The sequence below is a fragment of the Bos grunniens genome, chromosome 11 (assembly GCF_055505025.1).
Source record: "Bos grunniens cultivar Pamir isolate PY7600 chromosome 11, Bosgru_T2T1.0, whole genome shotgun sequence".
NCBI classification, from domain to species: Eukaryota; Metazoa; Chordata; class Mammalia; order Artiodactyla; family Bovidae; genus Bos; species Bos grunniens.
The window spans coordinates 22,345,537-22,417,625 of NC_141175.1; the positions used below are offsets into that span (position 1 = coordinate 22,345,537).

General features: G+C 42.5%; 1 long non-coding RNA gene across 1 annotated transcript; it reads right to left on the reverse strand.

The window, feature by feature from the left end:
• Nucleotides 1-1,269: 1,269 nt before the first annotated feature.
• On the reverse strand, nucleotides 1,270-45,421 carry LOC147362729 (uncharacterized). Its single transcript, XR_015135776.1, has 3 exons — nucleotides 45,141-45,421; nucleotides 21,545-21,610; nucleotides 1,270-3,122 (listed from the first exon to the last, which is right to left on the reverse strand). It is a non-coding gene; the product is annotated as an uncharacterized LOC147362729 (long non-coding RNA).
• Between the last annotated feature and the right edge of the window lie 26,668 nt (nucleotides 45,422-72,089).

Sequence of the window (72,089 nt, forward strand, 5' to 3'; positions counted from 1 at the left end):
CACTAAGTCGTGTCTGGCGCTTTGCAACCGCATGGACTGTTTCCTTTCCAGGCTCCTCTGTTCATGGAATATTTCCAGGCAGGAATAATGGAATGAGTTGCCATTTCCTCCTCCAGGGGATCTTTCTGACCCAGGGATCAAACCCATGTCTCTTGCGTCTCCTGCATTGGTAGGCGGATTTTTTACTACTGAGCCCCCTGGAACACAAGGTTAAGAGTGTGAAACTGAAAACCCTAGAGCGCTTGGCTAGACCTGGTCCATATTCTTTGCCCAGACATGAGCATCTCCACAGATTTTTTTTTTTCCCCCAAAAGACACTTGCCTCTATACCAATGGGTGGTCCTGACAAGAGGGACTTATGGAACAGCTTCAAAATTCATGCTGACCTGAAAGACACTGATATTCTAATGATTTTTAATGTTAAAGAAAAAAATCTTATTTGGATCTCTTTTCTTCTAGAAGTGGATGTCTATTTTCAAAATATTGCACTGGCAGCTTTAGCAGAAGCAATCTATTGCCTGCAAAGGGGAAGCTGAGCCAACATTTGCATGCAGATATCAATACAAGCCCAGAGGAAGCACAGGGAGAGCCCACAGGGAGCCGGGCAGCCTGCCACTCAGGCGCTCTCTTATAAAAGGCAGTGTTCCGTTTCCCTGACAAAATACGGAGGGGTTGTGCTTGATATTCATGGAAGCCGGGGCAAAAGAAGCCTCTAGTCTATTTGGAGAGGAACTCGCCATTGACATGGAGCTAGCTGGAGAAATCACAGTTCTCTAGTTTTCAGAACTGATTGAGGTGGTGTGTTCTTACCGTAAAACAGGGAATGCTGTGTTTTGACTTCTATTTTATAGATCAATAAACAAAAGGCCTCAGGGACTTATTCGAGGTGGCACTGCTTTTCACAGCAGAGCTGGGATTAGAAATGATTGCTTCACAGGGTCACAAAATTCAAATTCTTTCCATTACCTACACTGGTTCCAGACTTGAAAACCGGATTTGAAATCTAAAAGTCAAAAGGGAGAAAACAAAAAGACGCTCTAAGAGCAATGCATGTCTAATTAAGAAAGGTACACCAAATCAACTCAAAACCTTCTTAAAGACGTGAAGATTTTTTAAAAAAATCCGCCTGTCTGAACGTTTGATTACAGGATTAAGAATACTGAAGGGCATTACTGTTTACTAAGTGTTTTCACACATAAGATCTCATTTAATCCTCAGATGTTTATGGGAAGGTGACTTGTTTCACAACAAGGAAATTGAGGCCTAGGATGATAAAGGATGAATTTAATATGTCACTGACTGTATAGAGCTTAGTTGAACACAAACCTATATTTAAAGCAAAGACAAATGTTAATTCACTTAATCTACTTTTATCCCTTATGGTTTGTTTGCTTTGCTTATGCCCCTTTAATGAAGCAGGCAGGCCAGTGAAGGGAGCTTAGGAGGACCCATCACGGCCCCTCTCTGTGCTGTCCATCATCTGGTGTCCCCTTTCTCACCATTGCTTTCAGATTCATGTGGCTGATGACATTGCAGGCTCTTCCAGGGGTTTTTCTTCGAGGGTGTGGGGTGCAGGGTGCAGGATTGGGATGGATGGGCTACCCCCTTCTCTGGCTTAGCTGCCTTGCTCCATTTTTCTTCAGCCCTTTAGCTTTGGTTAAGAGACAGCCGGCAGCAACTGGCCTGGTTGCCTCCAGTGTCCCTCAGCCTTCAGCCTCCATGCCGGGTGGGAACAGGGGCATTGGCTGGGTGGCCAGGAGACCCCAAGCTCACATCTGTCTCTCCCTTGTCAGGCTCGGCACAGACTGGATGTGCCGAGGGCACATCCCTCAGGGCTCACATCCACACTTTAGAGAACTCAAACTGGGGCTCTGTGACAATCTTGAGGGGTGGGAAATGGGGGAAGAAGGGCTGGAGGTAGAAGAGGCAGAGGACACGTGTATACCTATGGCCAATTCATGTTCATGGACATCAGAAAAGAAATCAATATTGTAAAGCAATTCAGTTTAGTTCAGTTCTGTTACTCAGTATCCGACTCTTGGCAACCCATGAACCGCAGCGCGCCAGGCCTCCCTGTCCATCACCAACTCCTGGAGTTTACTCAAACTCATGTCCATAGAGTCAGTGATGCCATCCAACCATCTCATCCTCTGTCATCCCCTTCTCCTCCTGCCTTCGATCTTTCCCAGCATCAGGGTCTTTTCAAATGAGTCAGTTCTTCATATTGGGTGGCCAAAGTATTGGAGTTTCAGCTTCAGCATCAGTCCTTCCAATGAAGATTCAGGACTGATTTCCTTTAGGATGGACTGGTTGGATCTCCTTGCAGTCCAAAGGACTGTCAAGAGTCTTCTCCAACACTGAAGTTCAAAAGCATCAATTGTTCTGCGCTCAGCTTTCTTTATAGTCCAACGCACATCCGTACATGATGACTGGAAAAACCATAGCTTTGACTAGATGGACTTTTGTTGACAAAGTAATGTCTCTGCTTTTTAAAATGCTGTCTAGGTCAGGCATAACTTTTCTTCCAAGGAGCAAGCATCTTTTAATTTCATGGCTGCAGTCACCATCTGCAGTGATTTTGGAGACCAAAAAAATAAAGTCTGTCACTGTGTCCATTGTTTCCCCATCTATTTCCCATGAACTAATGGGACCAGATGCCATGATCTTAGTTTTCTGAATGTTGAGCTTCAAGCCAACGTTTTCACTCTCCTCTTTCACTTTCATCAAGAGGCTCTTTAGTTCTTCTTCACTTTCTGCCATAAGGGTGGTGTTATCTGCATATCTGAGGTTATTGTTATTTCTCCTGGCAATCTTGATTCCAGCTTGTGCTTCATCCAGCCCAGCGTTTCTCATGATGTACTCTGCATATAAGTTAAATAAGCAGGGTGACAATATGCAGCCTTGACGTACTCCTTTCCCAATTTGGAACCAGTCTGTTGTTCCATGTCCAGTTCTAACTGTTGCTTCCTGATCTGCATACAGATCCTTCAATTAAAAATTAATTAATTTAAGAAAAGAAAAGGGACCTAAAAAAGTGCTTATTTACATGGGAATTCTCTGGAGGTCCAATGAGTAGGATGTCACACTTCCACTGCAATGGGGAAGGTGGAGCAGTTTGATCCCTGTTGAGAAAATTAAGATTCAGACTAAGGTCCAGCTGTGTGGAATGGCAAACAAAACAAAACACAGAGGATTCAAACAAAAGGAGGTAGTAGAACACTTTGTGTGTCTTGGTCCTTCAGTGCCCAACCCCCACCCCACCCCACCCGCCACCGCCCCGCCGTCCCAGGCTGGCCATGTGTTACATCTCTGTAGGACATCTGGAGTCCATGTTTCTCTTCCTTGGAAGCCAGGACCTCCCTGCTCTTTCCTGTTTGGATGTTTAGTGTCGAACACTAAAAGACACTTGCGGGTGTTCTTCCCAGTAAATGTGTGAATGGATCTGTAACAGAATGGGTGGATTCTGTGATGTTTGACCTGTTGAACAGGTGCTATTGGAAATCTTTTGAGTTGGAAAGCAAGGTGAAATGGAGGGAGCTGGTATAGTGTACGGAGAAATATACAAGGAGTCTAGAGATCGGGGTTGTCCTCAGGGTCTGGAGGACTAGGCAGGTAAATCCATTTTAGAATTTATTGTTAGGGAAAAAAAAAAAAACTTCTCTCCCCCAGGAAAAAGTTACGTTTTTCTTTTTAAAGATAATAAAAAAGTATTATATCCATCATCTATTTCTCTCGTCATTTTGCCTTATAAAGTATGGTGTTTAAATTCACATAACTAGTTATTTCATTTTAGGGCATAGAAGTGAGAAGAGAATTTATCGTCCCAGTCTGCCAAAGGGTTTTTTTGACCTTTAATACATTATAAAGATTCTTTTTTTTTAACCATCCTGCAAGGCTTATAGGATCTTAGTTCACTGGTTAAGGATTGAAGCCGGGCCCTAGGCAATGAAAGCACACATTTCTAACTACTGGACAGCCAGGGAATTCCCGAAAAATTCTTTAAAATATATATATAGATAAATAGATAATTGTATATGTTGTATGTGTTATATACATTATAAAAATCCTTAAAATGTATACATATTTACAAAAAAACCCACATATACACACATACACACACACATGCATCTCCAGCACTGGAGGTGGGTTCTGTACCACTGAGCCACCTGGGAAATCCCATACACACACACACACACACACACACCTCAAAGGGCATTTAACAGTTTACTGTGTTTTTGCACTTAAGATCTCATTTAATCCTCAGAGGTTTCTGGGATGGTTATTATTTTTTTTTTCCAATAAGAAAATCAAGATCCAGGATGATAAAGGATGGATTTAACATGTCACTGATAGGATGTGGCTTAGCAAACCTCAAAACTGTATTTGTATATATACATATATAATATACATATATTTGTGTAATGTGGTCCACTGGAGAAGGGAAAGGCAAACCACTTCAGTATTCTTGCCTTGAAACCCCATGAACAGTATGAAAAGGCAAAATGATAGGATGCTGAAAGAGGAACCCCCCAGGTCAGTAGGTGCCCAATATGCTACTGGAGATCAGTGGAGAAATAACCCCAGAAAGAATGAAGGGATGGAGCCAAAGCAAAAACAATACCCAGCTGTGGATGTGACTGGTGATAGAAGCAAGGTCTGATGCTGTAAAGAGCAATATTGCATAGGAACCTGGAATGTCAGGTCCATGAATCAAGGCAAATTGGAAGTGGTCAAACAAGAGATGGCAAGAGTGAATGTCCACATTCTAGGAATCAGCGAACTAAAATGGACTGGAATGAGTGAATTTAACTCAGAAGACCATTAAACCTATTACTGCAGGCAGGAATCCCTAAGAAGAAATGGAGTAGCCATCATGGTCAACAAAAAAGTCCAAAATGCAGTACTTGGATGCAATCTCAAAAACGACAGAATGATCTCTGTTCGTTTCCAAGGCAAACCATTCAATATCACAGTAATCCAAGTCTATGCCCCAACCAGTAACGCTGAAGAAGCTGAAGTTGAATGGTTCTATGAAGACCTACAAGACCTTTTAGAACTAACACCCAAAAAAGATGTCCTTTTCATTATAGGGGACTGGAATGCAAAGTAGAAAGTCAAGAAACACCTGGAGTAACAGGCAAATTTGGCCTTGGAATACGGAATGAAGCAGGGCAAAGACTAATAGAGTTTTGCCAAGAGAATGCACTGGTATAGCAAACACCCTTTTTCAACAACACAAGAGAAACGCTATACATGGACATCACCAGATGGTCAACACCGAAATCAGATTGATTGTATTCTTTGCAGCCAAAGATGGAGAAGCTCTATACAGTCAGCAAAAACAAGATGGGGAGCTGACTGGGGCTCAGATCATGAATTCCTTATTGCCAAATTCAGACTTAAATTGAAGAAAGTAGGGAAAACCACTAGACCATTCAGGTATGACCTAAATCAAATCCCTTATGATTATACAGTGGAAGTGAGAAATAGATTTAAGGGCCTAGATCTGATAGATAGAGTGCCTGATGAACTATGGAATGAGGTTCGTGACATTGTACAGGAGACAGGGATCAAGACCATTCCCATGGAAAAGAAATGCAAAAAAGCAAAATGGCTGTCTGGGGAGGCCTTACAAATAGCTGTGAAAAGAAGAGAAGCAAAAAGCAAAGGAGAAAAGGAAAGACATAAACATCTGAATGCAGAGTTCCAAAGAATAGCAAGAAGAGATAAGAAAGCCTTCTTCAGTGATCAATGCAAAGAAACAGAGGAAAACAACAGAATGGGAAAGACTAGAGATCTCTTCAAGAAAATTAGAGATACCAAGGGAACATTATATGCAAAGATGGGCTCGATAAAGGACAGAAATGGTATGAACCTAACAGAAGCAGAAGATAGATATTAAGAAGAGGTGCCAAGAATACACAGAAGAACTGTACAAAAAAGATCTTCATGACCCAGATAATCACGATGGTGTGATCACTGACCTAGAGCCAGACATCCTGGAATATGAAGTCAAGTGGGCCTTAGAAAACATCACTATGAACAAAGCTAGTGGAGGTGATAGAATTCCAGTTGAGCTATTCCAAAGCCTGAAAGATGATGCTGTGAAAGTGCCACACTCAATATGCCAGAAAATTTGGAAAACTCAGCAGTGACCACAGGACTGGAAAAGGTCCATTTTCATTCCAATACCAAAGAAAGGCAATGCCAAAGAATGCTCAAACTACCGCACAATTGCACTGATCTCACATTCTAGTAGAGTAATGCTCAAAATTCTCTAAGCCAGGCTTCAGCAATATGTGAACCATGAACTTCCTGATGTTCAAGCTGGTTTTAGAAAAGGCAGAGGAACGATAGCTCATATTGCCAACATCTGCTGGATCATCGAAAAAGCAAGAGAGTTCCAGAAAAACATCTATTTCTGCTTTATTGACTATGCCAAAGCCTTTGACTGTGTGGATCACAATAAACTGCAGAAAATTCTGAAAGAGATCGGAATCCCAGACCACCTGACCTGCCTCTTGAGAAACCTGTATGCAGGTCAGGAAGCAACAGTTAGAACTGGACATGGAACAACAGACTGGTTCCAAATAGGAAAAGGAGTATGTCAAGGCTGTATATTGTCACCCTGTTTATTTAACTTCTATGCAGAGTACATCATGAGAAACGCTGGACTGGAAGAAACACAGGCTGGAATCAAGATTGCCAGGAGAAATATCAATAACCTCAGATATGCTGATGACACCACCCTTATGACAGAAAGTGAAGAGGAACTAAAAAGCCTCTTGATGAAAGTGAAGGCGGAGAGTGAAAAAGTTGGCTTTAAGCGCAACAGTCAGAAAACGAAAATAATGGCATCCAGTCCCTTCACTTCATGGGAAATAGATGGGGAAACAGTGGAAACCATGTCAGACTTTATTTTTCTGAGCTCCAAAATCACTGCAGATGGTGACTGCAGCCATGAAATTAAAAGACGCTTACTCCTTGGAAGGAAAGTTATGACCAACCTAGATAGCATATTCAAAAGCAGAAACATTACTTTGCCAACAAAGGTTCGTCTAGTCAAGGCCATGGTTTTTCCTGTGGTCATGTATGGATGTGAGAGTTGGACTGTGAAGAAGGCTGAGCACCGAAGAATTGATGCTTTTGAACTGTGGTGTTGGAGAAGACTCTTGAGAGTCCCTTGGACTGCAAGGACATCCAACCAGTCCATTCTGAAGGAGATCAGCCCTGGGATTTCTTTGGAAGGAATGATGCTGAAGCTGAAACTCCAGTACTTTGGCCACCTCATGCGAAGAGTTGACTCATTGGAAAAGACTCTGATGCTAGGAGGGATTGGGGGCAGGAGGAGAAGGGGACGACAGAGGATGAGATGGCTGGATGACATCACTGACTCAGACATGAGTTTGAGTGAACTTCAGGAGTTGGTGATGGACAGGGAGGCCTGGCGTGCTGCGATTCATGGGGTCGCAAAGAGTCGGACATGACTGAGCGACTGAACTGAACTGAACTGATATATATATACATATACATATATATATATATATATATGTAGGCTTCCCTGGTGGCTCAGACAGTAAAGCGTCTGCCTGCAGTGCGGGAGACCTGGGTTCAATCCCTGGATTGGGAAGATCCCCTGGAGAAGGAAATGGCAACCCACTCCAGTACTCTTGCTTGGAAAATTCCATAGACTGAGAGTCTTTATATATATATATATAAAGACTATATATTTTTTTGGAAGTAGAGTTAATAATTTCTAATAACCTTCTGCCTATGAATGCTAATTCAAATTCTAAGTATGAAAATAATTTTAAATCTTTGCACCTCACATGAATGCCTTCTGGATGATTTTGGAATAATTTGTAGATGATTTGGTGGGTATTTCGTTGATTTGAGCTCTTTCCCACCAAGGTCTTAGACTCACAATCTCAGGGCTGGAAGGCTTGTCTCCACTAAATATAACATCTCAAACGTTGGTTTGCAGCCCCCTGACGTCAAGACAGACACTGCCTCCTGGAACTGCCTGTCTATAAGTATTAGGAAGGTTATACTTTAGACTTGGAGGAGGAAATGGCAACCCAATCCAGTGTTCTTGCCTGGCGAATCCCATGTACAGAGGAGCCTGATAGGCTACAGTCCATGGGGTTGCAGAGTCGGACATGACTGAGCACACATACATACCTTAGACAGAGCCATTCTTTATATCTCTCCAGATTAGTCATCTGCACTTGGTGTCGACACATAGCATCACACAGGAAATTCTTTTATCTTTACTACATGGTGTCCTTGTGGGTGTGTCTTGGTCTACTCAGTTCAGTCACTCAGTCAGGTCTGACTCTTTGCGACCCCATGAACCACAGCATGACAGGCCTCCCTGTCCATCACCAACTCCCAGAGTTCACCCATACTCATGTCTATTGAGTCAGTGATGCCATCTAGCTATCTCATCATCTGTCATCTCCTTCTCCTCCTGCCTTCAATCTTTTCCAACATCAGGGTCTTTTCAAATGAGTCAGCTCTTCACATCAGGTGGCCAAAGTATTGGAGTTTCAGCTTCCACATCAGTCCTTCCAATGAACATCCAGGACTGATCTTTAGGATGGACTTGTTGGATCTCCTTGCAGTCCAAGAGACTCTCAAGAGTCTTCTCCAACACCACAGTTCAAAAGCATCAATTCTTTGGTGCTCAGCTTTCTTCCCAGTCCAACTCTCACATCCATATATGACTACTGGAAAAACCATAGCCTTGACTAAATGGACCTTTGTTGACAAAGTAACGTCTCTGCTTTTTAAAATGCTGTCTAGGTTGGTCATAACTTTCCTTCCAAGGAGTAAGCGTCTTTTGATTTCATGGCTGCAGTCACCATCTGCAGTGATTTTGGAGCCCAAAAATATAAAGTCAACCCCTGTTTCCACTGTTTCCCCATCTATTTCCCATGAAGTGATGGGACCGGATGCCATGATCTTCGTTTTCTGAATGTTGAGCTTTAAGCCAACTTTTTCACTCTCCTCTTTCATTTTCGTCAAGAGGCTCTTTAGTTCTTCTTCACTTTCTGCCATAAGGGTGGAGTCATCTGCATATCTGAGGTGATTGATATTTTTCCCAGCAATCTTGATTCCAGCTTGTGCTTCAGATTCCAGCTTGTGCTTCACCCAGCCCAGCTCTAACATGTTATGCTCAGATAAAGATGTTCTGAAACTAGAGGACTCGGTAAGCTAAAGAAGCTTTGAATTATTTAAATTAGTGGTCTAATTGGGAATTTGGCAACATTTTCTTGCCCATTTATAAAGAAATGTTAAAAAAAAAATCCTCTCAAAGTCAAAGCATCCATTTGTCATTACCTGACCTCGCCACCTGCAACTCCTCTCCAGCCTCGGGGCCTCGAGGGTGCTCTGTGTATTCATCGTGCCTTGTTCCACCTCAGGAACTTTGATCTCTTTCTACTGCCTGGCACATTCTTGCTTCAACACCTGCATGGCTCATTTCTTTTCTTCAAATCTCTCAAATGTCATCTTATCAGGGAATGCACTGCATAACTGTCCCTGATAAACTAGAGTACGCCCACCCCATTTCTCTCCCTCGCTTTAGATTCCTTCTTAGCACTTATAAGTTTGTGACATATAACGTAATTGTTTGAGAAAACAGAAACATTTGTTTGCTGGTTTACTTAAAATTTTAATGCCTGACAGAGAATAAATGAACAGTAGTGATTAAGTGAAAAGGCAAAGAAAGGGGAAAAGGAAAGATATACCCATTTGAATGCAGAGTTCCAAAGAATAACAAGGGGAGATAAGAAAGCCTTCCTCAGCGATCAAAGCAAAGAAACAGAGGAAAATAATAGAAAGGGAAAGTCTACAGATCTCTTCAAGAAAATCAGAGATACCAAGGGAACATTTCATGCAAAGATGGGCACAATAAAGGACAGAAACGGTATGGACCTAACAGAAGCAGCAGATACTAAGAATACATACATACTCATGATGTACTCTGCATTAAGTTAAATGAGCAGGGTGACAATATACAGCCTTGACGTACTCCTTTTCCTATTTGGAACCAGTTTGTTTTTCCATGTCCAGTTCTAACTGTTGCTTCCTGACCTGCATACAGGTTTCTCAAGAGGCAGGTCAGGTGGTCTGGTATTCCCATCTCTTTCAGAATTTTCCACAGTTTATTGTGATCCACACAGTCAAAGGCTTTGGCATAGTCAATAAAGCAGAAATAGATGTTTTTCTGGAACTCTTCTTGCTTTTTTGATGACCCAGTGGATGTTGGCAATTTGATATCTGGTTCCTCTGCCTTTTCTAAAACCAGCTTGAGCATGTGGAAGTTCATAGTTCACGTATTGCTGAAGCCTGGCCTGGGGAATTACAGTGACATTTAACCTATGCAGAATTGTCATCCTTAGATGATAGAATTGTCATCCTTAGATGGGGTGGTTTGGAGCTCTTTCTATGCCTTTGTACACTCCCCAAATGTATTTCAGTTTGTCTGTATGTTTGGGCACTGCAATTACTGTATATTTTTATTCTATGCTTTTCCAAGTTGGCTAAGTATAGATTGGCAGTGTTTTTGAGTGAGACTCGTAGTGGGAAAAACTTATTATAGCATCCATAAATTACATGGGAGAAGAAACTGAGGCTCCAGAAGGAAGGGGATGGGTGAGAGGTCACCCAGCATGTTAGAGGTAGTGCTGGGCAAAGAGCTGAGTGCTCTGCCTTCTCTGTTCCACTCTCTTCCAATCACAGGCAGCATCCCCTAGGGCCTTGGTGAAGCTTCCTTTCTCAGGCTGCAAAGATCCAGGACTCCGTCTCATCAAATAGGCCATCTTTTCAGTCTCACTGTTACTCACACATTTTCCCCAGACCCCCACAACCAATACGTAACTAGCACCAGACCCTGACTGAGCATCTGTTTAGATATCGTCTCACTTAGTTTGACAACAGCATCGTGAATTCAGCATCTCTTTCCACTTTGCTAACGAGGAAACTAGAGATTCGGAAGAAAAACTGGCATTCCTCAAATCACAGTTAGGAAATAGTACATCTGTAATGCAAATTCAGATCTGTTTTCTACTCACGGCATTGAGGGTTCAATGCCAGGGACCGTGACCTCTTCCCACATGAAACACAGCTCCTGGTTTTACACCTCGAGTTTTGGGTTTTAAGTACTGAAGTAACACAGTAGACATAGATGAGAAATGTGAATCTATGATGTGAGAAGTTAGACAGTGATTCTTTTCAATGGTGTCTGGGAGGGGGCATAAGGGGCTTTTGGCTACTTCCAATGTTTGTTTCCTATCTAGCTGACCTTGTGAAAATTCATCGAAATGCTAGGACTTGCATATTTTTCTGCATTTATTTACATCTTTTTTACAGTAAAAATTTTAAAGATGCGTTCGTCTGGGGTTCTAAGCATTTGGTCCTCATCTTTTGTTCTTTCTACCTCTATGGACAATGTTTGTGAGTCAGACACAAAGAGTCATGGATTGTAGGCCACCAGGCTTCCTATCCATAGGATTTCCCAGGCAAGAGTCCTGGAGTGGGTTGCCATGCCCTTCTCTGGTGGGTCTTCCCTACCCAGGGATCGAATCCACATCTCTTAAGTCTCATGCACTGCTGGCGAGTTCTTTATCACTAGCACCACCTGGAAGTTAGTTCAGTTTCTGGACAACAGACAACCAGAAAACAGACACATAAACAGTCAGCTCTGCAACGTGCCTATGTCTGAATAACACTTTGCAGCTAAATCCATTTCATTGCTTGGCCTCTATTGCATTTATTTTTATAACCCTGCTGGGTATATGTTAAATTTCTCTGTTAGCAGAGAAAACTAAGTTTCAGCACAAACAAATCTTTCATCAGGAGTCAGGATTTGAATCCAGGATTTTTTGTCATTGCTGCTCTTTGTTGGTTTGTTTTGGTTTCTAAAACCTGTTTTTTAATCTCTTTCTGAACCAGCACAATAATGGCTGCTTTTCCATCCAGAGAACTCAAAACAACTGTAAGCCAACATTTATAACAAGAGTAAGTCACCACTGTCTGTGACATTTTGTTCCAAGCTGTGACACCATTTTGCAAGCTTTGATGCTGGTAGGTCATTCTTCAGTGAAGACTATTTACTTCACAAATATCAAAATAATGCCTTACATTTCTATTTCTCTTTTTGTACACTCAAATGGCTTTTTAAAAAAATTGCTGAATTGTAACATAATCTCCTTGAAGATATTTTTCAAGGCAGTTAAACTCAGCATGTGGAATGCTAATATCATATCCATAGACTGAAATGGTGACGGTGCACACAGCTTTGACCCCACATTGACCACAAAGACAGCTACATCACAACTGATACCCCCTGGCTAACAGCAGTTTTAACATGCATTCTGATTCCACAGATTGGCAGTTTGCTAGTTTGACAATCAGTGGGTCTAGCAACCAATGAGAAAATGTTTACTGAGTTGTAAAGTTGAAGGAGAAAGGAGGAAGGGAAAGAGGGAAGGAAGGAAGGGAGAGAAAGAAGGGAAAAAATAAGGAGAAAAGAAGAAAAAGAGGATGAAAACAAAGAAGAAATCTGTCAATAATGACTAAATCTTAAGTAACGGGATTGGAAAAATACTGTATTTATAAAGGCAATGCTGGCTTTCTTCCAGATCTTACAAGTTCCAGAAAGTTCTCTAAACACCAGGTTTTGAAAACACAAAACAGGTCCACGGCCACCACTTGTTTTCAGGGTCTTGACCAACAGAAGATTAATGAGTAATATAGTTGTTCATTGGCTTCCCAGGTGGCTCAGTGGTAAAGAATCTGTCTGCAAAGCAGGAGACACGAGTTGGATCCTCTGGGTTGGGAAGATCCTCTGGAGAAGGAAATCGCAATCTGCTCCAGGATTCTTGCCTGGGAAATCCCATGGATGAGGAGCCTGGATCACAAAAGAGTCAGGCATGACCTAGAGACTCAACAGCAACAAACAACAGTTGCTCATGGTGAGCTGAGGAAATCAGTACCCAAGAAATCATCTCAGTGGTCAGCTATGTGAGACAGTGACTGCCACTCCCCCCACCAGAACGAGTTACAGGGAAAGCATATGCTTACACTGCTAACTTATTAAGAAATTAGGTGATGAGACTCCCAGGCAAGGGCTTTCCAGGTGGCTCAAAGTATCCACCTGCCAATAGAGGAGTTTCCTGGGCATAATTTATCCAACCCATGAAATACTTAGGCTCAATCATTAATCCCACAGAACAGGTGGGAATACTTCTTTCAAGAAGAAGATGAGTTCTGAGCATTTTAACCAAGATCCAATAAAATGGGAGGTAGGGGCAGGAGTTGGGGCGGGGGGAGATTCTAATCAAAGGCTAATATTTTCTTTCTTGTTAATCTCCTTATTCAGTCATTCTTCTTCTCCTTTCAGTTCTGGTTGAACTTCTCATGCAGGTCAGAAAGTTCTTGATATGCAACAATCGTAATCCTGAAAGTATTGGAATATGGGCCAGAGAGTCTTGGGTCTTGTTACTCAACAAAAACTCTCTCCTTGCCAAAACTCCAGCTAGGCTCCTCCAAACCTACTACTGGGCTCAGCCTCTAGATCTCAACCTTGGCCTGAGCAGACTTGAACAATACTGACATTGTTTCTCATGACTAAAAGCTAGATCCATAGGATGATACCAGCTCCCTTAAAGTGCCTTCCTGAGAAATCTCAAGGCCACTGAAAGAACTGACTGTGTATTATAGCCATACCTGGAGTTCAGTTCAGGTCAATTCAGTCACTCAGTCGTGTCTGACTCTTTGGGACCACATGAACTGCAGCACGCCAGGCCTCCCTGTCCATCACCAACTCCCAGAGTTCACCCAAACTCATGTCTATTGACTTGGTGATACCATCCAACCATCTCATTCTCTGTCATCCCCTCCTCCTCGAGCCCTCAATCTTTCCCAGGATCAAGGTCTTTTTCGATGAGTCAGCTCTTTGCATCAGGTGGCCAAAATATTGGAGTTTCAGCTTCAACTTCAGTCCTTCCAATGAACACCCAGGACTGATCTCCTTTAGGATGGACTGCTTGGATCTCTTTCCAGTCCAAGGGGCTCTCAAGAGGCTTCTCCAACACCACAGTTCAAAACATCAATTCTTTGGAGCTCAGCTTTCTTCACAGTCCAACTCTCGCATCCATACATGACCACTGGAAAAACCATAGCCTTGACTAGATGGACCTTTGTTGAAAAAGTAATGTCTCAGCTTTTCAATATGCTATCTAGGTTGGTCATAACTTCCCTTCCAAGGAGTAAGCATCTTTTAATTTCATGGCTGCAGTCACCATCTGCAGTGATTTTGGAGCCCCAAAAATAAAATCAGCTACTGTTTCCACTGTTTCCCCATCATTTTGCCAAGAAGTGATGGACCATATGCTATGATCTTATTTTTCTGAATGTTGAGCTTTAAGCACACTCTCCTCTTTCACTTTCATCAAGAGGCTCTTTAGTTCTTCACTTTCTGTCATAAGGGTGGTGTCATCTGCTTATCTGAGGTGATTGATATTTCTCCCGGCAATCTCGATTCCAGCTTGTGCTTCATCCAGCCCAGCATTTCTCATGATGTACTCTGCATATAAGTTAGATAAGCAGGGTGACAATATACAGCCTTGACATACTCCTTTTCCTATTTGGAACCAGTTTGTTGTTCCATGTCCAGTTCTAACTGTTGCTTTCTGACCTGCATACAGGTTTCTCAAGAGGCAGGTCAGGTGGTCTGGTATTCTCATCTCTTTCAGAATTTTCCAGTTTATTGTGATCTACACAGTCAAAGGCTTTGGCATAGTCAATAAAGCAGAAATGTTTTTCTGGAACTCTCTTGCTTTTTCGATGATCCAGCGGATGTTGGCAATTTGATCTCTGGTTCCTTTGCCTTTTCTAAAACCAGCTTGAACATCTGAAAGTTAATGGTTCATGTAGCTGAAGCCTGGCTTGAAGATTTTTGAGCATTACTTACTGGTGTGTGAGATGAGTACAATTGTGCAATAGTTTGATCATTCTTTGGCATTGCCTTTCTTTGGGATTGGAATGAAAACTGACCTTTTCCAGTCCTGTGGTCACTGCTGAGTTTTCCAAATTTGCTGGCATATTGAGTGCAGCACTTTCACAGCATCATCTTCCAGGATTTGAAATAGCTCGACTGGAATTCCATCACCTCCACTAGCTTTGTTCATAGTGATACTTTCTAAGGCCCACTTGACTTCACATTCCAGGATGTCTGGCTCTAGGTCAGTGATCACACCATCGTGATTATCTGGGTCATGAAGATCTTTTTTGTGCAGTTCTTCTGTGTATTCTTGCCACCTCTTCTTAATATCTTCTGCTTCTGTTAGGTCCATACCATTTCTGTCCTTTATCGAGCCCATCTTTGCATGACATGTTCCCTTGGTGTCTCTAATATTCTTGAAGAGACCTCTAGTCTTTCCCATTCTATTGTTTTCTTCTATTTCTTTGTATTGATTGCTGAGGAAGGCTTTCTTATCTCTTCTTGTTATTCTTTGGAATTCTGCATTCAAATGGGTATACTTTCCTCCTCTTTGCTTTTTGCTTCTCTTCTTTTCTCAGCTATTTGTAAGGCCTCCTCAGACAGCCATTTCACCTTTTTGCATTTCTTTTTCTTGGGGATGGATGATCTTGATCCCTGTCTCCTGTATAATGTCACGAACCTCCGTCCATAGTTCATCAGGCACTCTGTCTATCAGATCTAGTCCCTTAAATCTATTTCTCACTTCCACTATATAATCATAAGGGATTTGATTTAGGTCATACCTGAATAGTCTAGTAGTTAGTGTTAAGAGTTAGGACCCCCAAATCCAGACTCTATGGGAGGTAAGGGAGACCTATCTTCGATGAGCACCCACCAGGAAAGTACCACTTAGCAAACCCTGATGGGTTTCACATGCACTTTTGTGTTCCTTCTTGCTTTTTGTGAATTTTCCCTTTCTTCCTCTATTGAGCCTTATTATTCCAATCCCAAAGAAAGGCAATGCCAAAGAATGCTCAAACTACTGCACAATTGCACTCATCTCACACGCTAGTAAAGTAATGCTCAAATTTCTCCAAGCCAGGCTTCAGCAATACGTGAACCGTGAACTTCCAGATGTTCAAGCTGGTTTTAGAAAAGGCAGAGGAACCAGAGACCAAATTGCCAACATCCACTGGATCATGGAAAAAGCAAGAGAGTTTCAGAAAAACATCTATTTCTGCTTTATTGACTATGCCAAAGCCTTTGACTGTGTAGATCACAGTAAACTGTGGAAAATTCTGAAAGAGATGGGAATACCAGACCACCTGACCTGCCTCTTGAGAAACCTGTATGCAGGTCAGGAAGCAACAGTTAGAACTGGACATGGAACAACAGACTGGTTCCAAATAGGAAAAGGAGTACATCAAGGCTGTATATTGTCACCCTGCTTATTTAACTTATATGCAGAGTACATCATGAGAAATGCTGGGCTGGATGAAGCACAAGCTGGAATCTGAAGCACAAGCTGGAATCGAGATTGCCGGGAGAAATATCAATAATCTCAGATATGCTGAAGACACCACCCTTATGGCAGAAAGTGAAGAGGAAGTAAAAAGCCTCTTGATGAAAGTGAAAGAGGAGAGTGAAAAAGTTGGCTTAAAACTCAACATTCAGAAAATGAAGATCATGGCATCTGGTCCCATCACTTCATGGGAAATGGAAGGGGAAACATTGGAAACAGTGTCAGACTTTATTTTTGGGGCTCCAAAATCACTGCAGATGGTGACTGCAGCCATGAAATTAAAAGATGCTTACTCCTTGGAAGAAAAGTTATGACCAACCTAGATAGCATATTGAAAAGCAGAGATATTACTTTGCCAACAAAGGTCCATCTAGTCAAGGCTATGGTTTTTCCAGTGGTCATGTATGGATGTGAGAGTTGGACTCTGAAGAAAGCTGAGTGCCGAAGAATTGATGCTTTTGAACTGTGGTGGTGGAGGAGCCTCTTGAGAGTCCCTTGAACTGCAAAGAGATCCAACCAGTCCATTCTGAAGGAGATCAGCCCTGGGATTTCTTTGGAAGGAATGATGCTAAAGCTGAAACTCCAGTACTTTGGCCACCTCATGCAAAGAGTTGACTCATTGGAAAAGACTCTGATGCTGGGAGGGATTGGGGGCAGGAGGAGAAGGGGACGACAGAGGATGAGATAGCTGGGTGGCATCACTGACTCGATGGACATGAGTCTGAGTGAACTCCGGGAGTTGGTGATGGACAGGGAGGCCTGGTGTGCTGCGATTCATGGGGTCACAAACAGTCAGACACGACTGAACGACTGAACTGTACTGAACTGAACTGATTCCATTCCCTCCCCTCTCTTGCCTTTTACATGCTCAGACGCCATGGTACATATGGAGGTCAAGTTCAGTTCACACTGGACTCGTTTCCCTATTGCAATAATGCATTATAACCTGTCCTTAGGATTTTATGTAGACTCTGCCTTTGTTTATTGCTGACACTACAAACTTGCCACATGACCTTGCGCAAAATGCTTCATTCTTCTGGGTTCCCTCAAGGTCAAGGATGTTAAGCATTGAGAGATTCAGGGACCGTGATAAACAGGTAATGTCCTTCTACATTTTCAGTGTCTGTGGGTGGTAATGCATCACCAAGTTGAACTTTCTATACTCCCAGAAATAACATTTTGTTTTTAAATAACAGGTTTTAATTGAAGTGTGCTATAATACAGATTCCCTGTAGAAACTTTGGAAAATATGGGAGGAAAATGTAGAAGAGAAAGAAAGATAATCAGGAAGGAAAACCTGGAAGGAAGATTAAAGCATGCAGCAGAGATAATTGTTTTCAATATTTCAGTTTCCCTGGTGGCTCAGACAGTAAAGAATCTGCCTGCAGTACAGGATCCCTAGGTTGGGAAGATTCCCTTGAGAAGGGAATGGCTACCCACTCCAGTATTCTTGCCTGGAGAATCCCATGGACAGAGGAGACTGGTGGGCCACAGTCCATGGGGTGGCAGAGTAGGACATGTTTGACCAACTTTCACTTTTACTTTTCATTGTCTCTAGTATTTTTTGTGCACACAGATTTATAAACATTGCTGAGATATAGTATATACTTAGCTTTTTTTCTTTTCACTTATTATTTTGGACAAGCTCATATGTCATCAATCTTTGAAAAATCTGACTTTTAGTGACTAGCGAGAACTCCATCAAATGGATTAACCATAATTAATCTAAATATTTTTTCCATTGTTGGTCTTTTCAATTATCTTGTTTATTTTCTATTCACAAAAATGCTGCTCTGAGCAACTGCATACACTGATATAGACATATATTTAAGCTTTCGCAAATAACAAATTAGAAGGATTAAATGACTAATTTAAAGGCTTCAGTTCAGTCACTCAATTGTGTCCGACTTTGTGACCCCATGAATCGCAGCATACCAGGCCTCCCTGTCCATCACCAGCTCCCAGAGTTTACTCAAACTCACGTTCATCGAGTCAATGATGCCATCCAGCCAGCTCATCCTCTGTCATCCCCTTCTCTTCCTGCCCCCAATCCCTCCCAGCATCAGAGTCTTTTCCAATGAGTCAACTCTTCGCATGAGGTTGCCAAAGTATTGGAGTTTCAGCTTTAGCATCAGTCCTTCCAATGAATACCCAGGACTGATCTCCTTCAGAATGGACTGGTTGGATTTCCTTGCAGTTCAAGGGACTCTCAAGAGTCTTCTCCAACACCACAGTTCAAAACATCAATTCTTTGGAGCTCAGTTTTCTTTATAGTCCAACTCTCGCATCCATACACGACCACTGGAAAAACTATAGCCTTGACTAGACGGATCTTTGTTAGCAAAATAATGTCTCTGCTTTTGAATATGCTATCTAGGTTGGTCATAACTTTCCTTCCAAGGAGTAAGTGTCTTTTAATTTCATGGCTCCAGTCACCATCTGCAGTGATTTTGGAGCCCCCAAAAATAAATTCTGAAACTGTTTCCACTGTTTCCCCATCTATTTCCCATGAAGTGATGGGACCAGATGCCATGATCTTTGTTTTCTGAATGTTGAGCTTTAAGCCAACTTTTTCACTCTCCTCTTTCACTTTCATCAAGAGGCTTTTTAGTTCCTCTTCACTTTCTGTGTCATCTGTATAAGGCTTAGGACCAATTTTAGCTTGTCCTGCAGACAGGTTGCAGCAATTTCCCTTACCAGCAGGTTATCAGACAGTTCCTACTCACTAACATCAAATTACACGTAATAATTACAACAAAACTCTGCAGCACATTCTCTTTACTTACTAGAAGCAAATCTTATGTTACAATACTAGGATTAATATTTTTATTTCATATTTACTTCTGATTTGTAAATCTTCTCTTGTAAGCTGCCATTTTGTACTTACACTTTTTGGGGGTGAAGGGAATGTACATTTTTCCTTGTAGATCTAAAGTCTTTAAATGATAAGGATATAAAACAATGCTATGTTTGCTATGGATTTTTTGGACCGTATCTTATTTTTATTGTTTAAGGTGTTTTGTTTATAATAGCTAAGGAAATCTATTTTTAGGACAGAAGTCAAGCTCCCTGAAGTCATGGAAATATATCACTTCCCACCAGAAATACATTCTTTCAGTATTAGCACAGAACTTTTAAAACAATAAACATGAGATTCACATCCGAATTGTCCCTTTAATTTTTTTCAACAACACTTGACTCTCAGCTCACAGTAACAACAAAACTTAAAATTCCATTATTTTAATTCTCTAGCTATTTTTTAAACCATGAAAACTATCCAAAAATAAAAGGCAAAAATCATTTTAGAAATAATTTTTCCAATTCTTCTCTCCTGTAGTAGTCACCACGAAGTCAGAACGTTTCTTCCATGAGACAATATCACTATTCCACAAGAGTCTAACAGGATGTAACTGCAGAAATGGAATCTTTCTCAAAAGTGGCAAAAATAAGGGATGAAAACTTTGGGCTAAAACTCATGAGTCAAGTGCAGTTAAAATTTCAGTCTTTTAGCATCGCTGATTTTCTTTATTAGCCCTGTCTCCTTGGAAGGCTTTAGGAATATAAATCTATTTATGGATTTCCCCCTTCTTGTCGGTATCCTGAGTAACTGTGTGTCTTCCTCCTCTTCTGCAGGCTATCAAGCTGCTACTATGTCCTTCAGTCTGAACTTTTCTGAGCGTATGCCCTCATAGTCTTTTTCGTTCATAGTTTTAATCTTGAACTATAGCGTAACCAACTCCTACACACAACATACCTGGCCCTGATCCTTCCTTCGACTGATCTAGTGCCTCATTGTCCAATAAAAGTCACATATAACATCCTACCAGGATAGAACTTCTGCTAAGATTCTGGCATCTTCTTCTCCAGCACTTTGTTGTGCTTGTTATAAATATTGTATACACTACTGCTTCTCACTTTTTTATTTAAAATTATGTTGTCACCATTTTCCCAAACCATAATTTTTAGTAGCTACAAGGTAATCAATTCAATGACTCCCCAGTAGATAGAAATTCAAGGTGCTTTTCAGCTTTCCCTTGAGAAATGAAATATTTTCTGCCATATCAGTAAACAAAGGATGTCATGTCATCAGTGATTACAACAACCAATGGGGAGCTGGTGAGCCTTGAGGAACTCAGGAAGGAAAGAATACCTGCCATTAAGCAAACATCAGACTGCAGCCACTCCCTCTGGTGGGCCCTGAGGAAACTCAGAATGTTAAAGCACAGGATACTGGCCCCAGATATGTGAGGTGTATATCAAAGGAATGATTTCAGTGAGCCCAGACTCTTGCATCTTTCCATACATACAAAAGCTCTTAATTCTTTAACTTGAGATACCTGGTTTTCCTTTCATTTACAATAATCTTTTGACTTTCAAACTACCTGCCCTTTGCTGAAAAACTTCTATGTAATCTGCTTCCCTTCCTCCTCTCCTCAGAGCGGTTCTCTCAGGGTTACTTGAGATGCTGCCTTCGGGGCTTGAAGACCTAAAAATTACCACTGAATAAAACATAACTCAACTTTTACATTGTGAATATTTTTAAGATGACACCCTACTTTCAGTAATGTTTTTTGAATAATGGAACTTTGACTACACTCTAGTTACTTTCTTAGGGCAAATTCTTAGAAGGAGGGGAATTGTGTAAAAAATATGTGACTATATAAACCTCTTGGCATATTATTAGAGTGCAAACAAAAGCTAAACATATATATGTAAAAAAATCATATATGTATGTGTGTGTATATATATGTGTGTGCATATATACATATTTGTGTGTATATATGTACACATATATGTATTTGTGTGTGTATGTATGTGAAGAAATTCTACATTGAAAATGGGAAAGTATTTTAGTACATAGCCATATTCTGGCTTGTGTTCTTTAGGGTCTGTATCACTGTTAGCAATTTTAAAAGGAATAATCACTACCTAATTTCATACAACAGGGGTTAAGAGAGCAAACACAAAAAGAAGGCTTGAACACGATATCTAATGCAAATGTCAAGAGACTCCAAATTGAGAATTACTCTCACCAATGTTGCTATCCCTTGATTTCCAGGCATCTCTGTTCTCTTAGCAGTAGCAGGACTTCCCCGACTCTGAAAATCAAGAAAGAGAAATATCTCTCTTTAGCTGATAGGTGAGGAAAGGCTGACTATAGACTGATAGGGGAGCTGATAGATGGCTTAGCGATAAGATGCTGGGGGGACAGTCCTGTGTGGGAGGAAAGATTATAGGAGTTGCTGTCAGCTTCTTAACAAAGGTCAAGGCCTGGTAGGTGCTGTGGGGGGCAAGGATTATCAGGATAGAGGCTATTTTCACCATTGACTGGAAGAACTCTAATTTCATATCTTCTTAGCTTTCCAAATAGGACTTTTCTCCAAGCACTACCTATGATCTTCATATAAAAATTGCAAGGCATTGGTGAATTTCCTTGACAAACTACTCCCAACTTATATCAATTTTTTCTCTTGCTCCATCTCCTTACTTCTGTCTCTCGTCAAAGCCCTCTGGTCAGCTCTGTGTTTCCTGGAGGTGTCAATCATGAAAGTTCGTGTGTCTGCGTTTTGCTTAATGCTGTATTTCCTGTTTAGAAAGTCTTTCTTCCTTTGACTGTCTAGAATCCTTACCTTTACTTCTAAACTCACAAATCAGTTTCCGTCTTATAAACGTCATAGAAATAATTTCTCTCTTTAATGTATTCTGATGGTGCTTCTATCTGCCAGCGCAACGGCTTCATAGAATCACTGTCCTTCTCTTAGTTCAGGGACTCTCTGAGGAAAGCTTCTGCAGTGTGTCTTAAAATGATCCTTATAATTCCAGGGCCTAGATTAAAACTCCAACAACGTGAAAAGCAATAAATATTTTTTAAAGGAAAGAAGGAGAATAAATGAAAGGAGGATGTGTGGGCTGAATGTCTACGTCAGCCTCAAATATATATGTTGATTCCTTAAATTCCAGTGCAATGGTGTTTGGAGGCAGAGTCTTCAGAAGGTGTCAGTGAAAAAATGCTGCCTGTCTTTGAGTAGACAAAGGATGCTGATGCTATAGCCCTCAAGCCATCATGTGACAGCTGCCCAGAAGGTGAGCCCAGAAGAAACTTGGAATAGAAACAGGACACCCCTCATCGAGCCATCAGCCCCTGTAGCCAATCCCCCAACAATCCAGCCAGACAAGACAGAATGAGATGGCACAGGATACTGGCCCCAGAGAGCTGAGATGCACATCAAAGGAGTGATTTCAATGAGCCCAGAATTTTGCATCTTCCCATACATAGAAAAGTGCTAAATTCATTAACTTTTGATGTCTAGTTTTAATTAACAATAATCTTTTGATGTTCCTACACCCTGTCTGTGGCCAAAATGTCTGTCTATATATCCTGGCTCCTCTCTCACCTCTTCAGAGCAGTTTCTTTGAGAGACTGCATCCTGGACTCAAGTCCTCAGGTTTGTCTGCCAAAAACATGTAATTCAGGGCTTCCCTGGTGGCTCAGAGGTAAAGAATCCACCTGAAATGCAGGAGCCCCAGGAGATGTGGGTTTGATCCCTGGGTCTAGAAGGTTGCCTGAGGAGGGCATGGCAATCCTCTCCAGTATTCTTGCCTGGAGAATCCCCTGGGCAGAGAAGCCTGGCAGGCTACAGTCCACAGAGTTGCAAAGGATCAGACACGACCGAAGCAACTTAGCATGCACACACCCCACATGTAATTCTCAACTTTTAGGTTGTAGAATTTTTTTTAGGTAATTAGTTTAGATATGGTCATGAAGGGCTTCCCTGTTTGCTCAGTAATAAAGAATACACCTGCCAACGCAGGATATGTGGGTTTGACCCCTAGGTCAGGAATATCTCCTGAAGAAGGAAATGGCAACCCACTCCAGTATCCTTGCCTGGGAAATCCCATGGACAGAGGAATCTGGAGGGCTACAGTCCATGGGATCACAAAGAGTTGGATGCGACTTAGTGACTAAACACCAAATATGGCCATGAAAATAGTACTTCCAGGATGGGCTCACTGTCCTTATGAGAAGAGGAAAGGAGACCAGAGTTCAATCTCCCTTTCTCTTTTTTTCTCCCAACTTCCTTCTCAATGAGAAACCACAGAAAGAAGGAAGATGTCTGCAAGCAGGAAGAGGGCTCTTGCCAGGTGCTGAATTTGCTACCACCTTGACCTAGGACTTCCTATCCTCCAGAAGTGTGAGAAATCGATGTCTGTTGTTTAAGCCACCCACTCTCTGGTGTCTTGTTATAGCAGCCTGAGCAGACGGATCAACACAGAAGGGAAGAAGTAAGGCAGAGAGAAAGGGAAAAAAAGAAATAGAATAAAATGTTTACCATGTTGAATTTAAGCTGCTATGTTAAAAGTATAAGTATAAGCATTTTGAAGGCGGTGTCTAAGACCTGAAGCTGTACAAAAGTGTGAAAAATCTCTTAACGGAAGATCAATTTAACTCCCTGGAATCTGGCCAAGAATCGGAAGGAAGTGGAAAAGACCTATAAATAGCATGCAGACAGACGTGAGTGCTATGCACAAAGCCCGTGCCCAGGAGAGGTTTCCCGCTGCTCATCACCCTACTCATGGTGGCTCCTTCTGCTTTATTTATTTCCTTGTTTACTGTCCTGAGACTTCAAGATACAGTGTGTTTCCAAGAGCATGTGTATTTCTTTTCTTAAGCATGAAATGCTAGTTGAATCATTATATGAAGGGAGATACCATTTCATTTTGAAAATGACACTCCAATTCCTGGAAATGTTAGCAGATGAAACTAGATTAAAATTCAAATTTAGTGTTTTTCAATAACACACCATTTGGGGGGAGTGTCTATCTTTCAAAAGCCACCTGGGAGACTCTGGAACAATGGGATATGTATGACACCTCCACTCCCAAACAATTGTGAAGTGGCCATTTATCCTCATGAATAGTCAGTGAAGATGTCAGATGTATAGATGATGGAAAGGAACTTTGTTCATCGAAGCCACTTTGGAAGGAAAGTGCCTAGTCAGATGGCTGAACAGGTGCCTGAGGACCACACAGCTCTGGAGTCCTCCTGAGGTTATCTCACACCTCGGATCATCTCTTCATCTTTCAAGTGTGCATGGCTTTAATCATCCCCTTAGCAAAAGTGACCATAAAGCAACATCTCTATCAGGGAGATGAAATTACTGGGAGATGAATGGAGAGTTCTGAGTGTTCAAAAGCTGACCTATTGAATGTTCTTTAATTTTATTCATTTATAAAGTTTTGAATTTAGAGGGAACAAAAGGCTATAGAGAGCAAAATTTAATAAAGCGAGTCTGCGAACTGGAGCTACTGCATGTGAAACATGGAACACAGTCCATGGGACACAGAAGCACTCAGGAAGCAATTGTTGTTGCTTTAGTCATGCAGTCATGTCTGGCTGTGGCCCCCATGGATTGTAGCCCACTAGGCTCCCCTGTCCATGGGATTTCCACTGCCTAGGGAATGGCGTGGGTGAAGAACTGGAAGAAAACTGGAGTGAGTGGGTTGCCGTTTCCTTAAGCTGTTGTTCTTTATAGAGACAGACACAACACCACTTATTTATCTTTTCATCATTTTAAGTGCTAGCATGTAACAGGTGTAGGCAGTGAAATCAGCTGTGTTTCGAAGGTACTAAGTAGGAGAACACTGCAGAAAGGATATTTCAGGGGCAGGGCAGAGACCCTTAGGCAGTCTGGCCCTGTTAGAATAGCTTCTGAAAGCTACCTGTCAGGAATTTTAGAAGACTCTTAATTACATTCATCTTGAACGCAGTGTGATTTCATCCTAGATTCCAGCAGCAAACACAGTCCTGGGGAGCGGAGACTGGCAATCAAACACAATATCTAGAATCAGAGAGGAAAAGTATTGAGCATCACTTTGCTCGCCTCCGGCCGAGGTACTGAGTTCCATGGAGCACATTTTAGAAACCTCACTTTTAAATACCCTGAGGAATACATCATGAAAGGGAATAGAGCGTATTAGACTGGGAAAGGCCTCAGGGACCACCCACTTATTACTCATTCATTAATTTATGCAGCCAGCAAATATGACTCAGGCTCCCAATGACTTAGCATCTATCAGGAGTCGGGTGTTATACTAATCACCTCATGTTTATAATCTCCAACCTTTCAGCCACTCATCAAGGAAGATATAGTTACTCAAAGTTTTTTTTTTTTTTAATAACTTTATTTATTCATTTAGTTTTGGCGGTGCTAGGTCTTCACTGCTGCTCGGGCTTTTCTTTGGCTGTGGCCAGCAGGGGCTACTCTCTAGCTGCAGTGTGCGAGTCTCTCACTGTGGTGCAGCACAGACCCTGGGCAAGAGGGCTTCAACAGTTAGACGTTCAGACTCCGTAGTTGCAGTTCCTGGGCTTTAGAGCACAGGCTCGGTAGTTGTGGTGCGTGGGCTTAGTTGCCCTGAGCACGTGAGATCTTCCCAGACCAGGGATCAAACCCTTGTATCCTGCATCGGCAGACGGATTATTATCCACTAAGCCACCAGGGAAGCCCTTTTGGTCCAGTTTTACATTCAAAGAGCTACAGGTCAGAGAGTGTAAGTAACATGCCTGGGATGACATCATTCACAAGTTGGGGGAACTGGTGTTGGAAGCCAGGCACGTCTGGGTGAAAACCCCATAAACTCTCTCTGGACCCCATTAAGAGGTCTATATGCCGAAGGACTGTGCACTTTCTTGGCCCACTGACGAGTAGTGACTTGGCGAGGGATCCTGAGGCTCCGGCAGGATGAGTGACCGCTCAGAAGTCCTCCTTCTGGACCTGCCACTTGAGAGCTGTGTGACTTGGGCCAGCCCCTCCACTGAGCCACCTTGACCTTTAGAGTTTCAAAGGAAAATGAACCCACACCATTCCCTAGGCAGTGGAAACCAAAAGGTTCTTGGGGGTCTGGGGGAGGGGCTTGTATTCTCCTGGGTCCCTTTTTGCTCTAATGCATTTCTCTCAGGTAAAGTTGAAGGTTCGGCTCAGTTCAGTTCAGTCGCTCAGTCAAATCTGACTCTTTGTGACCCCACAGACTGCAGCATGCCAGGCTTCCCTGTCCATCACCAACTCCCAGAGTTTGCTCAAACTCATGTCCATTGAGTCAGTGATGCCATCCAACCATTTCATGCTCTATCATCCCCTAAAAGGTAATCTTACTCTTCTACAGCAAGAAGACCCTTTGAGTATTGCATAGACCATCAACCAAATGATACTGTGAAATGCACAGATGGGTCAGTTCAAGTTTCAAATGGGTGGGAGCTGTCCACAGAGAACTTTCCTCATGGCTCAAATGGTAAAGAATCTGCTTGAAATGTGGGAGACCAGGATGCAATTCCTGGGTCAGGAAGATCCTCTGGAGAGGAGCATGGCTACCCACTCCAGTATTTTTGCCTGGAGAATTCCATGGACAGAGGAGCCTGGCCGGCTACAGTCCAGGGGGTCGCAAAGAGTTACACACGACTGAGCAACAAACACCTTCACTTACAAGGACTCTCATAGAGTGGCTTCGAGTTGTCTGTGGATATCAGAGCTCTGATCAGCAAATCTCTGCTTTTGCTGTTACCCTGGTCCCTTTCCCCAGCAGCCCCCACTGCCTTCCCTTCTGTCCCCATCCTGGGCCCTCCCGGAGATGAGACCAGTCTGTCTCACCTAAACCTCTGCAGACCCAACAGCAGGTTCCTGTCTCCAGGTTTAACGAGGAAAACCCAAGTCAGGAAGGCTGGGGCCAAGGTTTTATGGAGGCTCTGGGCCAAATGGCTTAGCCAGGAATTCAACCAGCACAGCCTTCTCTCCCCTGGGAGCTGCAAAATGCAAACAGCTCTGGTAAATGCGAGAGTGATTTCCCAAGCAGGAGACAGGAGCCTTTAACGAGCTGGAGTGAGCCTGCCCTGTTCCTCCGAGGTCCTCCAGTCTGGTTAATTAGATCGTTGACTATCAGGAGCCCTTCGATGGCCCAGAGACAGCAGAAGGGTGGAAGCTCAGAGAGCAACAACAGGATGGAGTGGACAGTAATGAATGAGTGATAGGCTGGAATCTCAGGCATTTAGAAAGTTTTCTCTTTCTTTTCAACCTCTTTCTTTTCTTCCTCCAAGTCATTCCTCAAAGCCTACTACTGGCACAGTTTGAGATATTTTAAAGAAGGAAGGAACAGTAAAATGAAGCATGCAAATTTCCCTAGAGGAGGATGGGATACATGCTGTAAGTTACATCATTCATTCATGCATTCTTTTTCTTTTTTTCCCATGAATAGCGCTAGAGTTTGAGATCCAGGCCACAAAGAGCAGACGCGTTCGGAGTTGTGCGTGGTTCTAACATCCCTCTTCTCCCTCTGCCTTAAGAAGAGCATGTTCCACACAAGAACAGACCCCCAATAAAGAGGAAAACACGGATCCCAGTCACAGCTGCTGTGGCCAACACAGTGACTGCAGCCAATATACAAGGTGGGAGAAACATGAAGCTTTGTTGCTGCCGAAGTTATTACAACACAGCAGAGAGAACACCGAGAACCTTCCCACCTCTTACTATGAGCACCAAAAGGTTGGTGGTCCCAACAATACACATTGTATCAATACAACGTCACATTACTTTCTTTGTCTTCCAGTCTATAGGCTTCTCCACACAGCCCCTCCTTCTCTCCTCTTTCACCAGAGGTGCTTTTTTCTTGATTTTCAATATGCAGCTCAGGTGTCAGTTCCACGAGTTGATCTTCCCTGAGGCTGTGGATGGAGCACGCAGCTGAGCACCTCCTCTGCAGGGCACAGCTCCATCTTTGCCTCCACCAAGAGCAAACGAAAGACCCTGACTCTGTATCTCTGTCCCCAGTTAGACCTCAGAGGGCAGGGATCTTGTCTATGTCACGACCCTCCACAGTATCTGCCTAAAGGGTGGCACATAAGGGTGGCTGAAAGATGAGACATCTCCGTGCCACCAACATTCCCATCCCTAAAATCTTTGCCCTGGTGGATCCAGTCCATTCAGGAACTTTTTGGACTCTCAAGGGCTCAGTTCTACATGGATGGAGAAAGACTGGCTGTGCTCAGCATTGTCACAGGAAGAGCAGGGAGTGGATCCATAAACATAAAAGAAGAAACCAATATCCAGAGCTGGGGCTATGTATTAAGGTCATGGACAAGTGTCACGGACAAGAAGATGAGCCTGCCCTCGAGTGCACAGACACGGCCATGACTTCAGCTCAGCAGGGCAGCCTGATGTGCTTTCCAGGTGCTTGTGTGATGGTGAAGAGGAATAAGGGAGGAGAATGAGGACCACACTGGCAAGCAGGTTGTTCCTCCAGCCCACAGACTTCCTCCATTTCATCCTGAGAGTATGCAAACATATACCATACTCCCACACATGCATGGGCACACACATGTATTTGGGCACACATGTACATATGAGGGCACACATAGGCATATGCATACACACTTCTTGCAGGTCAAAAGATTAACATGACAGAGGTGAGATGAAATAATCAAAAATTGCCATATTCAAACCAGCAGAGGTTGAGAAAGTATTGTGCTGGCACATAATATAGACTCAGCAAATACTGTTGTATATGTTGGACTTGATTTTAATTCCATATAATGACCAAGCCAGCAAAACAAGGCTGTTTTAAAATAAATTGGATCGAACATTATATTAAAAGAATATATATTTGTGTGTTTTCCCTGTGCTGTTGCTGTGCTAGAGAGTGAAAATGCAGAGATTAAAAGACAGAGTTGCTGTCTTCAAGTACTTCTGAGTCTAGTGAGAGACAATCCTCAAAACAAATAATTCAGACACTTGTTAGAACTGCTGTCATTGACTTTTCTGGAGGAAACAATCGAGGTACAAAGGGAGCCATCAATTTGAGCATGGTAGACTGGGAAAGCTGGGGAAGAGATAATAAGTAGTGTGAACTTTGAAGGATGAGTTTGTGCTCAGTGGAAAATATCAGCACCCACCCACACACATATATAGATTGATTTGTGACATAATATGCATAGATTGTATTTGTAATGAATAAAAGTATCTCTCAATAAATGAATTTCCCTGGGGATGTGGAGAAATTATGCTAGAGAACATATCTGATATGTAACACTTGATTCAATATAATTGATTCATTAAACAAACAATATTCACTGACATTTCCTGATTTCACACTCTTTATCCAATTAAATATTCTCCTAGACATAATATCAGTGGACAAGGAGAGCTTCCCTGTAACCCCATAGAGTGTGACTTTCCCATTTGTCTTCCACCTTCATGATTCAACTTAAGAGACATTGTAGTTCAAAGGAAAGAGAAACAGATTTGATGTTTGAAACACTCAGATCTCTACCTTTTCCTAATTGTGTTTCCATGGGCATGTGTGCATGCTAAGTCACTTCAGTCATGTCAGACTCTGTGTGATCCCCATGGCCTGTAGCCCACCAGGATCCTTTGTCCATGGGATTTTCTGGGCAAGAATACTGGAGTGGGTTGTCATTTTCTCTTCCAGGGGATCTTCCCGACCCAGGGATCGAAACTGTGTCTCTTATGTCTCCTGCATTAGCAGGTGGGTTCTTTATCACTTGAGCCGCCTGGGAAGCCAGTTTAAGTGGGCAGTTACCTGAGATTCAGCTGCCCATTTGTGAGATGGGAAGAAAGGTAATATTATAAAATAAGATACCGTCCACATAATAGGCAGACAATACAATGACATGAGTGACTTTGACCTTCCATATTAATAAAGCCTGCTAGGAACTGAATGACTTTTACTGTTTCCAGAAATCCAATCCACAAATTATTTGAAAGTTATGAAGAGTTACTGTTCTTTAAGAACATTCAGAACAGTCTGTCTAGACTTTGACAGTAAATTAATAATCAAATTTTAAATATTGTATCCCATTTGAGTCTTAACAGCTTAGAATAAGGAGTAAAAGCCTTGACTTTTAAAAACATTTTGGTGGGATCTTGGATCTAGGATTGTATAGCTGTTTATTCTTAGTAAGTCATTTCCATTTTCTAGGCCTATTGGGTCATATATGTATTTAATATGTAATAATAGATGGATAGGTTTATAAGAAGAACAAATCAGTGATTAGCTCTTGGTAATTAAGCAGTAACTACACCAGCATAGTGACAGTATTTTTATCAATTTTCCCCATCTGTCAGTAAAATGAGCCCCAAATGAAAAGCTCACACCTTCATACAACCAGTCCTGAATGTCATCCCAGACAAGAGAGTCCTTGTCTGAGGCTCCACACACTGTTCCTCTGCCTGTAACCTTCCCCAGTGGGGGAGGAGTCATCACTGTACCCTCTACTCAGTTTTGAAGAGCCAAGGATCATGCAATTCCGCCCCCTCGCCCAAGTTGTCCAAAGCTCCTTCTGGAACTAGCATAGACTTCTTCTCATGATCCATGTGGGTGCAGGTTGCTTGTGCCACTAGGATGCACATTTTTTGACACAAAGGATGGTCAAGAGTCAACCTGGAGGAGAGTGTACCAGGACATGTCCGTGAGGGGGACCTGTGGGGTGGGGGGGAAGGAGGAGGCTGGACTGTGGTGCTGATGGTTCTCCACAGCCTTCCAGGTCATTCTGAGGTTCTGTCAAGGTAATAAGCTTGCTGGCAAAAAAAAAATGTTTTTTTTTTTAATTGAACTGATTTTTAGCTTGGTTTACAACTCTTAAACCTAAGTAGAGGGTATGTAGAGCCTCATTTTTAGATATTTCCAAAGCCCAAAAAATGTTAGAGGATGTGACTCTTTGCAGTGAACTTGAAATGTCTGCTGTGCGCCTTTCAGTCCTGACCCCCTTAGCATTTATGACTGTGTATTTTCTGAAAGGAGGAGAGGAAATGGGAGTTCAAAGAAACTGTTTCAGACAGGTGGAAGCATTCCTCAGATATTTTTAAATTATTTGAGTTTCTCCAAGAATTGCTAAGATTTGGGTTACCTAAATGTCAAAATGGACCCCACTAGATGGTCATCTTATCTTCATCTTTGTGACTTCTTTATTACACATGGAAATATAATGGACTTAAAAATATTTAGAAATGAAATAAATTTTCTTTTGTGCTATGTAGACTTAAACAAGGATTTAAAAATAACAAATCCAAAAACTGTATAACATATCTTCTACTTTATCAGATTTAACTTCAAGAGCCCATGTATGACATTGCCACCCTCATGCTCAAAACTTTTTTCAATAAAGCTTTCCATGTCAACAAGGTCAAGCCAGAATTACCTAAACTTCATGTTCAGCTCAGTTCAGTTCAGTCGCTCAGTCGTGTCTGACTCCTTGTGATCCCATGAATTGCAGTACGCCAGGCCTCCCTGTCCCTCACCATCTCCTGGAGTTCACTCAAACTCATGTCCATCGAGTCAGTGATGCCATCCAGCCACCTCATCCTCTGTCATCCCCTTCTCCTCCTGCCCCCAATCCCTCCCAGCATCAGAGTCTTTTCCAATGAGTCAACTCTTCGTATGAGGTGGCCAAAGTACTGGAGTTTCAGCTTTAACATCATAAGACTTCATAATCTGGATTCATTTTCATTTGTTTGCACACAAATCTTTAATCAGACTAAACTCTTATCCCCTCTTTAGTTCTGCCATTTTCCTTTGTGCTGCCTTATATGTGTACATATGAATTTTTCTAGCACAAGGATTCTTGATCTGGCATTCACATATTTCCAATAGATCTTTAGACAGAGAGCTTGTGAACTTCAGTGAATTTTTCACTCATACGTATTTCCCTGGTGGCTCATACGGTAAAGAATCTGCCTGCAGTGCAGGAGACCAGGGTTCAAGCCCTAGGTCAGGAAGATCTCCTGGAGTAGAAATGGCTACCCACTGCAGTATTCTTGCCTGGAGAATTCCATGGACAGAGGAGATGGGCAGGTTACAGTGCAAAGGGTCGCAAAGAATCAGACACGACTGAGCCACCGATGCTTAAACTTTTCACTTGAGTTAAATTTTTTATTTCCTTCTACTAGGAATTTAGCCACACAGCATAGCAATTATATGCTAGCAACAACTTGTGATTTTTGCCACTAATAGAGAGCATAGATTTCCCCCCTATTATATTGCAAGTATTGTGGATATCTTGAACTATGGTTTATGCTAACCACTATTTTGAAAGGATAGTAGTAATTATACCACTGCCAGAGTTTTATGTTTAACAAGGTCTGTTAATTCATTAAGAAAGAGGTAATACGTTACAGATTTTGAAGTGTTTTAAAGTTCCATTTCCATATAACATTTTAAAACAACAATTGGTTTTCTTCATAAGTCTATGTGTTTGATTTTATGCATTTTAGTGTCATCTGCAAGGGTGGGAGAAGGGATAGTTACAGAGTTTGGGATTGATATGTACACACTGCTATGTTTAAATTGGATAACCAACAAGGACTTACAGTATACACAGGGAACTCCATTCAATATTATGTAACAACCCTCATGGGAAAAGAATTTCAAAAATAATAGCTACATGTATATGCTTAACTGAATCACTTTGCTGTATACCTGAAACTATCACAACATCGTTAATCAACTTCACTCCAATATAAAATAAAAAGTTACCAAAAAATAACAAAATCTGTCCCATGTAATGTTCTTTCTGCTTTCTAGCTGTGCTTGAAGAAGTCCTATCTTCCTTGAATAAGTCTTGCATTTTCCAAATAAATTTTTTAGCCTGTGCCCTCAGAAGTCTCCTCCTTCTCCCATTATTACCAGGAAGACTGTTCAGTGCTTGGGAAATTCATGGCAAAAAATCTAGCCTATAATAAGTTCTTGACAAGGGCCAATTACATTCTTTTATATCTTGGAATCTTTGATTAGGCGCTTTGACTTTTATCAAAGTTATTTATTTTATTTTGTCCACTTTTAGCAGCATGTTTATTTTATTAAAGTATTTTAATCACACTTCCTCCTCCTCCCCAGTGCTACAGTCAATTCATAGAGGAAAAGGATGACGTTTTACATCTTTGTATTATCCACAATGCATGTGTTAGAAAATACTGACTCATTTGTTTTTAAGTGGAAAATGCCAGCATCCTAGATGCTTTAGGGTCCACCTCCCAGGGCCCTCACACGTGGTGGAAGGGTGTTCCTGCAGGTCCCTCATTATCCAGGAGGGTAGATGGAGGAGGGTGGTTAGGCGGCAATTAGATGTCACAGACACACGTCAGGAAGAAGGAGGGATGTAAACAATACAGTGCAAGGTGACAGAAGGTAGAAATAGAATGAGATGCAAAAAACAAAGCCACTTGCAGAAATTAAAATTCATGCCTACAAAACAACAATACACCAGCATATGTGTAAAGACATACAAAGACAGAACCCAGAAGAGAATTAGTGCTGATAGTGGAGGTGGGTAGGAGAAATGAGAGTGAAGAACAACCGTGAGAAAGGAAAATAATTAAGTAAATAGAAAAACAGATATGCGAATGAAAGTAAGAATGGATCTGTACATATATACGCACATTGATCTGAAGTGAGGAGCTGAGAAGTCTGATTAATTCATGACTCTGCCTTTGTAATCCCCAAGCACAAAGGGACAGCCAAAACAAAGCAGCAAACAAAGCTAGCCTCTCCAGGAAACATCCTCCTTATTTTCTTTCTTCCCAGCTCTGTCTCGGCTGGGGGTGGGGTGCCTATTCTCCGAGCATTTAGAGTCCCACTGTTCACTTTCATGACAGACCTTATCTCACGAAATGTCAATCTTCTCTGTACCTGTTTGTGCAAACTTGGGCAGAAGATAACTGTTTAAATCTGTTTTATTTTTCCAGCAACTTGTTGTTTAGTCACTAAGTTCTCTCTGACTCTTTGCGACCACATGGACTGCAGCACGCCAGGCTTCCCTGTCCCTTGTCAACTCCTGGGGTTTGCTCAAATTCAGGTCCATCAAGTCGGTGATGCCATCCAACCATCTCATCCTCTGTCGTCCCCTTCTCCTTCTACCTTCAATCTATCCCAGCATCAGGGTCTTCTCCAGTGAGTCAATTCTTTGCATCAGGTGGCCAAAGTATTGGAGCTTCAACTTCAGCATCAGTCCTTCCAATGAATATTCAAGGCTGATTTCCTTTAGGATTGACTGGTTGGATCTCCTTGCAGTCCAAGGGACTCTCAAGAGTCTTCTCCAACACCACAGTTCAAATGCATCAATTCTTCGGTGCTCAGCTTTATTTATGGTCCAACTGTCACATTCATACATGACTACTGGAAATACCATAGCTTTGACTAGATGGACCTTTGTGGCAAAGTAACATCTCTGCTATCTCCTGAAGTTTGCTCAAATTCATGTCCATTGATTCAGTGATGCTATCTAATCATCTCATCCTCCGTTGCCCCCTTCTTGTTTTGCCTTTGGTATTTCCTAGCATCAAGATCTTAGCAAGGTCCAGCAAATTGCCAAGCATTAGATATATAGTAAATGTTCAATAAATAATCGCTAACTACATTAATTACTGATAGAAAAATAAAGCCAGGTGTATTGGACATAAGTTGATACAACTCCTCAATCATTGTCAAGCTGGGCCACTTTTGCTTGTTTTGCTCTCTAGAAAAATGGAGAGAGATAAATTTTATGTATTCTAAAAATTTTCACAATTATCTTCAAGACAGCCTTTAGAAAAGTCCCTTCACTTGGACTTCTTCAAATAAATCATACTTAGATCTCCTCCTCAAGTTTAATTTCAAGAAATCAAACTATATCAATCCCTTTCCAAATTAACAATGGAATTCAAATGCACACTGTCTAAAGGTAGGTTGAACCTGGTGTTATAAGGTCAGAAGAGTGAACAGTGAAAATATTTCACATACGTAAGCACACTCCAAGTGTACACATGTACTTGGAGTCTCTTGTTTATCTTTTTTTCTCTAACTTGAGACTGTGCCAAGCAGGACCACTTGAAAATATTTTTATCCCAAGGCTATTTCTGCAGATGTCAGGGCAGCCTTGCAACTTAAGCTTAATGCCCTGCCTGTAGAAGATAAGTTATCAAACAGTTCAAAGGCAGTTAGGTCCCCTCCTATGTTCTTTTGTCTGCAGTAAATGTATTTGCCTTCAACGCTTAATCTGAAACTACTTATCAGTGAAACAGCAGCCATTGAGTTGGAGCAATGGCTGATGAACAATGGTTTTACAAAAGGGCATGTTGACATTTCTGTCCTGTCCTAACTACACCCGTTTACTACAAGAAACACCTTCTCATGGCCCAAGGCCTCTCGATCTTGTCTTCCTAAAGCTGCAAGGCTTTAGATGAATTAAATATTACATGTTTCACTACACTCACTAAGACCGAAGATGTTATGAAAAAATCAAATAGAAACAGTGCTACCTCTGAATGCGATGTTTATTTCAAATGTGCAGGTCCATGGACTGTCCTTCTATATTTAAAGAAGGATGTCTAGCAATTATAATAACTTGACTCAAGAATCAAATATTTAGGGCAGCAAAACCATGTCTATTTCAGGCTGTGCAGCTGACGTACATTCTTAGGCTATACAGGATAAACACAGTATTTCATTTCAAGCTCCTAAAAAGGGAAATGACCATGAGCAAAATGAAAAGGCTTTGTTTCTACACATCACACGCATTTGCAGCGAGCGGGAGTTTGGGCAGCTGAAGCCGACCATTAATAAAGGTCTGACACTGCCTGCAATGGATGATGTTTAAAAGGTTAACACATTTCAGTCTTTCACAGAGGCAGAAAGAAGTGTACACCGACAGAGTTATTAATACACGAGTCGAGTCTGTCATTATTATCCTAATGGTTCTTATCAAAAACAGCAAGAGGTAGGCAAGAAATGGATAATTGCAGGATGAGCATAGGGAGATGGCCTTTTTTTTTTTTTTTTTCTTTTCAAAAAGCTTTCCATCAGCATAATGACCTAAGTATCTGGGACGCACGCTGAAGTGCATTAACCAGATGATGTGATTACTAAGTCTCTTATTTAATTAGCTTTTTTCACCAAAGATTAGCACAATCCAGGCTCCGCCATCTCTCTGCCCTATGTACCCCAAAGTGGAAACTGTCCCCACTCTCTCCCAAAAAACAGACACCATCTCTTCTATCCAGCTTGGCTGTGCCATGGCTTCTGTGGCACTTCCTATTATTCCCTCAAAGGGAAATCTATCTTGACATTCATCCAGCCATCTATCCATCTATCTGCCTTTCCATCAACCTAATTTCCTATGTCATCCCTGAATGGGTTTGAGTTTGCCGATAACAAAGCATTACATACAGTAAGATTGTTAAAAATCTACTGCAGGAAAAATGGCTGTAGGAAGAGAGAAAATAGAGAGAGAAGGAGAAAGAAAGAGAGCATTTTGGAGTATAGTCAGTATACAAAACGGATACGGCATGGTTCAGAAGGACTGCCAGAGATGGTCCCCACCTTTGGATTTTTCTTCTTCCATAGCCAAAGCGAAGAACAACTACATACGTAATCACTTAAAGAATTAATTATGTTCTTCTGGCAAAAGCTAACCAGTTGCTAATGGGAAACTACAGTTATTTTGTTTTCTGAGTTCAAGATGCTTCTCACGCTAGGTCTTCATAGCTTCTGTATGCTAGGTACAACAGGATGCTGTAGGTGACAGCCTCACAGTACCCTCTGCTCCACCAGCATGGCGGCATATTTCTTATGACTGTTTCTTCTAACGTTCCTTGGTGTAGCCAGTGGCGTAGGGCCAATATGAAAACTGATGGCAGGCCAAAATGACAGGGTCCCTCAGCACCCTTGACTGTTGTCGTTCTAGCAATTATTGTAGTGTTTTACAACTTCCAGTTTAGTTGTCCATAAAACTCAATTCCTTGGGGCAAAGAACAGTATTTTATTTTCCTGTGAATCTGCAGAGATTAGCACAGTGCTTGGAACAATGAATACTTCTGAATGAATTAATTTATACGTTGTATGTATAAGTTGGGTTTTTTGTTTGTTTGTTTGTTTGTTTTCAGAAAGAGCCTTCTCTCAGAGCAACCATAAAAAAATTGAGAACATATTTTAAATGAATCAGCAGAGAAGACTGGAGAAGTCTTCTTTCTGCTGCATGTATTTATAGAACATGCTCATGCAAAGAATATTGTGATGGTTAATTCTGTGTCACCTTGCCTCAGTTAACAATGTGGTCAAACTTTCCTCTAGATGCTTCTATGATTTTTTTGGATGAGATTTACATGTATATCAATGTTTTTTAAGTAAAGCAGATTGTCCTCCACATGTAGGTTCAGTTCAGTTAATCACTCAGTTGTGTCCAACTCTTTGCGACCCCATGAATTGCGGCACGCCAGGCCTCCCTGTCCATCACCATCTCCCGGAGTTTACTCAAACTCACGTCCGTTGAGTCGGTGATGCCATCCAGCCATCTCATCCTCTGTCATCCCCTTCTCCTCCTGCCCCCAATCCCTCCCAGCATCAAAGTCTTTTCCAATGAGTCAACTCCTCACATGAGGTGGCCAAAGTACTGGAGTTTCAGCCTTAGCCTCATTCCTTCCAATGAACACCCAGGACTGATCTCCTTTAGGATGGACTGGTTGGATCTCCTTGAAGTCCAAGGGACTCTCAAGAGTCTTCTCCAACACCACAGTTCAAAAGCATCAATTCTTCGGCAATCAGCTTTCTTCACAGTCCAACTCTCACATCCATACATGACCACTGGAAAAACCATAGCCTTGACTAGACAGACCTTTGTTGGCAAAATAATGTCTCTGCTTTTTAATACGCTATCTAGGTTGGTCATAACTTTCCTTCCAAGGAGTAAAGGTCTTTTAATTTCATAGCTGCAATCACCACCTGCAGTGATTTTGGAGCCGAGAAAAATAAAGTCAGCCACTGTTTCCACTGTTTCCCCATCTACTTCCCATGAAGTGATGGGACCGAATGCCATGATCTTCGTTTTCTGAATGTTAAGCTTTAAGCCAACCTTTTCACTCTTCCCTTTCACTTTCATCAAGAGGCTTTTGAGTTCCTCTTCACTTTCTGCCATAAGGGTGGTGTCATCTGCATATCTGAGGTTATTGATATTTCTCCCGGCAATCTTGATTCCAGCTTGTGGTTCCTCCAGCCCAGTGTTTCTCATGATGTACTCTGCATATAAGTCAAATAAGCAGGGTGGCAATATACAGCCTTGACGTACTCCTCTTCCTATTTGGAACCAGTCTGTTGTTCCATATCCAGTTCTAACTGTTGCTTCCTGACTTGCATATAGGTTTCTCAAGAGGCAGGTCAGGTGGTCTGGTATTCCCATCTCTTTCTGAATTTTCCACAGTTTATTGTGATCCACACAGTCAAAGGCTTTGGCCTTTGTAGTCAATAAAGCAGAAATAGATGTTTTTCTGGAACTCTCTTGCTTTTTCGATGATCCAGCAGATATTGGCAATTTGATCTCTGGTTCCTCTGCCTTTTCTAAAACCAGCTTGACCATCTGGAAGTTCATAGTTCACGTATTGCTGAAGTCTGGCTTGGAGAATTTTGAGCATTACTTTACTACTGTGTGAGATGAGTATAATTGTGTGGTAGTTTGAGCATTCTTTGGCATTGCCTTTCTTTGGGATTGGAATGAAAACAGACCTTTTCCAGTCCTGTGGCCACTGCTGAGTTTTCCAAATTTGCTGGCATATTGAGTGTGGCACTTTCACAGCATCATCTTTCAGGATTTGAAATAGCTCAACTGAAATTCCATCACCTCCACTAGCTTTGTTCATAGTGATGCTTTCTAAGGCCCACTTGACTTCACATTCCAGGATGTCTGACTCTAGGTGAGTGATCACACCATCATGATTATCTGGGTTGTGAAGATCTTTTTTTGTACAGTTCTTCTGTGTATTCTTGCCATCTCTTCTTAATATCTTCTGCTTCTGTTAGGTCCATACCATTTCTGTCCTTTATCGAGCCCATCTTTGCATGAAATGTTCCCTTGGTATCTCTAATTTTCTTTAAGAGATCTCTTGTCTTTCCTGTTCTGTCGTTTTCCTCTATTTCTTTGCGTTGATTGCTGAGGAAGGCATTCTTAAATCTCATTGCTATTCTTTGGGACTCTGCATTCAGATGCTTATATCTTTCCTTTTCTCCTTTGCTTTTCACTTCTCTTCTTTTCACAGCTATTTGTAAGGCCTCCTCAGACAGCCATTTTGCTTTTTTGCATTTCTTTTCCATGGGGATGGTCTTGATCCCTGTCTCCTGTACAATGTCACAAACCTCCGTCCATAGTTCATCAGGTACTCTATCTATCGGATCTAGTCCCTTACATCTATTTCTCACTTCCACTGTATAATCATAAGGGATTTGATTTAGGTCATACCTGAATGGTCTAGTGGTTTTCCCTACTTTCTTCAATTTAAGTCTGAATTTGGCAATAAGGAGTTCATGATCTGAGCCACAGTCAGCTCCCAGTCCAAGGAGAGGTGGCTGCATGGGCATGAAGGGTCGAGAGGAGCTACTCCCCATTCAAGGTCAGGAGGGGCGGCCGTGAGGAGATACCCCTTGTCCAAGGTAAGGAGCAGCAGCTGCGCTTTGCTAGAGCAGACGTGAAGACATTCCCCACGTCCAAGGTAAGAGAAACCGAAGTAAGATGGAAAGTATTGTGAGAGGGCATTGGAGGGCAGACACACTGAAACCATAATCAGAAAACTAGTCAATCTGATCACACAGACCACAGCCTTGTCTAACTCGATGAAACAGCCATGCCGTGGGGGGCCACCCAAGACGGACGGGTCATGGTGGAGAGGTCTGACAGAATGTGGTCCACTGGAGAAGGGAATGGCAAACCACTTCAGTGTTCTTGCCTTGAGAATCCCATGAACAGTATGAAAAGGCAAAATGATAGGATACTGAAAGAGGAACTCCCCAGGTCAGTAGGTGCCCAATATGCTACTGGAGATCAGTGGACAAATAACTCCAGAAAGAATGAAGGGATGGAGCCAAAGCAAAAGCAATACCCATTGTGGATGTGACTGGTGATAGAAGCAAGGTCTGATGCTGTAAAGAGCAATATTGCATAGGAACCTGGAATGTCAGGTCCATGAATCAAGGCAAACTGGAAGTGGTCAAGCAAGAGATGGCAAGATGAATGTCGACATTCTAGGAATCAGCTAACTAAAATGGACTGGAATGGGTGAATTTAACTCAGACGACCATTAAACCTACTACTGTGGGCAGGAATCCCTTAGAAGAAATGGAATAGCCATCATAGTCAAAAAAAGAGTCCAAAATGCAGTACTTGGATGCAATCTCAAAAACGACAGAATGATCTCTGTTCGATTCCAAGGCTAACCATTCAATATCACAGTAATCCAAGCCTATGCCCCAACCAGTAATGCTGAAGAAGCTGAAGTTGAACGGTTCTATGAAGACCTACAAGACCTTTTAGAATTAACACCCAAAAAAAGATGTCCTTTTCATTATATGGGGCTTGAATGCAAAAATAGGAAGTCAAGAAATACCTGGAGTAACAGGCAAATTTGGCCTTGCAGTACGGAATGAAGCACGGCAAAGGCTAACAGAGTTTTGCCAAGAAAATGCACTGGTCATAGCAAATACCCTCTTCCAACAACACAAGAGAAGACTCTACACATGGACATCACCACATGGTCAAAACCGAAATCACATGTAGGTGGGTCACATCTAATCAGTGGAGGGTCTGATGGATCAAGAGGCCGGCCTCCTGGAACAAACAGGGATTCTCCAGCAGACTGCCTTTAGTCTTCATTTGCAACGTTGGACTTTTCTGGTCCTATAGTAGACTGCCTTTGGACTTGGGGTGCAGCTCTTTCCTGTTTCCAACTTGCTGGCCTCTCCCATCAGAAACTGAACTCACCAAATCTCCATAATCTATCTTGTAAGCTATTAAACAAAACAAAACAAAACAAAACTCTCCTCTCCCATATATATGGGTGTGTAAGTATATGCATATAATCTTATATTTATTGATATTTTGATTACATATTTTAAAGTATTAATTTAAACATGGATAGTAGAATGACATGCTTAGATATAATGATAACTGAGAAAGATATAAGGCTGCTTGACAATGATGTGGAGTTAACTTTGTAGTCATGCAGAACTGGGGTTGAATCCCAGTTTCATGCTTTGCTCAGGGAACTTTATTGAGATATTAACATCTGCTATGTTCATATTCATATCTGTAAAATGGGAGAAAATCTGTTGACAGACCTTGGAGGATTTTTGTCAGAGATAAATTCGATTATCAACATATATTACTGAGTCCAGTTTGTAACCCCATAATGCTCCATAGGCGGTACGCTTCCTTTGTTCTGCCCCACAGCATAAACTATGAATGAAAACACTTCTGTTGGGGTGATAAAAAGAGACATGATTAACCTTTTCTTCAAAATGTTCTGTAATGTTACATCATCTTTTCAACAGAAAAGAACGTGTTAGGAAATGTTCAGCCTCCGTATCAGGCCCTGCAGTCCACAGTGCAAACACTAAAGTGTGTCTGTCCCCGCATTTGCCTTCTGCCTCTCTCCCTGCTATGCCACCGGGTGGGGGGTCGGGGGGAGGGCTGGGGTGGGGGGGGCAGTGGAACAGAGCACTTCTCTCACTCGCTTCCTAGTTAATCTCAGCCAGCTTGAATGATTACAACACTCTGAAACCTCTTGCTTTGCTGAGCCTTTGAGGATCTTGCTGAACTGCTGTCCAAGGGCACATTATTTTTTTTTTTTTTCTGTCCAACAGACCTGCAAGGTTGCTAAGCGCATACAAGGATAAAGAGCAATCTGAGTTACTCAATACTTGTTTTGCAAAGTCTGTTTTAAAAAAATTGCATCACATCCCATTTGACGATTGTGCAACACAGGGTGGATACCTAAGCTGAAAGTTAAGTAAGTCTGAGCTCTGGGCACCTTTGCAATTTAGACGTTCATTTGTACCAATGTGGAAAATAGCCAGTTGTTCTCAGTTTGAAAGAAAAAAAATGTGTAAAAAGGCAATGGAAATAGACCCCAATGTTCCTTCAACATATCAAATACACATAGAAAATTTCCTATCCTGTTTTTCTCTCAGGTACTTGCTGTATTACATTCATGTGATAAATGAGATTAGTCCTTGATCTTAAGAAAGGAAATTCCTCCTAACCTTGCCAGTTCACTCAGGGTTGCCTTTTAGTACAACGAAAACTGATTAAGGAATTGCCTAGTTTAGGTTCAAATATTGGTGCCGCCACTTACTAGTTAGATGCCCTTGGAGATATGGCTCAATCTCTGAGTGTGACTGACTTCATCTTGAAGATGTGGATGATAATATTTAAGTCAGAAGTTAATGAGAATAGTAAAGTGCTGGAGCCACAACCTGGCAAGCAATGGAGATCAACACCTATTGGTTTCCCTTCCAACTCTCAATATTTTCCATCCTTAAATTTCTCACCATAATCAGTGCATTTCCACACCCACAGTGGACATCATTCCATCCCAGGGTAGACACTGGTCCTGGGATGTGGGCCACCGGCTCAGAGAAGAGTCAGACTTGGGCACTGCCTTTGGGGTGCTCTTGGTTTACAAGGGAGTCAGGTCTATCTTCAAAATGAGTCTGATGAAGGCAGATGGCAGTGAACACTGAGCCAGAAGTTCAGGGAACCAGGTCTCTTTGAGAGTAGGAAGCACCAAGAGAGAGGGGAGAGGAGAGATTCTTCTAAACTGAGCAATCCCAGAAATGCAAGTAAGAGCTGGGCTTGCATCTGATGTGTACTCTAAGGTACCATTGGAGGGAATCTGAGCTGTGTTTCTAAAACAAAACAACTCAGCCCATGATTTGCACAAGTGTTCTGCTACTGGGTATTTCTCTAAATGTAGAGTGTCATTTACCCTCTGTAAGCTTGCATTTCCTCAATCCCTAAAATAAGGCAAAGACTCCATGCTTCTCAGGCTTCCCAGGTGGCTCAGTGATAGAGAATCCACCTGCCAATGCAGGAGAAGCAGGAGACTAGGGTTTAATCCCTGGATCAGAAAGATCTCCTGGAAGAGGAAATGACAAGCCACTCCAGTATTCTTGCTTGAGAAACCCCATGGACAGAGGAGCCTGGCAGGCTACAGTCCATGGAGTCACAAACAGTTGTACCTGACTGAGCACACACATACACATACACCATGCTTCTTGATGATGTGTTCTGGGGGAAAAGTGAGTGGTGGAAGGGGATGGAATGGAGAGGAGGTTAAGGCTTAATGACATAACTGGTATGTGGGTTTGTCCAACTTGAAATCTTACAGGAATGTGAGAGATTGTTATGGTGAGTAATTAAGCAAGTGCGAGCTAAGGAGCTTCTAACTCTTTGCAGCCCCATGGACTGTAGCCTACCAGGCTCCTCCATGCATGGGATTTTCCTAGCAAGGATACTGGAGTGCCATTTCCTTTTCCAGGGGAATCTTCCAAACCTAGGGATCGAACCCGGGTCTCCTGTATTGCAGGAAGACGCTTTACCCTCTAAGCCACCAGGGAAGACCTATTTTGCTTCAGTCAAGTCCAACCCTTTTCAACCCTACGTATTGTAGCCTGCCAGGCTCCTCTGTCCATGGGATTCTCCAGGCAAGAATAATGGAATGGGTTGCTGTTTCCTCCTCTGGAAGATATTCTCAGGGATCAAATCTTCTTATGTCTCCTGTGTTGGTAGGTGGGTTGTTTATAGCTAGAGCCACCTGGAGAACCCATAATTATGCACTTGTTGCAAAAATATTGGATTTTTCAGTTATATGAAGGACCCAGTGTTTTGTGCAGATTCAGCATTGGCACTTTGAATAAAATGGGTGCTCTTTTTTTTTTTTTTTTTTTACTGGGCTCACAGGGAGAAACTGAGGCAGTCCCTAGCCTGGGCTTTCCACAAGCAACAGGAACATGTCACTCAGCCACCATCTAGTTTCCTCACACAAAACACCCTCTATTACACTCTCAAATGTCTTTGGCATAAGAAACACACACACGTACCCTCAAAGGGCAAATGCCATGCAAATGACACATTTCCCACAAGACGTGGGATCTACTGTGGCCAGGATAAGCCTGAGGGCTCGGGCTATACCCAAACTGGAACATTTCAGCCGAGTGGAGTCTTTCATTCCTGAAGTGAGTTCGGAGACAGGAACTCAAAAAAAAAAAAAGACAGGAACACTTAAAAAAAAAATTGTTGTAGAACAAATAAAACCGAGAGGAAGCTTAAAGTAAACCTGACACCACCTAGAAACTGAGAATCTTTGGTGCCGTTCCAGCAAGGGTGGCATTCTGAGGACTCAGTGGGACTTTAAACCTAACGTTAGTTTAGTAATTGGATTTCCAGAACCAGTACAAGAAGGCTGCTATTGGATTTTGAAAACTGAACCTGAGAATTTCAGGAGCAGTTGTTATAGAAAGGATAATTCTGATGATGGTAACACAATTATTTGGTGTTGGGTACTTTTTCATTTATTCCTTTGACTTGGTAAAATCCCTCTGGGGCTTTATTTTGAGAATATTCTCAAAATTGTGAGTTATAGGAATACTTGTCCTCATTACATGAATGGTGCAGCATATTGCCATGCGGCACTTGAAAAAATAGATACAAATTCTATCTATGAGATATATGTTCTTATACAATGAGGAAAAAAAAAACACATTAAACTTTCTATTTTGAACTAACTTTAGTCTTACAGAAACGTTTCAAACAAAGTACAGAGAGTTTTTACATACCTGTCAACCAGTGTCCCTGATACTCACATCTTACGTAATGATGGTACAATTAACAACGATCAAATCCAGGAAGTTAGTGTTTCCAAACTGGCGTTTGATTGAATTCTGCTTGTTTTTCCATGAATGAGCCTATTCTGTTCCAGGACTCCATCCAGAATCCCATTTTGCATAAAGCTGTTATTTTTCCTTAATCTCTTCCAAGTAGAAGTTTCTCAGTCTTTTCTTGTCTTTCATGATAAGGGAAAATATTCATGGCTTAGGTTGGCTGAGGAAAGAAGGACGCTGAAGGGTACACACACACATACACACACACAATGAGATCCCACCCACACAAAGAGAGATAAGACTGAAAACATGTTAGGAAGAAATACTAAAAACATTAACAGTTTTAAGAGTTAGCTAGCTTAACTCTGAGTGAGGGCTTATAGGCCCTTATTACCCTCTACTTTGGCTTCCTCTATTTTGTAAAATCGGAGAGGCAATGGCAACCCACTCCAGTACTCTTGCCTGGAAAATCCCATGGACAGAGGAGTCTGATAGGCTACAGTCCATGGGGTCGTGAAGAGTCAGACACGACTGAGCGACTTCACTTTCACTTTCCACTTTCATGCATTGGAGAAGGAAATGGCAACCCACTCCAGTGTTCTTGCCTGGAGAATCCCAGGGACAGCGGAGCCTGGTGGGCTGTCGTCTATGGGGGTCGCACAGAGTCGGACACGACTGAAGCCACTTAGCAGCAGCAGCAGCATTTTGTAAAATATAGTTTCAAACATGATCACCCAATATTTAAAACCGGAAAGGGAGAAAACAACAACAACAACAACTCACAGAACATAAAACAAAAACCCTAAGGGGAAGAATTTTACCATCTCAAAGGGTTTGTTCTCCCATTTAATCTGACTGAACTATCCTTCATCACGTTTGCAGGTACGAACAAAAGTACCCAAATATGAGTGGTTCAGAAGTACAATGTAGTGAATCTCATCATCTGGAGTGTCAAAAATATAAAAGCTCCCCAGGTGAGATGAATACAGAGGGAATCCACCTGAACTGATCTTCTGGAAGGAAGAGCTGTTGTGGAGGAATGGACATCCCCTTCTGCATATCAAGCCCCCCTGGGAAATTTTGAGGGGGACACAACATTGACCTGGCAGGATAAAGACTGAGAAGCATATTTACTGCTGTCATCTTCTGTTCCGAAGGTTCTAGAGACAGAAGACAGATGTCCCTGATCAAGTGCTTTATAGGAAATGTACTCTTGGCTGACTCTTCTCAGCTATCTTTGTCACCACTAGCTTGTCACCAAAGTGAATGACAGTGAAGTCCTGAAAAAAAAGAGGGCCTTGTCTTTGCAGGCAGGCAGGAAGAAGAGCTCCAGTGGCAGGGGCCCACTCCATCCACTGCTTGGGAGAGAGGATCTTCGGTGTAAAGAGGCTAGAAGAGCAGTCTCTGTGCTTGTAGTCATGGAAAAAAAGGACAGTGAGCGAGGTTTGCTTGGCTGGACCCCAGAGGAGACTGAGGGGTGAACAGGAAGCACCTGCTCTTTTGAGGGACTTGGATCTTTTTTACCCGCATATAACAATGTTTGTCATTCATTGAGCACCTACTATGTTCTTGACTTCAATGTCAAATCTGTGATTATGTTGTGCAATAGGTAACACAAATCCGTTTTATCCGCAAGGAATATGAGACTCTTACAGGGCATGTGATCTTGAATTATGTCATCTGAGATCCCATTTCCTCCTCCTTATGATGAGAATAAAAATCCCCGTGCCCCCAAAGCTGTTGGGATTAAATGAACCACATAGAAAACAAATAGCTTCCCAGGTGGTGTTAGTGGTAAAGAACTTGCCTGCCAATGAAGGAGGCTTAAGAGACGTGGATTCGATCCTTGTGTTGGGAAGATTCTTGGAGAAGAGCATGACAATCCATTCCAATATTCATGCCTGGAGAATCCCATGGACAGAGGAGCCTGGAGGGCTACAGTCCATGGGGTTGTAAAGAGTCAGACATGAATGAAGCAACTTAGCATGCAGTACATTTAAAAAAAAATATTGAACACATTTCTTAAAACTCAGTAGGTTCTTTGCTGCCCAGATCCCTCAGTGATGTTCTTTCTGGGACGTTTCCCTTCAAGTGTGATCTGGTTTAGATTTTTTTAATTTAAGCCCAGAAACACAAGAACCTGCCAAGGACAGAAACTCTTTTTGGAATCTTCCTGAAATGCAAACAGTTTAAAGGTCACTGAAAACTTCATCCAGTATATATTTATATTTGTCTCGTAAACTCTTGAGGAGAGTTTTCCAGCAGACGGTGGTGTCTCAGGAGACTTCTTGCTAAGGCTCCCGTAACTCATTCTTTGTTTTCTTTGGCTTCTGCTTCTTGAAAGGAAAGGGGAACTCAGTGAAAAATGTTAAACAAGGCCAAAGATATAAATATGTTTAAAAATCACTAAATAAAAATGTTTGAAAGCATTGAGGCAGGGGGATTTCTCAGTCATTGGTGCCAAGCTGAAGGCCAGCTTTAGTGCCCTGAATCTTCTCCCTCCAGGTTTCTGAGAGCTCCGGGTATCTAGAATGTTTTTGTACTGACATGTGGGTGCTTTTGCTGCTGCTGCTAAGTCGCTTCAGTTGTGTCCGAATCTGTTCGACCCCAGAGACATGTGGGTAGGGGAGTGTAAAAAGTGGGAAAACCAAGTGACTGCTCTCAAAATGTTTTAGCAGGTAAATGTGGGATGACTATAGACTCCTGTACTGCTTCATAGAGATACATTAAAAATGCACAGTTTGAGACTCAGAGGGAGGTGGAGATTCATCTCTTACAGCTGTACGCTTCTTTAATTTTTTTTTAACTTAGAGTAAAATTAATTTTAAAAATTTGGTTTAGTATTCTATGAGATGCTTCTATGACTCATGTAATCGCCACCACAATCAGAATATGGAACATTTCTATCACTTCAAGCAGTTCCTTCATTGCTGTTCTTTGAGGTTACTCCTTCCCCTACCCTTAAACCTTGGTGACCACTAATCTCTCTGTCATTTCAGACCTGTCTTTTTGAGAAAGTCATATAACTGGAATCATACAATACATGACCTTTGGAGATTAGCTTCTTTCATTTAATATAATGAAATTCATTGTTCATCCAAGAGATTCATCCAAGTTGTCTGTATCAATAATGTGCTCCTTCTTAATTGCTATAATCCCCCTGTTATGGATCGAATATGTATGTCCCTCCCCAAAATCAGGTATAGAAGCCCCAACCCTCAACGTGACTCTACTTGGAGATAGAGCCAGTAAGGAGGCAATAAAAGTTAAATGAGGTTATCAGGATGGGGTCTTCGGGGTCGGTGAGCTTGTAAGATTAGACAGAGACATATGGAGTGAGTGCCCATGCTCCAAGTAAAGTCTTTGTGAAGACACGTCCAGAAGGCAACCATCTGCAAGTGAGGAATGGAGCTCTCACCCAGAAGTATGTTGGTCAGTACCTTGGTCTTGAACTTCCTAGCATCTTGAACTGTGAGAAATACATTTTTCTTCTGTCATCTCATTTGTGCTATTTCATTATGGTAGCTGGAGCAAGCTAATGTATTCTTTAATTTCACTCTTTTTCAGAATGGTTTTGGTTAGTTTATTTGCATTTCCATATGCATTTAGAAATTTGTTGGGATTCTTATAATGATTGGTACTGCATTCAGTCTGCATTATCAGTTTAAGGAAAACTGGCATTTTTCCTATGTTGAGAATTGCTATCCATGAGCTTTGTATGTCTCTCCAATTGTTTGCCTTTTCTTTGATTTATAATCAGCATTTTTTAGTATATAGAAGAATACAGACCTTTATAAGTTTCTCTAAATTTATATGTAAGTATTTTGTTAATGCTATGGTGAATAGTGTTAATATTTTAATTTTGATTCCCCAAAGTTTACTGTTAGGGTGGAGAAATACTCTTCCAATGTGATGATCATACACTCTATGAGCTTATCTAACCAACTTAATTGTTCTAGGAGTTTATATTATACAAAATGGAGTCTTCTCAGGATATCAGCTTGGCTTTCCAGGGGGCTCAGTGGTAAAGAATCTGCCTACCAACGTAGGAGACTTAGGTTTGATCCCTGTGTTGGGAAGATCCCCTGGAAAGGAAATGGGAACCTACTGCAGTATTCTTACCTGGAAAATCCCATGGACAGAGGAGCCTGGCGGGCTACATACAGTACATGGGGTTGGACATGACTAAACAACAAATAACAATAGATATCAACTACTCTATTGCTCAGTATGAAGCAGACATCAAAAATCTCTATTCTTTTTTGCCTATTTACAAACTACAGAAGGTAATTAATGTCTTCTAAAACACTTTTTTCCCCGGTGGCTCAGGTGGTAAAGCATCCGCCTACAATGTGGGAGACCCGGGTTCAATCTCTGGGTTGGGAAGATCTCCTTGAGAAGGAAGTGGCACCCCACTTCAGTATTCTTGCCTGGAAAATCCCATGGATGGAGGAGGCTGGTAGGCTACAGTCCATGGGGTCGCAAAGAGTCGGACACGACTGAGTGACTTCATTTTCACTTTCGAAACGCATTTTTAACAGCAAAAGAAGTACCATGAATAGTCATTTATTGGGGGAGAAGTGGTGACGTTTATGGTGTTGGGTGTGTAAACACCTATGCTTGCAATATATTTCAAGGTATATGAATAAAAAATTAACTCTTGATCCAAAAACCACTTAATGTACTTGCTTTATGCTCATGATATTGGGTTGAAAGATAACACATTACTTGCAATTCATCACTGCTTTATAGCCTCGTGTTCCTGTACATCTTTTCCTTTGTTTATAATCTCTTCCTTTGCTGCTGCTGCTGCTGCTAAGTCACTTCAGTCGTGTCCGACTCTGTGCGACCCCATAGACGGCCTCCCAACAGGCTCCCCCGTCCCTGGGATTCTCCAGGCAAGAACACTGGAGTGGGTTGCCATTTCCTTCTCCAATGCATGAAAGTGAAAAGTGAAAGTGAAGTCACTCAGTCATGCCTGACTCTTAGCAACCCCACGGTTGCTGCAGCCTACTAGGCTCCTCCATCCATGGGACTTTCCAGGCAAGAGTACTGGAGTGGGGTGCCATTGCCTTCCTTTGCTATTACCTATCTAATTAAGCAATGGCTATCTAGTGTGTACCACTCAGCAACTGAAAGCTTGTACCACCAGGAATAACTGCTGAATAAGCAAGAAATCACTGGGGTCATCAGTATCCAAATAATAGTGTGCGACCTGTGCCAGACATGGAAGTTGTGATTTCAGTTTTTTTCTTTAATTCTTCTTAAAATAAAATCCACTAGGTAGACACATCTACCATTGTTTTAACCACAAGGAAATGAAATGTTCAAGATGCTCAACAACTTACCCAGTGCTACAGAGTATCAGTGATGAGAACTGAGGTTGCCTGTCTTGAAACCAATGCCTATACCTCTCAGCTATGAGGCTGCCCTTCTCAGCCCCATTCCAGAGACTGGTGAGCATCACTCTACTATGACCCAAGCAAACCTGCTCTCAGGAGCTGAGGCTTTCAGGACAATGCCAGGGGATAAAACAATGATGGCACACTATTGGGAAATATTTTATAGATCATTAGAAAATATATTTTTCTTTTCTTGTACCTCTTAGCTTCCCAAACTTTACTGTCAATAAACATTTCTTGGGTCCCAAATGGGAACAGCAGCTGTGATCATGATATAAATGGAGCTCATCTTGTAGGCTTCCTCCTTTGTGACTTAATTTAACAAGCATGGGCCAGTCTAGACTCTGTGACAGAAGCCATTCCTAGGCATTCAACCTGGGTTAAAAATCCAGCCTCCACCATGGTCTGTGGGATCCAAGAAAATCCTACTGTTTTTCTCTATTTACATTGATGAAGTAAAAGGCTGATTTTTGTGGATGGGCAGTTAAGGCAATAAAGGAAAACAGTGCAATACTTAGGAAAGTGGCTGGCACATAGGAGGTCTTCTTAATTGATTGCTTTTTTACTATTAATTTGTGATTTTTGTATTTCTCAAACTTTAGTGGAGGAATGGGATAGTATTCATGTTTAAAATCAATTTTAAAAAGGTGAAAGTGATTATTCATTATTATCCAATTTTCATCAAGAACTAACTACATACAAGTATAGAACTGAGTTATAACCTTGGCTTTTAAGCAAAGAAAACATGAGATAAAGATGCTTAGCTTTGGATATTTACTCTGAAAATGGGGGTAAAGATTTGAATGCCATGTCACTCTATTCTGAGAGAAGGGCTGAGAAGCCTTGTATGCTGATTAGATATGAATTCTCAAGGAGCAGGGAGTCAGGCTGACTGGGCATTTCTGAGTTAGGCCAATCTGGAAGATAAAAAGACCTTAACCTTGCAAATGAGGAGTTGTAGGAGAAACTGATATCCCACCCCCCACTCCCACCTCCAGAAGAAGCTAATGAGTTCAGATTTAGACCTGTAGACTGAAAAATTTAGGCATGTCTCAACATAATTTGTCATTGCAAAACTAAATTGTAAGTGAAGAAATAAATACAAGTATGTCATGTCTTCATAAGAAGCTAAAATACATTTATTAATTGTCCCATCTAAAGTTCCAACAGTTAAAAATTGGCTAATAAAATGATGGCATATTTTGCATGCTAGAATTATGACATATAAGGTAAACAAAATTGGTGTGATAACATATGAAACATGAAGCATAACAAGTCGAACGTGTATAGTACAAGATGATATATATAGAGAACATAATTTTATTTTTGTGAAAATACAATATAGTGAGGACAAAAAAAACTAGGAAAAACTAAGCCCATAGCTGTTGCTTATGGATTGTTGGACTTTGGATGACTGTTTTTCCTAAACATTTACAATGGTGTTTCTCATATTCTATAATAAAAAATTACTAATTTTCTAATAAGTCAAAAGGGGTAAGGATGACTATAACATTTAATGGGAAGAGTTTAAAATCAGCCAGACAACAGCATCAACAAGAGTACCTGGGTGGTATCCCTGGACACAGACAGCTGCTTACTTTTGGAAAATTGATTAGTATGTGGGAGTGTAAGCATTTTGTAATTAATCAAAGTATACTAAAGGGTTTAACTAAATCCTCACAATGAAATTAATAGAACAGGTGAGCTTATTCTATTTTGGCACACATTTGGTTCGTGAACCACAGTTCCTCTGAAGAAGAGCAGACTATAGTCCTCCCTTGGTATTTGAGTGGGATTGGCTCCAAGACCCTCACTGATACCAAAATCCATGGATGCTCAGGTTTCTTTTAGTATACAATTGCATAGTATTTGCATATAACCTACAGTATACTTTCAGTCATCTCTGGATTACTTAACAATACATAATACAATGTCAATGCTACGCAAATCATTATAAATACAATATAAATGCTATGTAAATAGTTACCAGCACATGGAATACTGAAGCTTGGTTTTTGAGAATTTTCTGGAATTAAAAAAAAAAGTTTCCATCTATGTTGATTGAATCCACGGATGGGCAACTGGCAAATATGGAGGACCAACTGTAACTCCATGTATGGGAGGCAGGACACAGAGCGAAAAGGAAATAATAGAAATGAAAAGATTGCAAATTTATCCTTGCACACTGACTTGCTATGTGAACTTGGTAAATCATTTGCCTTTGCTGTCCCTTTTTCCTAAACAATAAAATTTGAACAGTCATACTTATAAGAATATTTTGAGGATTGAACTAAAGTGCAAGTTAAAAGCATCTTGTGTAGTGCCTGGTGGTGGTCTCTGTAGGTAATAACCATGGTTGTGTTTCTGTGTAAATGGTTATCTGCCTGCCAAGCTACCTAGTCTATTAGTATTATTTTCACACACAATACAGAGTGTATAAATTCGGTGTGGGCAGCAATTGTATTGGCTTCATTCAACACTGTATTCCCATTGTACAGCATCTGACAGAGGAGCCCCTCTGTGACTATGAATGATGATAATAAAGCACACAGGGAAGAATGGAAAATTGGAGTACTGACTAGTCCAGGGCGAGATGTCCACCCGTGGAGATTTACACAGAGATTCGCACAGACCCAGTGGGGACCTTGGAGAAGAAGGCGCAGGTAGCCCATGGCTTTGTTGCAGCCACCTGCCTTCCAGAGCATGAAGGGAGTCACGTGTCATGAAGCTGACATGACAAAAAAGCAATATGAATAGACAGAAATAATGAGGTGCTTGGAGAACCCCTGGAGCTGCTGGGTCAGCCTTCTCCAGAAGCCCTACATGTGTCTGTCTTTTTTAGGTCCCTGTCCTGTCCTTTATAACAGGCTTCCCTGGTGGCTCAGTGGGTGAAGAATCTGCCTGCAATGCAGAAGACCTTGGTTAGGTCCCTGAGTTGGGAAGATCCCCTGGAGAAGGAAATGGCAACCCACTCCAGTATTCTTGCCTGGAGAGTTTCCTGGACAGAGGAACCTGGTAGGTTACAGCTTGTGGGGTTTCAAGACATGACTGAGTGACTAAACACACATGCACACTCTTTATAACAGCTGGAGTTGGGTTTTCTGTCATGTCCAACTAAGATACACTCTAGATGATATCCCTGTGGACCTGGAATTTTCTCACCTTTTAAAATGGTAAGAATGATAATTATTACATTGTAGATTATATATTCATTGGTCTCAGTCTGCTTTGCCCCATTAATGTTGTTTTAAAAACCACCCTTAACTCACAGTCATTTATCAGTAAAAGTCTGTTCTGGTGTTCTTACATCTTTAGGTCATCATCAGCTGAGATGATATAGGATGGGCTTCTTATGGTGTAAGGCTGCCCTGAGGTGTATGGACAACAGACAAATGTCTTGTGCAGAGCCCTGACTAGATAACCAATTTGAATCATTCAAAGTCAGCGCATCAGCACCTTTCTGGCAACCCAGTCACACACCCCACAAAACAAAATAATGGCAACTCTCTGAGAGCTTGCCTGTGTTTAAGGGCAGAACCTGTGGACAGCTCTGCTTCAGCACATGGGTGCTGGGTTTGTCTCCAGGCTGTAGGATCGAGGTCTGCTAAGGTTGGTTTATTTTGGTCCCAGACTGAAGAAGCAGTGGCCACCTGGAGGCATCTGTTCCTCTCATGGGTTACTGTACCATTGTCAACATCATCAGAGCACATCACACAAGCCAAATCATATAAGCACATCTATGATCTCTGAAATCCAGTAGGTCAACCCAAATCACATGGAAAACTATACTCTGCCTGAAGTAGGAGATATCTGAGGCTGGTAATCTGCTGAATAATGATCTAGACTAATCACATCAGTCAGTCACTCATCCACTGAAAAAACATTTGCTGAATTCTGATTTTGTCCTAGGCACTAGGACAAATTTTTAGAGGCTGAGCACACGATGATGAACCAGATGTAGTCCTGGTCTGCAAGGAGTTCAGCCTAGAAAAGGAGTCAGTCACGTGAACATACAACTGCAATACGATGAACTCAGCACTAATAATAGTTTACTGATCATGTAGCATAACTAGAATTAATTCTAAATGGCCTGCCTTCATTTATTTAATCTACTCAATAGTTCTATTAATATGAGGCATAATTGACCCAGGGCCGACACAGCTAGTTAACGACACAAGACTCAATACCAGAAACCTTCCTCTGGAAGATTTCGACCACAATTGCCATACTGCATGTATAATGAAAATAGCACCAAGCAAACGTTTGGATGGGGAAGTAGATCGTCAACTATAAAAAGTACCATACAGAAGCCAATTGTTATTTTCATTGTCCATTCCTCCAAATAGATTTGTAGAATGTCAAAGTAGGGAAATACCTTTGAGAGAGTCTGGTCCACTTATCAAACATGTTATGGATAACAAACAGAGACCCAGAGAGGAGGAGGGACTGCCCTGGTCACACATCTGGTCAATGTTCTCATCTCCAAGCCCAGGGCTCCAAATGCCTTTCTAGAAGATGTCACGCTACTGCACTGAGAGTTTGGGTTGATGCTGTGAAAAGAGATGTGCCAATTCTCTAATAATGGGGCCCTGGGCATAGAGGACAAGTGTGCATTTATCAGCCTTCGACATAAGACCATTGGCTCCCTAGAGGACGTCAGCCCTCTGCCTACCAGGCTTATATCTCTCAGTTAGCACCAAGGGGGCTGAAAAATGTTAGGTAATAGAAACAGGGCCCTCTCACCCCTTCATTCCATAATAATGGTGGCTTTTGGAGAGATATTTGCAAGCTCACAGATTGCTGGAGTGCAGTGGATTTCAGATTTTTTGATGTCAGAATGCTTTTGCCCTCTTTAAATTCATTAAATTGAATCTCAAAGACTTTCTGTTTGTATGAGTTATATCTATTGATATTTATCATTTTAGAAATGAAAACTAAGTAAAAATATATATTCATTCATGCAAATATAACTATAATAAGTCAACTGCATATTGACGTATTTGATAAAATAACTTTTTAAAAATAAAAATAGTGAGTAGAAAGACACTCTTTTACATTTTGGTAAATGTCTTAATGTCTGCTTTAATACTGGCTGGATTCTGTTACCTGCTTTTGCCTTCAGTGGATGTGATGAATTGTTTTGACTGCACTACCTGAGGTAAGGTAGCAGAATGAGAGATCACTTTGCGTTCATGTGGTTTCAGATTCTACACTGCAACAGTAACTTAAGAAACTATCAAGTGTCAAGTTTTAGTGTGGTATCAAAGTTGTGTTTGGGAAAGAGTGAGAAGGAACAAGGTCATTGTCATTTCATCTCTGCCATCAGTGAGGTTGATGGAGGTTTGTACCTTACAGGGTTCCCCCTGACCCCTAGACAATTGAACTAGACATGGGTGCTGTCAGAGCTAAGATGTCTCAAATACAATGAGATGTTAACTTCCATCAACCTCACTGAGAACTACCAGGACAGTTGTCCCTTCTCAGAATCTCCCCTGCCCTGTGCAGAGCAGGGGTTCCTGTTCAGTGGGGGCGGTGGAGGGGGAGGGGGAGGTGAGTGGGCGGATGGTGAGGGAGCCCTGCTGTGAATGACTAAGGCTTGAAGGTGTAATCCTGAATCAACTCTCACAAAAGAGTGTCCTCAAAGTTTCTTAGCCTGCGATTCCCAGATGGTTCTCAAAAGACATCTATGAATACTCCTAAATTTTATGCAAAACTTTCCTTGTGCCATTTTAGGGGGAAGAGAGGATTTGTTTTCCATGTTTTAAAAAGATCGCCATAGCCTCAAGTACTTGAGATGCATAGGAAGAGATGTAGGAGACTCAGAAATAAATAAAATCTTAGTCTGTAGAACCATTTTCCCAACTTGGCAAAACCACGTGTAAATCTGAAAAGCAATTTCTTAATTTCACATCCTAGACTGAAGCTAGCTCAGTTACTTATTAACTGTGTGACTTCAGCCAGTTACTCAACCTCTCTGTTTCCTGTCTTGTAATCACACCTACTTAGATTTTTTGAGGGGGAGGGAGGAGAGTGAAATTTGAAGTAAAATAATCTAAACAAATGTCTAGCACATAGTAGGCAGTCTCATATCACGGTGAACTATTTTTACTATTCTTATTACTGATACACTGAGGGTACCCGGGGAACAGAGAGAAATTTTCTGACTGAGTTTTTTTTTTGGCGACAATATTTAGAGAGAAAACACTGTCTGGCTGGAGGCCTCTGTCTCCGTGTGTTCTGGGAGTGTTGTTTTTGGCTGTTCCTGGCTGGTGTCTGTCTTTACCTTGAACTGCCCCAAGATTAGAATTTCTTGTAAATAGTGACTTAGTTATTCATCTACATCCTTTTACAATGCTGGGCTGCTTCAGGAACAGGGCCTTACGCCTCCTGCCGCTGCTTCTCTGGGGACTGGAGTGAATGCGTGTGATCGCTCTCTTAAAGGGCACTACCTCTAGCACCCCGTGGAGGAGGGTAGAAGGGCCCACGGGTTCCAGGTCACCCCACTCAGCACACCTGCCTACTCCCAGGGGCCTCGTGCAGGGACCTGAGTGGGCTCCACGCAGGCTTTTGGGCAAGGCTGAGCAGTCTGAGGGAAGTATGTTAGAGAAAGAAGCCAAGGGGTCCACAGGAAGAGTGTTAGCAAGCAAACCGAGGGACTAGCCACACATAGAAGGGAATTTCCGTCTGACTCATCACAGGTCAAGGTGGATTCTTCTGCTTGGAAATTCTGCGGCCAAGCTCAGAGCTTAGGCCAGTCCTTTGCCCCTAGAGATTCCCACTCGCCCCCAGAGCTGATGTCCTCTCCTTCCAGAGGCCTTACCTGACTCCTCAGATAAAGGGAGATGTTTCTTCCTCTGTAGATTGACGTGAAAATAAACTCCCATCCCCACCACCTCTCATAGCAGCTGATTCCATGCTTCTCCTCTTTTAGACGCAGACCCTGTGCCCCTCGGATTCCTCATCTTCAAAGCCGGGAATCCATTGGACGGTGATGAGAGAGACCAGGCAGAGAAGGAGGGAGGGCTGGGGGGCAGGGAAGTGGGGAGGAAACCTGTCCTGGTTCTGAAGAAAGACGTGTAGTCTCTTCCATCTCCACAATGCGCTTCAGGTAAAACCGGAAGCAAAATCGTTGACCTTCTCAAGGATTCAGCTTTCCTAACTGGGGAAGGTTGAGAGAGAGGAGTTGGGGCTGGGGGCATGCTCCTTGTCTTGCAGGATTCTTGATCAAATAAGATCTATCTGTCAAAATGAAAGGAGATGGGATTGAGGTAGTTAGGATGCAGCTCCCACTGAAGAAATAATGTGTTCTACCCTCCAGAATTCTATTGTTCAATAGCCTTTGGTTGAGACAGAACATCTCTAGACTTAAGTGTCTGCCCACGTGTGTTCAGCATTTGCGGACTTATCTTCCCAGTGCTTTTGTTACGGCCTCCAGAATGTCCTCTCATCAGACTATGGTCATCACCCTTGCTCAGACCCTGCCATCTCTCTCCTATGACTGCTAGGGGCTCCCCCAGAGTGCTAGAACTCCAGTCCCTTCTGTCCTGGGCATCCTCCACCAGGCATGCTGAGTGGTCTTCTGAGAACCCAAATCCACTCAGGGATCCTGCAAGGTCATCTCCGGTCTCTGTGTGATGGGGGTCCTGTCCCTCCCACACCCTTCCTGAGCTTCCTAAAATCACCATGCTCCTTCCTCCCTCCCTACCTTGTACTCCCCGGGCTGGGCTGTGCCTTTCACTAGGACACCTTCTCTGTCCCCTTTTCCCCATGTTCCCACGCATCCACCAGCAGGCTCCCTTTCTCCTTTGAGACTCACTTCAGAGCTCTCCTCTGCTTTCTTCTTAGATGGAATTCACGGCTCTGCATCTGAGACCCTGTAACCCCATCACCATCTGAGCTCAGACCACCTTGATTCCTAGTTATTTCCTGATGCCTCTGACTCTCCCAGTAGCCTCTGCCAGGAAAAGGTCTGGGACTTAGTCTTGGTTGAATTCCTAGTTACATGCTACATGAGTGAATGAATACATGAATGCACTTTGAAGGCATTTGTCCTTTCCTAAGACTCTGAGGGGCGTGATCTCCTGAGAGGATCATCAGCTGATGTGTGAATAAAGGCCTGGTAACTCGTTTATTTCACGGCCTTGGCTCCCCACCTTCTGATTCATGTTGTCTTGCTCTTTCAACTTGGGAGAAGCTCTTTTGTTCACATTTCCTTTCCTTCCACCCCTTCACCACTAGACTGTAAGCCTTGAGAGAATGGGGCTCCATCTTATTCTCTCCTGCACCCCTGACCTCCCCTTTTTCCAGGGAGGGACTGGAGCCAGGTTATCCTTCTTTCCCTCTAAAAAGGCTGTTTCCTGCCTTCAGGCATCCTCAGGGAACAGCAGAACTAACTGATAGGAGGCCTGTGTATGAAATGATGAGCTTGCTCGTCAAGTATGGTGCCTCCCTGCCCCGCTTCCTTCATCACCAGCCTTAAAGTGACTCCATCCACATTCACACCCCTCTGAGGCAGCTTCCCCCCAACCCTTCCTTTTCACAGCAGGCAACCCAGGGAGCCCCCCCTCTCCATTTTTCTGCCTCTCTCTTCTCTTTCATTTCCTTCTTTTTTTTTTTGAAAAAATGCAGTCCCTGCAATAAATTAAACTTTCATGGCCCCATTTCCTTCTTTCCCATTGTGGAACCCTGACATATTTCCTCAAGGAAATACTTTCCAAATCATAATTGAAATGCAATCATTCATAATAGAAAAGGGAGGAGGGGAGTCATGGATTTAGCTCTCGTTTCTAGTGGCAGACACGTTAATGACATTCTCTATTTCCTCTCATTACCATGGAGCGCGTCTCTAGCAGGCCAGGTCCACTGGCCTTTCCCTCTTTCTCTCTCCCCAGGCTGAACCCACTCTCTCTCTCACACTCACAGCAGCCTGCAGGCACACTCAGGAACACAACATCCACCATGTCACCCTACAGCTTTGAAAGCCATCCACACAAGTCCTTGGTGGGGCTGTGACCATCCAGGGCTTTACTCTTTCATCCTAAGGGCTGGCCACACTGAGCTGGTTTATTCCCATGAATGCCCTTGATCACTTCCTTCTCTGAGCTATCCACAAGCTGCTGTCTTTTCCAGAAATGCCTTTCCTCTTGAGCATGTCAGGAAGACCACCTCCAGCCTATGTGCTCCTCCCTGTTTACCTGTTCTCCTGACAAGACCACTCCCTGCCTCATTCTGGCCACACTGGCCCTCTGCTTAGGAAGGCTGAATTCTTGGCTTCCTCTGTGTCTAGTGGCTCAGATGATAAAGAACCTGCCTGCCAATGCAGGAGATGCAAGAGACGCAGAGTTGATCCCTGGGTTAGGAAGATCCTTGGGAATAGGAAATGGCAACCCACTCCAGTATTCCTGCCTAGAAAATCCCATTGACAGAGGATCTTGGCAGGCTACAGTCCATGGGGTCACAAAGAATTGGACACAACAGAGCAACTAACAGTTTCACTTATACTTTCTGTGTCCCAGTGGTTGCTGAGCTTAACGCTGTTGTTATACTTACGACAGCAACTAAGATTGTCTTTCCACTTTATGTCTCCTTATCTCCTCCCTGCTCTTCTCCCAGTAATGCACAGACAGTCACAATAAACTGTCAAGGAATTGACAGCAGGACCTTTGATGACCTATTTCTGAATTATCAGCATGTAGCCCAGTGTGTATTCAGACTAAGTACTCTATATATAATAACTGAAAAATGTAGACCGAATAAAAAATAGTCATATTTTACTTATAAACAGAGACGAACAGAAGATGATAACAAGAGGTGGTTATGAAGCAATTATTAAGACTAATTTATTTCTAACTTAAAAAGAGGAGGAATTGATATTTCCTGGGGGTTCTGAACCAACAAGGGTGGGAACTGGGATTTGAGATCTGAGAAAGGATTACACAAGTCTTGGTACGGACAGACTTCTTGGATAGAGACCCTCTCGTGGGCAGGAGGTGGGGAAGTGTCCTTAGGGTCCTTTCCAACTGAGTTAAGTTGTCCCCATACTGTGATCTTGGTGCCAGTGCTGTTTCTTCCTGGAACCAGAGCCTGGCAAGGTTGCAGTGGAGCCCAAAACCAAAGGAGAATCTACAGATGCTCACTTTTATACATACCTATCAAAACAATACTATATCTTGATCCAAGTAGAAAAACAGAATGAAAACTGACTACCTATTCCAAATATAGGACTACACATAAAACCCTGGGTCGCCTAGTCTGTTTTCACTTCCTGGTTAACCTTCTTAAGTCTCCCCAGTGGAGCTACACAGCTGATTGAAAATGCCCATCTCCACCATTGTGCAAGGTGCAATAACACGGGGGTATAAAACAAGAACACAGACACCAGTTTCTCCTTTTTTTAAAAAGTGAAAGTGCAAGTGTTAGTTGCTCAGTCACATCCGACTCTTTGTGATCCCATGGACTGTAGCCTGCCAGACTCCTCTGTCCATGGAATTCTCCAGGCCAGAATAGTGGAGTGGGTTACTATTCCCTTCTCCAGGGAATTTTCCTGAACCAGGGATGGAACCCAAGTCTTCCACATTGCAGGCAGATTCTTTACCATGTGAGCCACCAGGGAAGCCTTTAAAAAAAAAAGAAAAAAGAAATTTTATTTTATTTATTTTTTATTTTAATTTTATTTTATTTTTAAACTTTACAATATTGTGTTAGTTTTGCCAAATATCGAAATGAATCTGCCACAGGTATACATGTGTTCCCCATCCTGAACCCTCCTCCCTCCTCCCTCCCTATACCATCCCTCTAATGTTTTGTTCATTAAGGATGTTTGAAATAATTTTGATTTTTAAAAAATATTGTGTTCAGGGACTTCCCGGGTGGTCCGGTGGTTAAGAATCTTCCTTGCAAGGCAGGAGATGTAGGTTTGATCTTTAATTGGGGAACTAAAGGAAATCAACCCTGAATATTCACTGAAAGGACTGATGGTGAAGCTGAGCTCCAATATTTTGGCCACTTTGTATGAAGAGTCAGCTCACTGGAAAAGACCCTGATCCTGGTGAAGATTGAGGGCAAGAAGAGGAGGGGACAGAGGATTAGATAGTTGGATGGCATCATCGACTCAATGGACATGAGTTTGAGCAAACTCCAGGAGACAGTGGAGGACAGGGAAGCCTGGGGTGCTGCAGTCCATGAGGTTGCAAAGAATCAGACGCGGCTGAGTGACCGCACAGCAACAACAATAACAACAACAATAGGGAACTAAGATCTCACGTGCCATGAAGCGACCAAGACCTGTTGCAACTAACACATAACCAAAGAAATAAATGATGAGAATATTGCCCTCAAATATTTATCTTGACTTTTGAGTTTTGATTTTTTTTGGGCGGTGCACACTTAAATGTTGCCCTGGCCTCCATGTATCTCACTTCCGCCCATTACCCTCGAAGACGTCAGTCCAGGTCCCCCTCCTCCTTTGAGCTCCTTTTCCTCAAGGAGCATTTAATTCGATGGGGAAGGTACAGTTGCTGAGAATTTTTTGCAAGGCAGAATGAACGAATGGGACAAAGACAGACATAACTGAAGCTCATCTGAAAGGGCCTAACAGCACAACGGTGGGTTTCAGGGAAGACTGGAGACAAAGGGCAACACTGGCATTGAAAGAAAAACAGATCTTTGATAAACCAAGATGGAGAAAGGGCATTCCAGTTAGAAGGAATAGCATGAACAGAAGCTTAGAGATAACGCTGTTCAGGAAACTTCTATGGGGGCAGGCAGTGTGGAAAACTCCCTTACGTAGATGCGGAGAGCTGTGTAGGAGGAAGATGCTTGGCTTGATTGATAGGCTCCAGGGCTGGCCTGACCATGACAGAGAAGATTTCATGTTTCTAGAATAGACTTAACAGGTTAGCACTGGTTCTGCTGGTGGTGGACTCCTCCAGAAAAGAAGGGGCACTTCACTGCTGACAAGGCCAGCTCCCCCCTGCAGGCGCCAAGGGTTGGCACTCTCAGCCACACTGGGCTTCTTTCTTTGGGCTCCAGGTCCCTTGCCGTCCTAGTCAGGAGGTACCACTATACCTCAGGCAGCAAGGTGGGGAAGGAAGAGAAGGTTCTGCTTCTCAGGACGATGCTAACAGGAATGGGGCTGCCTGAAGAATGAACCTTTCGTGGGTTGAGAAGAAACCTGCAATGCATGGAGTATTTTGCTATAACAAGTAGAGAACTTCCAGCCCCACCACCCACTGCACTGTGACATCTGCATGTCAAGGCAGCATGCAGGACCCCAGCACAGGGGGTGCCCACTCGGCACTTCAAGACCTCTGTGTTCTCACTCACCCAGAGTCATGCTCTAACCAGGAGATGAATCTTCTCCCCTTCAGAACTTTTTTTTTTAATTGCAATCGATTTACAATGTTGTTTTAGTTTATGGTATAGCACAAAATAACTCAGTTATACATACATGTATAGATAGATAGACTCTTTTTCGTATTCTTTTCCATCATGGCTTATTATAGGATCTTGAATATAGCTCCCCATGCTACACTGTAGGACCTTGTGTCATTTATTTTGTGTTCAGTATCTGTTAATCCCAGACTCCTAATTTTTCCCTCTGACACCCCCTTTTCCCTTTCATAACCCTTCCTATGTGAGTCTGTCTCTACTTTGTAAATAAGTTCATTTGTATCTTTTTTTTTTTTTTGAAAGTCTCTCAGTAGTGTCTGACTCTTTGTGACCCCATGGGCTATACAGAATTCTCCAGGCCAGAATACTGGAGTGGGTGGCTTTTCCCTTCTCCAGGGGATTTTCCCAACCCAGGGATCGAACCCAGGTCTCTACATGGCAGGCAGGTTGTTCACCAACTGAGCTATGCGGGAATGATTTTTTTTTAGATTTCAAATATAAGTAATTTTATAAAATATTTGTCTTTCTCTATCTGGCTTATTCACTTAGTAGAACCTCTAGATCCATCCATGTTGCTGCAAATGGCATTATTTCATTCTTTTATGGCTGAGTATGGAGAAGGTGATGTCACCCCACTCCAGTACTCTTGCCTGGAAAATCCCATGGATGGAGGAGCCTGGTGGGCTGCAGTCCATGGGGTCGCACAGAGTCGGACACAACTGAAGGGACTTAGCAGCAGCAGCAGTAGCATGGCTGAGTAATATCTCATTATACACATGTACCACCTCTTCTTTTCCATTCATCATCAGTAGACGTTTATGTAGCTTCCATGCCCAGGCTATTTAAGTAGTGCTGCTATAAATATTGGGGTGCATGTATGTTTTCAAATTAGAGTTTTCTGCAGATATATGCCCAAAAGTGGGATTGCGGGATCATATGGCAGCTCTATTTTTACTTTTTAAAGGAACCTCCATCCCATTTTCCATAGCCAGCCCTGGACTGATTTACATTCCCGCCAACAGTGTAAGAGGGTTCTCCTTCGGGACCCTTAATGAACATCAAGATCACAGTGACCCAGTGTCACTGCGAGGGTGTCTCTCTGCTGTCCTCCCCGATGCCTGTGGGACATTCCTCTCCCAGGCGTTTGGCAGACAGGCTGTTGCATCTCACTCTTGGCCTCCATTCCCTGTCATACCGCAGTGGCTTTCTGAAAACACATTCCACATCTTTCTCATCTCTTGTGCAAGCGGGTGGCCTCCTCTCTGGCCCAGGCTGATGGCTCAGCCCTTGGCTGGCATCCTGTGGGGACAGCACCCCAGGTGTACAGGGGAGGGACGTGAAGCCAGATTTACCAAGTCCTCTTTGGGTTGGTCTCTAGCTGTATTCTTTTTCCTGTGTGGTTTATTTAAATGACATCAGTACTATCCACTAGAAAGTTTTAACCCTTTTGGACAAATAAGCCTCTGCAGAGGCTTGCAGAGGAAGTAATTTGCCTAAAGCATCCGCTTAGAACCAGATTCTCTGACTCCTAAGCCAACATGTTTTCTTTTTTTAGGGAACTCTTTTATTTCTAGATACTTTGGTCTTTCCTGGAGAGAGGCTGAGACAGATAAGAAAAAGAGAAAGAATATCATAGGAAAAAGAAACCACTCAAAAGTCAGTGTGGCAGTCATATCATATCATTGAAATCATACTTAAGGGGCGTCTCTCATAGCCCTGGCTATGCTGCAGCCTCTACACCACAATTTCCATTTAGAAACGCCTCCTTCAAGAGGTGCTTGAAAGTGAACTCTCCGAGATGTTTTCCCTGACACTGCTCCAACAGGAGGCAAAATAAATGACTTCCTCTTCTTGGCCCCCTAAATGGGTTGTATGCATTTTGCACTATAACTGTTCTATTATGTGCTGTCAACTAAAAATGAGAGAGAGAGACAGATAAACAGAGACAGAGTTAACTTTATACGTCAACTTGACTGGGACATGGGGTTTCCAGATATTGGGTTAAACGTTTTTCAGAATGTGTCTAGGAGAGTGTTTCTCCATGAGATGAACATTTGAATCAGTGTATGAACAAAGCCCATGGCCCCTTTCAATGTGGCTGGACCTCATCCAATCCATTGAAAGCCGGAATAACAAAAGTGTAGAGTCAGAAAGAATTTTGTCTCTGCCTGACTGTCTTAGTGCTAGGACATAAATCTTCTCCTGCCTTCAGACACGGACTTGGTTTGAATCACACCCTCAACTGTCCTGGTCTCCAGCTTGTGGACTGCAGATCTTGGGATTGTCAGCCTTCCTAAGGAATTAGCTCTCATGATGTGAGATAGATCTTGCTGGTTCATTTTATCTGGAGAACTGAGACCGAAAACAGAGAGAGAGAGAGAGAGGCTTGTCCACTGCTGCACTCAGGCAGCAGATGTCCCAGGGTGAGTATGAGATGGGGAACGAACACCACCTAAGATGTTGTCATGGGTCTGAGGTCCCAGGGTCTCAGTGTGAGCCCTTCATCTGCTGTGAGTCCCTCTGAGCCCATAATGTTTACACACACGGGCTTCAAAACAATGTAACTGCTTAATTAAAGGTCCAATCAAAAAAGGATGACCCAGTGTCATTTTGAATATTTGTGTTTTTTGCTACATATGCATAATTTTAGAATATTTTCTTCATATATAATGTCGTTCTACTGTGTGTATGTGTGTGTGCATGGATATGATTATAGCAGAGTGTGGTAGGTATGTATGTGACCCACTGGAATTTTTCTCACTGACATTGAAAGCAAAATTGGCTCCTTGAGAGAGTTTACTTCCCATGTAGCTCAGTGGTTAAAAATGCAGGACATGCAAGAGACGTGGGTTTGATCCCTGGGTCAGAAAGACCACCTGGAGGAGGAAATGGAAATCCACTCTAGTATTCTTGCCTGGAAAAATCTAATGGACAGAGGAGCCTGGTGGGCTACAGTCCCTGGGGTCACAAAGAGTTAGACACAACTGAGCAACTGAGCACACATACAATGACATGTTATATGAGTGATACTTTCGAATAGCCACATATATATATATGTGCTTAAAGGAAACTTATGCCCCAGGACCAGCCCTTCCCATACAAAAGCTCTCTAAGAAGTAAAGTGTATACATGGGAAGAATACTGTCTGGACTTGTCATCAGCCTAATCTCCTTTACCAGGCTTGCTAAAGCCTGGATTAGAAATTGTGGTTTAGGCTTGAGGTTCATTTTAGACTGTCTCTGAATCTAAGGGCTTCCCTGGTGATTCAGATGGGAAAGAATCCACCTGCAATGCAAGAGATGCAGGTTCAATCTCTGGGTCAGGAAGACTCCTTGGAGAAGGACACCCACTCCAGTGTGCTTACCTGGAGAATCCATAGACAGAGAAGCCTGGTGGGCTACAGTACATGGGGGTCACCAAGAGTCGGACACAACTGAGCAACTAACACTTCTGAATCGAAAGTCATTCTGATCTCCCTCCCCGATCCGAGTCAATGGGAGAACATCTGTGGACACCCTGCCCGTGGGATCATGCCTCAGATACGACAGACCTTGTGAGCTGGGTCAGGGAGTTTAGATGCAAATCACTGGCAGTTACTAAACAGCACAGTTACAGGATCAGTTTTGCTTTTTTAAGTCATCACTCTGATTATGGTTTTAAAATACTCGTTAGAGGAGTAAGAGGGAAAATCAAGATTCTGTTACAAAACTTTAGGGACGGGTTGACCACGGTTTGGTCTGAGACAGTGGTGGTGGGACGAGGGGAGAGGGGAAGGGGTGGGTCTGAGAGGTCTTTGAGAAGTGTTTAGAATGAGTCAGAGAGAGGAGTCCTGTGATTGTCTATGTTTCTAGATTGAGCAACTGGGTGGATGGTGCTGGCACGATGGCTGAGTTGCTGTTTTGGACAGCAGGAAATTATGAGATCAGTAGGAGAGACACCGGGTTTTAATTAACTCTGAGTCACCCCAAAGAAGTTGCCTTAACATGATTGGATATATGGGTATGGATTTCAGGAGAAAAGACTGGGCCAGAACCCAACACCAGAGATGTCCACATATACATAATAAACATATCCAGGGATGAATGGTTTCCGGGGAAGCAGGACTCTTCATGCTCAAACCAGGAATATTTCAGGCAAACCAAGATGAGTTGTTCACCCTATTCATAAGCAAATGTGCTAGAGAATGAGACACAAAAGATACCAGGAGAAAGAACTTCTCTAGCTAGTCTCAAAAATGAGACAGCTCACAAAAAATTGGGGGAGGGGGTGCATTTACTTACTGTCAAGAGAGTAGTAGTCCCAGTGGGGCAAGATCTCCCACATTTCTGGAAGCTCTCTGGCTCTGTGGCCATTTAAATGCCTGGCTATTGTAATTAGTCTTTATTTGTTCACATGGGTGTGTTATTATTTCATTTGAAACAATAGTTTTAGGATCTCCATTGCTTAGAGCACAGTGTTCGAATGTCTCCTTTAAACTCCTGTTTCTCCATGATTATAATCTATAGCCCTTCCTCATTTCCCCTTCTTCATCCCAATGTTCTAGCCACACAGAATCACTTTCCGTTCCCTGCCCCTGAGGACCCAGCGTCCAGAGCCCAGCTCAGCACTGCTCTGTCCCAAGGTCTCCCCTCCCCAACCTGTGCTCCTCATCCTCCCAACACACATCGGTGAGTCTCCCAAGTTTCAGGCCCTGTCCGAGCTCTGTAAATAAAGATACAATTGCAAGGACAGTCATGGTCCTTGAGAGCAGACTTCTGTGTTGAGCCTCCCTGTCGGTGCCCTAGAGCCCTTACTTTCTATCTACCATCAGTTCCGTTGCTTTCTGAGCATCTGAAGGAAGGAGAAGGGTGTTCTGGAAAAAACACTGGATTCAGGACCCCAGGAGCCTGCTCCCCCAGCTCCGCTTCCTGCATCCCTCCAAACACCTCCATTTTTTAACCATTAGCTCCCCATAAGATAACCTCACAATGTTGCAGTAAAGATCTATCCCTGGGTCAGGCAGATTCCCCTGGAGGAAGCCATGGCAACCCACTCCAGTACTCTTGCCTAAAGGATCCCATGGACAGAGGAGCCTGGTGAGCTACAGTCCACAGAGTTGCAAAGAATCGAACATGACTGAAGCGACTTGGCATGCAAAATAATTGATTTAAACATGCCTTCATCACCAGGGAAAATACAGTTCTTTCTCTTACTTACTGCCCAAAGCCAGAGAGCACGAGTCAGCCTTACATCCGTGTATAATAGCAGACTTGCGGTAGCTTTCTCTGATATAGATTTGGTCACGCCATGAATGGTCAATAAAATCTGAGGGGGTCAGGATGGGAAAGAGGCACCGAAATGAGACGCAATCAGGCCAAAGGACAGACTTTGTCGCTTTCCTTATTTAAAGGGAGACAAGCTGGAGATTTTCCTTGGGCTTCAAAAACAAGCTGAAAGAGAAAGGAGGAGAGACGTTCTGATATGTCTGACACCTTGTGCCTACGGGCAGCTAATTCTTCTGTAGAAATGGGGGCTTATTTATTTATTTATTTTTTTCTGTTTTAAGCTGGATCTTAGACTTGTAGACCTGCATGTCCGCATAGTTCTAGGGGCACTAGAAAGACTCTCTTTCGATGTGCAGGTGATGAAACCGAAGTCCGAAGAAGGCACTCAATAATCTGAGCTGGAAAAATGAAAGGAAGAAAAAGACCAGAAGGTTAGGCTGCCAACTCATAACCCAGGGCCTCTTCTCTCTGCCCGAGCTGTGCCCTCCTCTCCAGGCATCCTTAGCTGCCCCCCAGTCAGCATTGTCTGATATATCAGTGGGTAGCTCTCTCATTTTTTGGTCTGGAGCCACATTAAATGTGATCAACAGTTATTAAAGAAAAAATCATGTCATATCCAAATAAAGACATCTATCCTATCCACACTAACTGGAGTACATCTCTGTCTCAGGAGGGAGAACAGGTACTGCATGTCAGAGATAATACATTAAATGAGTGAAAACAGGTAATTTCAATGATCATTGTCTAAAGCTGCATGCGTGCGTGCTCAGTTGCTTCAGTCATGTCTGACTCTTTGCGACCCTATGGACTGTAGCCCACCAAACTCCTCTGTCCTTGGGGATTCTAAAGGCAAGAATACTGGAGTGGGTGGACATGCCCTCCTCCAAGGGATCTTCCCGACACGGGGATTGAACCCATGTCTCCTGTGACTCCTGCATTGGCAGGTGGGTTCTTTACTTTTGAACCACCAGGGAAGCCTGTCTAAAGCTGAGTAGGATGCAAATATTTACTGATGTGATTTTTTCCCTCTGGTGATGTTTTTGTATTACTGATGGACACTTGCATGTAATCAGGTACTTTTGAGTCCTTAAAAGGAAAAGAAAAAAATTAGAGAGGAAGACAATTTAAGAAGGAGAAAAGATGTTTTCAAGTTAGGTATCGAGTAGAGGCACATAAGATGCACGAAAGCTCTCCCCTTTTGTTCTCAGGCCTGGTGGCTGGGGCAGGTTTGAGGTCTCTGTTGTTGTGCAGGAAAGGGTGGGAACTCCCCTCCGCCCTTCCCCTTCCTGCTCCTCCACTGGCTGAACAAGCAAGAGGAGGTCAGGACAACTCATACCGAAAACCAAGGGACCCAGAGCTCTGCAAATCAAGGTCACCCAGCATGACTGCTTCTTCTCTAAGCCTAGGTCACACCAACTGTACAAAAAGTCAACAGAGTAAACACAGAGAAGATTTAGAACCAGGTCAATGAGGCAGAAGGGCGCATCCAGTCATTAAAAATACACTGTAAATAGAGGAATTGTGTGGTATATGAATTATATCTTAGTAAAGCTGCTACCAAAAAAAAAAATACAACATCCTCCTCTCCACGTGCACAGGGACGACTGTCGCACCGCTTGCAGGGGCTGTAATGTCTCCTCTCTGGTTATCAAAGCTGCTGTGCATTTGTCCAGCTCCTTCTTGTTTACGCAGAGCTCCATAAACTTGCCTCCGGGTTCCTCACTTTTGAGTTGAACAGGAAAACGGGGACAAGGAAACAGAGGGTTGATTTTCCTGAGGCCACACAGCAAATGAATGGCAGAAGCAGAGCCTGGGGTTCAATCCCAGTGTATGTTCCTCCACTTGATACTATTGTCTATATGGAGGTGAAGGTATGGCTTTCATCAATATTTAGATATTTTTTCACAGCTACTATGAACTCTACCGGTAAGAGGGAGTTCTTGAAAAGAATGAGAAATTACTTCTTTGAAGCAGATTCTAAATATACGGTTTCTATTCAGGACTAGAAGTAGTCAACATGATTGAAGAAAAATGTGGAGTCTATTATAGATCCAATCTACGCAGCCCTCAGTTAGTAAAAGTATGTATAAAATTAGAGCATATTCACTTTCACTTTTTACTTTCATGCATTGGAGAAGGAAATGGCAACCCACTCCAGTGTTCTTGCCTGGAGAGTCCCAGGGACGGGGAACCCTGGTGGGCTGCCGTCTATGGGGTCGCAAAGAGTCGGACACGACTGAAGTGACTTAGCAGCAGCAGCAGCAGCAGCAGCAGCAGCAGCAGCAGAGCATATTGAGGGGACCCCACACAAGTTAAGATTTGTTGAATACAAATTTCTTGTTTTAAATTGGAATATAGTTGATTTACAGTGTTGTGTTAGCTTCAAGTGCACGGCAAAGTGAATCGGTTTTACATATATGCATTGTTTTATATGTACATATACACAATACATGGCTTCCCTTGTAGTTCAGTCCGTGAAGAATCTGCCTGCAGTGCAGGAGACCCGAGTTCAATCCCTGGGTTGGGAAGATCCCCTGGAGAAGGAAATGGCAACCCACTCCAGTATCCTTGCCTGGAAAATCTCATGGACAGAGGAGCCTGGTGGGCTGCAGTCCATGGGGTCACAATAACAATGCATATATGTGTGCGTGTTATACATATATAGCATATATACATATATATACATATGTACATAGTTATATATATGTATACAGTGATATATATATACACACACAGCTATATATATATATATATATATACACAATATATAACTTAGTCCTGGGCCTGGTCTATATTAAGTAGTTGCACTTAGCCCAGTGCCTGGTCCGTAGTAAATAACTGATAAATGCTAGCTATAGTCATAGCTCTGATTCATCTACTGCTGAATCCTGCCATAGCACACACAGTGGGGCATACTGTAACTGAATGATAACTGTTTGATCTCTAAAAGAAGAAATGAATTTGAATCCTACTGACATTACAAGAACTTGATATTTTATGTCATGGTTTATTTAACTTTCCCAAAACACTGATGGTGGATATTATTTTTCTAATGTCCTTGAGGAAGCCAAGGCTGTGTTGGAATACTCGAAATACATTTCTCTAAATAATACACTTGGTCGCTTTAAACCATGAAAACAAACATGTCCATGTACTATAGAAGTACCAACAAAGGTCAATTTACTAAGTTAGAGAAACGATGGTGCTCACCCCACCTTCAGAATCTGTGAAAGTTTCAGGAAACGTGCTGCATATTCCTGAGAAGTGTGTTCCAGAATGAATGCGTTGTGTGCTCTTAGTGCAAGACAGTATTCGAGTGCTTTCTCATGCCACCCTTGTGAGCACCCAGCACGACCTGGGAGTGGGTGCTCTTGCACCCATTTGACAGAGAAGGGAACTGAGGCTCAGGGAGTCAGCCAAATGTTTCCATCTTACACTGCTGGTGAATTTTCGAGTCAAATTTCATACCCAGGTCTGGGTGACTCCAGTGCCCTTTTTCTCTTCCACAACAGCACACTGCCTCCCACGAGTTTCCTGAAATAGAACCAGAAAAGAGTCTGACTCATAATCCTCCTTGTCATAAAGCCATCTCAAAAATCTTTGGCTTGAAAAAGACTTTCAGGACAACAGGTCAGGCAATCCTCCCCGAGGTTGGAATCTCCTTCATGACATCTTCCAAATCAACTGCACTGCCCTCAAACACGTCCACGACAGACAGACAGCCACTTCCACAGAGGGTTAGCAAGACCAAGAGGCACAGAAGGTCTCTGGCTCAACCCCTCATTAGATGGATAATGACATTAAGGCACAAAGAAAGTATACATCACCCAGGATCACACATAGAGTAG